This window comes from Talpa occidentalis, unplaced genomic scaffold (assembly GCF_014898055.3).
Source record: "Talpa occidentalis isolate TD23 unplaced genomic scaffold, MPIMG_talOcc4v2.1 talOcc4.13, whole genome shotgun sequence".
Taxonomy (NCBI): Eukaryota; Metazoa; Chordata; class Mammalia; order Eulipotyphla; family Talpidae; genus Talpa; species Talpa occidentalis.
This window is the reverse complement of record NW_023601322.1, coordinates 42,330,817-42,402,905: the sequence shown is the minus strand read 5'-3', so window position 1 is coordinate 42,402,905 and position 72,089 is coordinate 42,330,817.

The window sequence follows — 72,089 nt, the reverse complement described above, 5'->3', positions numbered from 1 at the left end:
AAATTAAAATCAACCAGACTATTAGGGGATTTGAGGATGGAGTATATATAATGAAAAATAAATCTATTACACGTGTATGACATACTTTGTACAATAGGGTGTAGAAAATGGGCACTGTGTTTTGACTGGTTATTGCAATGCTAACCATAAAAAATATTGTGCAGAAACAGAGCACTTTAGTTGTTTAGTGTGTTTCTCACAGGATTATGAATTTGCAATTCTAAAACTACATTGCATGTATATACTAGGGCTAAACATAAAAAGTGAATGAGTATAGGTAAAGGGAGCCAGGTTTCTTACTGTTATAGAAAGAAATTTGAGCTTTGAATATGGGAAGACTAGAATGAACCCATGGTGCCACATTATATCAACATCAGTATGGGCACTTATTCATTCTAATGCATAGACAGACTGATATACATATGCATATAATATATATGTCTATACAATGAGAGATATGAATATATGGTAGTGTATGTATATATTTACTAGTTAAGAAGGTCTAGATCCAGGGACACCTGTGCCCAGACCTTGACTTCTTAATATTTAATGTTTTCTAATAAAAATCACGACGCACCCTTGATGGTATCTCTGGAGAGGTGATTGATTCCAGGACTGGGCATGAAAAACACAAAATGAGTCTGGAATACTGTTTAGTGACAGAAAGTAAGGAAGTGCTAAAAGAAATGCTGGGTATTGTCAAAAAATAGAGGATGTACCTAAAAGAGCACCCAATGACCAAAGGTGGTACAGCTTGAACAAACGATTCCTCTGGATGCAAGTAGACTCAGTTTTTCTACTGTCTTTGGTGTATCTGTGATTTCTTGGTATCAATTTGTAACAGGGTGGTCTCAGGAAAAGGGGAGGTTCCAGGTTCCCTGCCCCACCCAATGGAGGGTGGAGCTGAGCAGGGAGGAGAGGAGGCTGGAGAGGAGACTGAAGAAGGAAGGAAGCAGGATGGAGAGCCAGAAGGAGACCTGGAGGAGGCAAGTGGAGCAGAGAGACATGTGAAGAAACTGTGCTTACGTCTTGGTCCTGGACTGGTTGACACAGATGTGGGTGAAAGACCTGTGGGGAGGTTAAAAATGGCAGCTTTTATCTTGATTTTGGTTTTGTTCTGTTCCTCCCAGGCTTGTCTGTTTTTGAAACTTCTTTATGGTTCCCTGCTATGTGTTTTAGATTTGTGGTAGGTTTTCAGGCCTTGCTTTGGGTCAATCCCATTTGGGTGGACTTTTACTCAGGAGGGGATGGGTAACTTTGGGTGCTTGATTTAAAAACTATATTCTTTGTCTTTTATATATTATTTACTGGTTGTTTTAAAGTTTTTTTCCATTAAAGATCTATAAATTTTGTCTTGATGTGGCAGATGGCAGAACTTATTTAGAGCAGGCAAGTTTGGGGGTTATGGGGTTCCCCTCTCCTAGCCCAGTAACAGATTGAGTTATATTATAAAACAATAATTTAAGTCCTTGTGTCTCAAGAAAATAACACATTTTGATAAATAAAAGGAAATCTTGAGATTAACTTGGTATATATTTAGCAAATATCACCATATTCATTAACTTAAATTATTTATAATTTATTTGTACCCTTGAGGTTTTGAGTTTATATTATGATTAAGAGTTAATATTAAGTCCAAAATTCCATTGTGTGGATTTTATACATCAAATGTATGTGCTAATACTTAAATGCCTTTTGAATTATGAACTCCATTACAATGAAAGTGTCCAAGTTTCTGGTGTAGTAGAGGACTCTCTTCCCCACTCTCACTCCCTACTTCTGTCAGTCCAACCTTCCAAATACTTGTTTGATCCCTTAGTTGGAACCAATAAGAATCAGCTTGATTTATCAAATGACCCAGAGTCAATAAAAAAAACTGGATACTGACAAGGGAGATTCCCAACATCTCTTATTAAAGAGATTTTCCTTTCTCCATTGTGAATTCTTGGTTCTTTTGTCATAAGTTAGTTGTCAAAATGAAGCTTCCCTAAGTGCCTGAGAATAATTTAATGACCTGAATTGCTTTATTACTATTTGGTAATGAGTTTTTCATATAGCTACTATAATTAGACAGTAAGGATTTGACTAGTCATCAGAATTTCTGTCTGCTTTTAAAAATATTTTATCACTGGGTATATGACCTTGTACAAATCTAGATACTTTTACAAGTTTCAGCACCTACATTTATTAAACAAAGATATGGAGGTAAACTATAAACTCTTTTTCAATTATAAAATTCTGAGGTATGACTGATTCTACTACAAACAAATCATAAACCAAATTAATAGTAACCTGTTAAAAAACACGTGGACCCATTATCCATGAGGAAAGAGACCAAATTTGTCTCGTTGGCCACTGTGCCCCTTATGTCAAGATGCATTCTTAATACATGCCAGGTGCTTACTGAATATTTATTGGATCAATTAATTAGTCAAATAACATTACTCTCATACCCAAATTGCTTTAAAAGTCTTGGGCTACAACAAAATGCTTCTGACTATACAGTTCATTACTTTATTTGATAGCTAGTTGGACTAGAATTGAGCAATTATGATAAGCATGTATTTAATAACGATTTAACAAACATTAACAGTTTCAGAACCTAAACCAATGCTGGTAGTGTGTGTTTCCCGGAGTGGTATGATTTTTAATTAGTTGGAATGACATGTATTCAAAACTATCTGTATTTTGTGAAAATGTGAAGTCCAATTTTTTTTACATTAAAATAACCTGAGCTATAGATCATCCAATCAATCAGCTTTATTTGACCAGAAAGGAAACTAAAGCACTATGATTTTTTAGATACATATACCCCTTAATAATAAGGGCATATGTATCACATAATAAATTTATATCATACTAAATTCATTCACAGAGAAGCATATCCATACTCAGTCATAATTAATGTAATCATGGCATTGTAGACATATCCTTGTGACCCATGATGACTGTTTCAAACCTCCCTGAAAATTTAGGGATGTATATTGACCACATGCCAAAACTAAAAAATACTGTCAAATGCTCAAATATGGTCTCTATTCCAATAATAGTAAATTCTGACAGTATTTTAACTTGTAACATACAACACAATATGTAAAATACCATGAAACATATGTGATGCAATCATACCAATGGCTATTTTAGCAACCAACAATAGTTTATGTCCCAAATCCACAACTAGTAATAAAAAGAGAAAATACTACAGTCTCACTACTTTTGTTTATAGAAAATGTCTATATTTCCCACCTGCAAGTTCAGAAACTAGTGTGAGACTTTGCTCCCATACCACATCTCTATACTATTTTAAGGAATTTTATTTTCAATTTTAAAATGAACTATTAAGATATAGAAAAGCAGATAAATGCTACAAAGTAAATATCTGGCCATAGCTATCTAATTGTATTTGGGTTTTCCAGACAACTCTAAGACTCCTTGAAACAGAGCTGGAAATGTTTAGCCTTTAAATATGATGATTATCAATCAATTTACACTATCTCCCCTCAACAGTATCCAGGTTTCTTTATTGACTCTGGGTCATTTGATAAATCAAGCTGATTCTTACTGGTTCCAACTAAGGGATCAAACAAGTATTTGGAAGGTTGGACTGACAGAAGTAGGGAGTGAGAGTGGGGAAGAGAGTCCTCTACTACACCAGAAACTTGGACACTTTCATTGTAATGGAGTTCATAATTCAAAAGGCATTTAAGTATCACCACATACATTTGATGTACAAAATCCACACAATGGCAACTTTAACTTAATATTAACTCTTAATCATAATATAAACTCAAAACCTCAAGGGTACAAATACATTATAAATAATTTAAGCTAATGAATATGGGTGATTTTTGCTACATATACTCCAAAATAACTTCAAAATTCCTTTTATTTTATCTTATTTTTGTGTTGTTATTTTCTTGAGAGACAAGGACTTAAGTTATTGTTTTATTGTGTAACTCAGTAGATATTAAGGAACCACAGGTATACCAAAAAAGGTGGAAAAACTTGAGTCTCTATTTGCATCCTAGAGGAACCAGAAGTGCAAACTCATAGCCACACAAAAAGTATGCAAAAGTCCTGATGAATGCTTTAAAATTATGGAATCAAGAGAAACAGGCACTTAACTTTTGAGGTCAATGAATTGTGATTTTATTCTATGACTCATAGTATAATGCTGGTGATTCAGTCTCTTACTGTTCACTAACCTCAAATCACACCTGAATTTAGAACTCTTAGAGCAGTATGTACTCAAAAATATAAAGGTTTCTGGCAAAGAGCACGCTTTCCTTACAGAAGGTCACAGGCAGTAATGATGCAGTAAGAGATTACCAAGCAATGGCTCTCTAAAGCCAAACAATTTCTTATGTATCACAGCTTGCTTTCAAGTGAATAAACTATACATATGATCCTAAAATGAATCTGTATTTTATCATAAACTCTAAAAAGCAGTCTTAAACTTAACTTGGTACATGGAAGGAAACGATTTTCTGGTATGCAAAACCCTGGTGAAAGCTTAGTTGGAATGATAGACCTCTAGACTCTCTTTCATTTTGGCCTTTGTCAATTTAATATGGATCCATCTATGCTTTTATCAAGTCTTACCTCTGTCCAAGTTGGCTTTAGTAATGCTATTAGCAAAACATCATTAAGTGAGGGAAATGGAGCATATTAGAAAAATTAATCATTGCCAACAGAAATAAAATTTGGAGGAATGAATCTGAGTATCAATTTACACGAACTTGTAAAGAAGTTAAGATTCACACCTATCTTCTAATTCATCACAGGAAATTCGAGTACTCACTGAGAGCACAGCGTGTTTGAAAATATGCTCTTTGCCAATTCCTTTGTTGTATGAATATTATTTAAAGCAATAGTATAGAAAAATTGTTTTACAGATATTGGTGAGACAATTTCATTTTTTTTTTTAAAGAGGCATGTATTTTATTTATTTATTTGTTTGTTTGTTTGTTTATACATGCACTGGGTACAGTCAGAAGCGCGGGAGGGTGAGAGAATTCACCAGAGCCAGAGCAGGGAGCAGAGCAGGCAGAAGGACTGAAGTACACTGCTGAGGGGAGCAGCCGGTGGCAGGAGAGGTCTGCATGCCATGTGGGACCCTCCTCCGGTGGCCGGGGAGCAGCTGGGGATCCAACCGGCGCTCAACCACTGCGCCACCAGGGGAGGCCCCAATTTCATTTTCTTTCAGACTGGACATTAAATGATACTTTTAAAAGTCAAACTATATATATATATATATATATATATATATGAATTCAAATTCTTGCAAATTAAATCAAATACTTTTAAAAGTTAAACTGCAACCGTATAAATAGTATGAATTCAAATTCTTGCAAATTTAATCAAACATGCAGAATTAAGGCACAGATTTTAAGTACTGACCACAATTGTGAGGTCTTACAGTGTATGTCTCCAAAGTTACTATGTTATTCCATAAGGAATTTGAAGAAGTGCATAGCACCTGATATGACAGATTGCTTATCTGGATAATTGTTCTTATTTTGATTAAAACTAAGGATATAAAATTTTAAAAAGTGTCCAGAATGGTCTGAAATATATATCTCAATGTTCATTGACTTACTGAAGGAATGACCTTTCAGATCACATCAAAAGCAGTGTATTTTATCTTACACAAGATTTCAGCGCTTAACCTCTGATGGAAGCAAACTTACATCATGAAAAAATGTCAATGACAAGTTGAAGCAAACAAGAAAAATAAATTATATGAAAGTCAACCCAAGAACTCAGAATATAGAATGGAGAATACAGGCTAATCTAAAAATCAATATAAAAAGTTACAAATCTTGAAACCTTAGATTACGACTCTGAGTCATCATTAAGAGAGGTATACATTTCAATTAAAAAAAAAGAAAGACTTCTCAGAAATATCCATCCTCCAGAAAATTAAAATTTCAGAGACAGATGAGGAGTTACAAATTAAATTAGGCGGGCCTTCCCTGGTGGTGCAGCGGTTGGGCGCTGGGCTGCAAAGCTGCCCGCAGCCTCTGCAGTGCCGGTTCCATCCTGGTCGCCTGCGAGGGTCCCACATGGTGCAACAGACCTCTCCCACCACCCCCGCTGTTCCCCTCAGCAGTGTGTTTCATCGGTTTGCCTGTTCTGTTCCCCACTCTGGTTCTGGTGAATTCTCTCACCCTCGCACACACTTCTGACTGTACCCAGTGCTTGTATAAATAAATAAATAAATCTTTAAAAAAAAATAAATTAGGCATTCCAAAATATACTATATGCATGTATGTTCTTTCTATCTAAATTGTTAGTTCTTTTTTAATACATTTTTTTAAAGATTTATTTATTTATGTATACAAGAACCGGGGTACAGGCCAGATGTGTGGGAGGGTGAGAGGATTCACCGGAGACAGAGTGGGGAACAGAACAGGCAGATCGACTGAAATACACTGCTGAGGGGAGCAGTGGGCAAGACAAGAAAGGTCTGCTGTGCCATGAGGGTAGCTCCCCGGCTGGCTGGGATGGAACCCATGTTGCAGAGATTGTGGACAGCTTCACAGCACTGCACTCAACTGCCTGCGTCACCAGGGAGGCCCCTAAATTGTTAGTTCTTAAATGAAAAGAATATATTGTCTGCTTACTTTGAATTTTTTAAGATGTCTAAATGGAAACTGAGTGGGGGAAAGGCATATTTAATTTTTTTTTTTTTTGGTGACTTCTGGATTCAGCTCCAAAATGCAAATAGCTTTCAAGTCATTACTTCTGCAAGAGAAAATAAAGAGCTGACCAAACTGCAATATTGTGACTTCTTACAGCCATGAGATTACTGAAGTGACAAGACAGACTGCCATCTGGATATCTGGTAAGTCCAGAGGCAAAACTGAAACCTGCTTACCTCAAGCAGAAGTCAGTAGCATCATAAGCGAGTAACAACTAAATGGTAATTTTATTGGAATGATAGCTAAGTATGAGAGTAACAGACTCCTGAGAAGGGCTGCATTCTTATGGGGGATCTTACAATTCATGGACTTCACTTCCAGGAAGCCTACAATTTTCATGATGAATTCCAGAAAGAATCACCTGCATCTCTGGCAGGAGGGGAACAGTGATAATTACTAAAATAAGTCAGGAGCCCATTCCACAATAAAGTTCTACTATCTCGAGTAAAAGACTAGTAGGGCGAACTTGGTACATTCTTCCAAAACTAGTCTCTTATCCCAGCTTGGACATTCCTTCCAAACTAGTCTTTTCTAGTCTTTCTCACCCAATGGAGAAAAATAGCCAATTAGTCAACAGGGTTCAGAGAGTCAAAAATTGACTCTCAAAAATATGTAGCCACCACAAGGATTAGGAGTATGGAAAAGTGCTATATGTAATTGGAGAAAATAGAAAGTAAAATGCTCAGTGTACTCTTACACATTTACTGATTTATATTAAAATTTATGTGTACATAAAAATCTGTACATGTTTATAGCAACTTTCTTCATAATTGCTGAAAATAAGAACAACTAGATATCCTTCAATAGATAAACTGATAAGTAAGTTGGGACATCACTGCAATGAATATCATTCAGTGATAAAGAGGAATGAGCCATGAAATCCCCAAAAGACACAAAAGAATCTTAAGTGAATATTGCTAAAATGACATACAGTGCACAGACTACATACTATATTATTCCAATTGTATGGCATTCTGTAAAAGGTAAACTGTAAAGATAGTAAAGGGATCAGTGCTTGCAAGGGGGTTCAGTGGGGGAGTTGAATACGTGAAGCATAAGGGATACTTAGGGTGATGAAACTATTCTGTATAATAATATCATGGTTGGCCCTCCCTGGTGGTGCAGGGGTTAAAGATACAGCACCATCAAACTATCAGCACCATCAAGCTTTGCAGCATGAGTTCAATTCCCAGCCAGCCAGGGAGCTAATCCACATGGAGCAGCAGACCTCTCCTGTCTCACTCACTGCTCCCCTCAGCAGTGTATTTCAGTAGATCTGCCTGTTCTGCTCCTCACTCTCTGGTGAATCCTCTCACCTTCCCCCACCCCTGCAACTTACACCCCAGTTCTTTTATCCATGAATAAATAAATCTTTAAAAAAATAATATCGTGATTGATAAATGACACTATGCTTTGGTAAAAACTGTCTTTACAGCACCAAGAGTGAACCTTAACCCTGCAAAATTAAAAAAAAAAATTAGTAAATCTGAGGATCCCAGGAGAGAAGACATAATGTAACAAAAGATTCTCCTGCATTACAGATGTATGAAAAAACTTCACAGAAAAGGTGAGAGAAAAAGGTGTTTGACCCTGACTAGCTTTGGGAAACAATGAAGTTTGGCAAGACTAAAGGAAAAAATAGATCTGTAGATAAGCATTGTATTTTAGATTATAAAATTGTTTCCCATGTGTTGGGTTTACAATTAATAGATTACCTGTGTGCATGTTGAAATTAAACAGTTCAGTTACTGGATCATAGATGCTGAGAGTTATATTTCTCACTAGAGACAGAGGTGACAGATGAAAAAGGAAATGGGCTGGAATGGTCCATCTGGTGATGAATTAGAGTTGGAGAATGAGTACAAAGTTGTTTAGCTTAATATGGAAAGAGATGGTTATATATTGAAGTATTTACAGATAAATGTATGCATATGAATTAGAATATGTGTTAACATATTTTCTTCTTTGTCAACTAAGTGGTTCTAGGGGGAACAACTCCAATAGCAAAGAATGCAATGAGGTTTCCTTGGTATAATGACTGAATCTAATACTGCAGGGAATATATTGACAGAAAATAATACAAAACCATTAAATTATTTTGTGTTGTTAGAAAGTAAGGAACTTCTAAAACATAAATAGACAAAAATGGAGTACATCAAAGGGATACAAGTGACAACTAAAAAGATTTTTCCAAAGTTGGAATATTTTGAGCAACAAAATAAATAAAAGCAATATTAGATTTAATTCAAAGTATAAACACCCATGTGTCTAGTCTGTTATGAACAAATTATTAAGCAAATAAGTACATGAGAAGAGATAAATATTCCACACAGAAGAATTTTAAATTCTGTAGATACTTCACCTTTAAGCAGGTTGAGTGCAATTTCGCACTCCTAAAGTGTGTACAGCGCATGGCGACTTCCTTCTAAAGATTAGAGTATGGGAAGGGAGAGGAGACTGTAAATTCACATCAGAGCACTGTGACAGACACCACCATAGCCAGTAATCCAGTTCACAATCAACATGGTCATAAGGATAGTATGTACCCTTGGACAAAGAAGATGGAAATGACGTTTTACCTTTGCAGTCTTTAACTCAAACCCATTACTTGTGTCTACTGATCATGAAGGAAAAAAATAAAATAACAATCAAGCAGAATTCTATAAAATATCTGACTAATAGTCCTCAAAACTGACAAGGTCATCAAAAACAAGCCATCTCAGAATTGTCACAGCCAACAGAAGCCTATGGCACCAGGATGATTAAATATAATGTGGTATCATGGATGATTCTGAAACAGTATTCTTAAATGAAAAAACAAAGGCATCTCAAATAATCAGGTATGAATTTTTATTTTCAGTAAAAATTAAAAAATATATTGTTCCTCTGCTACATGTGAACAGTTCCCCTTTTCTCTGGAAGCATCTATCTATATTCACTCGTCCACTTCCATATCAGTAAGGCTACGAAGAGATCAGATTTCACTTTTCCTGACATAACCAACAAATATGAGTTGTGTTTGAATCAACTGCCTGAGTCTTGAGACACTGAGTCATTCTATCCTCCATTCATTTTAACTTTTCGTGTGTGTGTGTGTGTGTGTGTGTGTGTGTGAGAGAGAGAGAGAGAGAGAGACAGAGAGAGAGAGAGAGAGAGAGAGAGAGAGAGAGAGAGAGAGAGAGAGAGAGAAATGGCATGAAACCACAATAGAATTTAATCTTTGCTGAAGGGTACAGGTCCTTAAATTTGTATGTGAGTTTATACGTAAGAATTCTGTTCTTGCCTAAACCTTCCTACTTCCTCTGATGACCCATAAGTACTTGAAGAATTCAATCTTCTCCCTACATGTAAATAAGGATAACCTTCATGCACACTACAAGGCTCAGATTTAGAATAAGGATTAGGGCTCAATATACTGTCTGCAACTCAACAAATTCACAATAAATTTTAGTTAATATTAATAATGTTGCCTGTGGTCATGAAACAATTCAGACACCTAACTTGGTCTTGTTTTCCCGAATTTCCAGAAATAAACTAGCTGAGGATACCAGCTCTGAGCATAACACACCTAGCCACAGAGAGCCTGCACTTTTCCAGTGCCTGCCTGCTTTCTTAGCTTTATTACTATGAGAATCCCAACACCCGCTTTCCTCCTTCAACTTTGCAGCAGATACTCTCTTTATAGTTAAAACCTAGCAATTTGTCTGAAAAGTCTTATTCATGGCAAGCCAGTCCTTCATGTTTATTCTCTTATGCATATAAGAAATGAGTCACAGGGCCTCCCCTCGTAGTGCAGCGGTTGAGTACTGGGTTGCGAGGCTGCCCGTAGCCTCTGCAGCGCCGGTTCTGTCCCCGGCCGCTGGCGAGGGTCCCACATGGCGCGCAGACCTCTCCTGCCATGCCCGCTGCTCCCCTCAGCAGTGTGGTTCATCAGTCTGCCTGCTTTGCTCTGCGCATTGTCTCTGGTGAATGCTGTCACCCTCCCACGCTTCTGACTGTACCCAGTGCTTGTTTAAATAAATCTTTAAAAAAAAAAGAAAGAAAGAAAAGAGTCACAAATGGGGTCAAAATCGCAGTGAATTAAGACTCTCTTTGAGAGACTCCAGGGTGGCGCAGCAGTAGAGCACTGGGCTGTGAAGCTACCTGCAGCATCCAAAGCACCGTTTAGATCCCCGGCTGCCTCGAGAGTCCCACATGGCGCCAGACCTATCCTGCCGCCCGCTGCTCCCCTCAGCAGTGTACTTCATCAGTCTGCCTGTTCTGCTCTCCGCTCTGGCTCTGGTGAATTCTCTCACCCTCCCGCACTTCTGACTGTACCCAGCGCTTGTATAAATAAATAAATCTTTAAAAAAACAAAAAAAGACTCTCTTTGAATTTAATTTCACAATATTTGTGTCCCATCCATGAATACATGTAACATTTTTCGTTATGGGATGTGTTGAGATGATTTCTTTTATGTATTTTATATATATATATAATTTATTTTTATATATAAATTATATATATATATATATAAAACTTGGCTTAGTTGGTATGATTAGTTAGGATTTGGCAAAGCTTCGTAGTAACTAGGGTTATTATCCATGAGGAAGTCTACATATGTTCCATATTCTGTAAATTAAAAGGTGGGCTGATTATCAGTTTGTTATAACCTAACATAACTTAGGTTATACACTAAAGAAATCATTTTTCTAGTCCTGGTTATAAAAAAAAAAAGCACATAAAATGTGATTAAATTATCCAACTTTGGATAATGTAAGCCATTTCCTCCCCAACCACCCCCAAGAATATAAACTGGGTTTCTGAAGGTATAGTTTAATAGTTTATGGATCCTCTCTTTTAAAGCACTTTTTAATAAGCACCCCTTCTTTCTTCACAGTTTTCCCACTTATTAAAGCAAGAACTTCCTCCTCATAAAGAAACAAAAAAAAAAAAGAAAGAAAATGGGCTAATAAAGCAATCACAACAAATTCAGAAAGCATCTGAGGTCATACCACTCAACATTTTGACTGTAAAATTATAATTCTTAAGTTTTTCCAAATGTTTATAATGTTTGGACTCATTCAGTAAGAAGAAAAATATGTATCTCTGCCAACACATTTTGGTTATTTTGTCTACTTTCAAAGGAATCTCTAAGGGTTTCCTAATTAGAGGAATTTACAGGAAATGTCAGACAGTCTAAATAACTGATGTGTTGTAATTAAAGTCTCAGCAATTGAGCAAATTAACCTTTATATTTTGTATCAAACTTCATGGCAGTTTCCAGAATGTTGGTAAGGCAAGTAATTGAGGGAATTGTCAAAACTTAGGGGATAAAGGAAAAAAGGATTTCTGGGTTGTTACTATAGTATTTTAAGTGTGCAATTAAATTGATAGCAGTGATGTTTCTTTAAGATTAAAAATAAGAAGTGAAATGCTATTAGATATATGTCAATTTATTTCAATTAATATATAATACAGTGAAAGAAATATCTTTAATTTCAACTTTACTGATCTAGCTGAATTTTAAAATTTCAAATTTTTGCTGTGGCATTTCAATAAAATACATATAAACAAGGTTATTTTGAATAACAATAACAGACTGAAAACGTGAACACAGCTGTTGAATCACTGTTAAAACTAATTTTTATACAAATCTTTATATAGATGGACCAGTATAGACTTAAATACAGAAAAAATCCATGATTTTATTTCAACTTATTACCTCATTTGATTTATTTAGAAGTTGTAACTCAAAATCATATTCAGTTGTAAAGTAAAAATATCAATAGTGTGAGTAACTAATTAAATATATGAATATAATTTTTCCTGGGCCTTAGCTAAACTCAGCAACAGAAGAAAACGTGTAGAAGAAAAAAAAATGTTGCATGTAATAGAGAGGCAATAAAGAGTTGATTATTTGCATCTGAATTTTCCTGATTATGGGCCCACTGTAATAAAATTACTTTGAATTTTTTCAATTACATTTTAATTTTTTTTATAATTGTTTTTAACTGAGGCAATATTGGGATGCCCTATCAGTTATTACCACCACAGTGTACCCACCACAACTCTATATTCCACTATATTCATCTATATTCCACTACCATAGACAATGTGCTTCCTTCCCTCTTTCTAATTTCCCTTCTTCCACTCTCTCCCCTCATTGATACTTCATTTCTATAGTCAACTAACCTTGATCATTTTGTATGATAGAAATTTAAGATTTTACAAATATTTTATTAGAAGTAATCAAAACTATTGTTAAACTCTGTCTAGTTCTCACAATATTCTGGTTTTGTTAACTTTGCTTTTTATGGGTTTGAATTTGTATAAATGACAGGAAAAATTATGGTGAAAATTACAAATACTTTTCCCTTATACACATATTTGACAAATTAAAAATCCCACTGTTGTGAATTTAAGAAGTTGGAAAATACAAATATAACACATCTTAATAATTTCTTGTTCTAAGCATCACTCTAGAGAAAAAAAAATTCCCTTTTGTTACTTTTATATAAAACTTTGTCTTTTTATGTAAATCCAAACAACTCTATATTTGTTTCAAACTTAGAGTCATAAATCTTCATCTATATCAAAATTTTAAATTTAAAATATATTAATCCCAGGTAGGTAATATTTTCACATTCAAAAATTGTGTGCCATGGTAAAATATAAGGACTTACTGAGTATCTTCTGGCAAATTATGATAATTTGTTTTTATAAGCCCAATTTGCATCTTAAAAAACAATTCCTTAGAAAATGGTAAACTTTATGGAAGCACCAAAAACCCCAAATAGCCAAAGCTCTCCTGGAAAAAAAAAGGAAATGGAGGCATCACACTTCCACACTTCAAATTATACTACAAAGCCATAATCATCAAACCTGCATGATATTGGAACAAGAGCAGACACATGGACCAATGGAATCAAATAGAAAATCCAGAAATAAACCCACAGATTTATGGTCAACTAATCTTTGAAAAAGGAGCAAAGAATATGCACTGAAGCAAAGAATGTTTGTTCAATAAATGGTGTTGGGAAAACTGGGTTGCTACATGCAAAAGAAGGAAGCTTGACTACTACCTCACACCATGCACAAAAACCAACTCAAAATGGATTAAAGAACTAGACATAAAACCTGAAACTATAAAATACATAGAAGAAAATATAGGCGAAACACTACATGACATGCACCTCAAAGACATCTTTATAGACACATTGCTCAAGGCAGTGATAGTGAAGGCAAAGATAAACAGCTGGGACTACATAAAATTAAAGAGCTTCTGCACAGCAAAAGAGACAATAACCAAAACAAAGAGAAACCCACCGACTGGGAGAACATTATTGCACCCAACACTAATGATAAAGGACTGATCACAAAAATCTACGAAGAGCTGATGAGACTCAACAAAAACAAAGAAAAAAATCCAGTCAAAAAATGGGCAGAATTGCTAAAAAGAAACTTCTTCAAAGAGGAAATGCAAACAGCCAACAGGCATATGAAAAAACATTCAAGGTCACTTATAATCCGGGAAATGTAAATCAAAACTACAATGAGATGCCATCTTACACCAGTGAGAATGGCACATATTAAAAAAAACTAGCAACAACAAATGTTGGCGAGGGTGTGGAGAAAAAGGAACTCTCCTACACTGCTGGTGGGAGTGCAAACTGGTCCAACCACTATGGAGAACTGCGTGGAGATTTCTGGACCTACTAAACATAGAGTTTCCATATGATCCAGTAATTCCACTTCTAGGTATTTACCCAAATGACATAGAAACATTAATTCCAAAGGGCACCTGCATGCCTATGTTCATAGCAGCACTATTTATAATAGCTAAGCTATGGAAACAACCCAAATGCCCAAAAATAGATGACTAGATCAAGAAGATGTAGTGCATATACATAATGGAATATTATTCAGTATCAAAAAAGATAAACATATGCAGTTTATAGCAACATGGATGGAGCTAGATGGGATCATGCTCAGTGAAATAAGTCAGAAAGAAAAAAAAATACCACATGGTCTCACTCATAGCAAGAATTTAGGAAACTTAAATAAGAGACCAGGAAAAGGACTAATCAATACAAATCAATACAAAGTAAAAATCAAAAGCAACAAGCAACTATAAACCAAAGATACACGGTGGGGGGGTGTGGAGGGAGGGAGAGGCGGAGAGAGGAAGGACTAGAGTCAAAATAAGGGGGGGTGCAATTGTATGGGGAATATAACCAAAATGAAAATGCATACATTGTGCAAAGATGAAAAATGATGTAAGAATTATATAAAATAAAATATTTAAAAAAAAAGAAAATGATAAACTTTTTGTTGGAATTTGGGAAGGTGGGGTATAGTGAGATCATTTCAGGACATAGTAATATCAATGTTTAATTATGGTTTGTTGTAAATTATTCATGAATTATCTTGAGTTTCCCTGCCAGAGACCTCACATAATTTGCAAATAGCAATGTTTTCTACCTCTTCTTTTCTAATGTTTATGTTCATAATTTTCACTTTAAATGCTTCCAAAATCATAGTCAATATTAGTGGCAATAGGGACATTTTAAATTTGCTTCTTACTTTATTGACAACCAAAATTATTGATTTGGGATTCATTATGCTGTGTTTTGGGGTTTGTTTGTGTTTGTGACAATTGTTTCACTATCTGATTTTACCTGGTCACTCCACAACAGAGCCATAGATACACAATCAAATGTTAAGAATTTTGTATAGATTCTTTGGAATTATTAAAAGTTAATAGAATATCTGTTGTATGAATTACTTATTTGTTCCACTGTGAGTTTTTACTTAGTTACCCTACCTGGTTTCTGGTATGGACTTGAACGCTTTCTTGCAATTGCCAAATATAAATCCAGAGACTGTAAACAATATTTCTTTTAAAATTTGAATTGGTTTTAAAGTTAGTTACCCTACCTGGTTTCTGGTATGGACTTGAACGTTTTCTTACAATTGCCAAATATAAATCCAGAGACTGTAAACAATAATTTCTTTTAAAATTTGAATTGGCTTTAAAGTGACACCAATGAGGCTTAGAAATCCTTATGACATTCAAATGTTTTTCTCTTACATATCAACTTGTAACTATATCTCTGGTGACTTGAATACAAACAAATGACATCTTTTTATTGATATTTACTTTGATACTGATGTTAACAATTTCAAGTTACAGTATTAATATTGATACTGGCAACATAAAGTCAATAGACATCTTTATAATAAAATATGGTTTCAAATTTCATTTTAAATAAAAGTGATAAGGATTTTGATTTGCATTCTTCAAGATTAAAATAGAGAATTGATAAATCATAATAAAAATCCAAATGTGAAAATTTTTAAAAAGGAAAACATCCAAGAAACGTGTTGTGGAAGATTACTTTAAATTGAATATCAAAAACACAACAAAGAATAATAAAAAGGGGATAAGAAAAAAGTAACAAATCACAAAAACAATGAATAAGTTTGGAAATTTTACATTTATATTTTCTTTGCTGTTTTATAGGACAGAAAGAAGAGCAAATCACTGTGTTTCATATTATAATAATGGATTATTTTTCTCATCAAGTACTAATTGTACCTCTTTACTCTCCTTCTTTCTAGTTTGTCAAAGTATTTCCAGGTTGTGCTATAGGAGAGGGGTTATGTGAAAAACCAGACTTAAAGAAATCTAATAACCCTTGCAGAAATTTCTATTCAAACCATTACCTATTTTTAAAATTGGGTTATTGGTATTTCTACTATTGTTATAAGAAATCTTTATATGTATTCTGGATATGTGTTCCTTGTTGGATATATAATTTACAAGTATTTTTCCCATTGTATGGGCTATCACTTTGTGTTTATGATTGTACCACTTGAAGACCAAAAGCTTTTAATACTTATGCAACCCATTTTATTTACTATTTGTCTGCTACTCATGCTTTTGGTATCAGTTCTGATATTCTTTTGCCAAATTCAAGGTCATGTATATAAGTCCAGTGGTTTATTTCAAGAAGTTTCTAATTTTTGCTTTTAGAGTTGTTATGCCTGTGATCCATTTTGATATAATTTTTGTATATGGTGTTAGATGAGAATCTATGTTCACTATTTTTCATGTGGTTATCCAATTGTCTTAGCACCACTTGAGATTTTGTTAGATGTCTACAAATTCAGATTTTTTTATCTTCCTGTTAACCTGCAGTATTTATTCATGTTGTGTTACCTTTCCTATCCTTAATGATGTTTTCTGTTAAAAAAAAACACTATATTATTTAATACAAATATGGAAACTCACATTTTCTTACATATTTCATATATTTTTTTATTCAATCTGAAATTCTCTGTCTTTAAACTTGTCAGTTTAGTCCACTTACATTCATTATAATTGTTATTATATTTGCATGCATAATAGTGAAAAGATAATAATAATATTTTCTTTGCCATTTTCTATATGTCCTATTTGCTGTAGATTTTCCATTTCTCTTTTCTTGCCCTTCTTAGGGGTTATGTTTGTTTTGTTTTGTTGTCCATTGGTTTTATATAAGAGCAGCATGTCACATTTACTAAAATATTTCCAATGTCTGGGACAATGACTGCTACTTTCAATTTAAATAAGTATTTATTAAAATGAATGATGCTTTCAAAGCACTTCATTATGGTGATAATTGTTCAGTCAATTTCTATTTAGTGAACAAAGAATTTGATGCTATGTTCAGTAGAAATATTTAAGAATTGATGTGCAAGACCTCACATTAAAATATAATCAGAAACACCCATTGCCTTAAGTTTTATGAACTAATATATCTATAAAAGATAATAAAAGAAACAGTCATATATGTTTTAATTATTTATCTAACTCTTTTTACATGTGAGAAAACTGAAAGTGAGGTTATGCAGACCTCTTAAAATCATGTAGCAAATGTTGGAATTGCTACTGGTTCATGCCTGTGAAATTCAGTTATAACTTTTCTCTTGGTTAATTAAGTTGTTTCTTTTTCATTTAAAAATAAGATTAAAATATCCAGAGGTCCTAATCTGAGACAATTGTAGGTGAGAAATACTATGAGATCATTGGTGAATATCACTTTCCAAAAATTCTAGTTCTAATTTCTTTGATTTCACTCGAAGCACTCATGGTGATAAAGAGTATTTGTAAAAAATAATGACAAATGTATACCTTCCCCCAAAAGAAATAAACACCTCCAATTTGTGTACTCCTGGCTTCATTAAAATTGCATACTGACCCAATTGCTTGGTTTTGCTAATAGCTCCACAGAGAAATAGTCACTGTTAGAGTATGAACACCACAATCCATTTTCTCTGATTATTGTTGTTTTGTGATGTTTCTAATTTGACAGCTCCTGCTGAATGTGGCCTTATTATTTTGTGTCATTGTTTTGAGAAATGGAATATCAAATGAGCAGCAGAGTAACTTACAGAGGCACACAGCTTATAATGACTTAGCAGAATGACTAATTTTTCTCCAGATGCAGTAAAAGAATTAGTCAAATTGAGATGGTAAAGAATGAAGTTCTTGACCCCTATAAGATACCTTCTCTTTCAAGACTAATATCTTTTGCAGCTTTTTATGTGAATCCATAATGGCCCAACTTCTATCCTAACCAAGATGAGAGTGACCATTTTCCATTCTGTGATCTAGGCACATACCTATGTCTATGTCTATGTCTATATCTAGATGTATACCTATATCTACCTCTATCTATATCATCTATATCTGTATATCTCTACTTACCTACCTATCAAGATAAGTTTTTAAGATTTCACATATATAATGCTTATTTTTTGTGTATATGTATTGCTGTTCTAGATTCTGTTTTTGTCACACAATAGTTTTTAGGAAAAATAAACATTTATCATTGTCTAGATAATGTTTTTTTAAAAAAAAGTCCTTGAAAAATCATGCCCTTGTCTGCCATTCTACTCTCAATTTGCTGCTTTCCTCTTTACACTTTACCCTGAAGCCATACTTTATTTATTTGGAAATCTCAAATATACCATATTCTGTCCTGCTTCAGGGTTCTTTGACAGATGCTCTCTCCTCTTCATGATCAAATAGGTATTGACTTCATACCACTTCTTTCTCCTTCCTTCCCATTTCAATCTTTATTAATCCCCGTGTATCATAGGTATTTGCATAAATCATCTTATCAGAGATTTTGCCATATATCACCCCATTTGTACAAGATGAAATCACTTATAGTATTCTCCTTTATTGTATTATCTTATAGTATTCTTATAGTAGTTTTATTGTCTTATAGTATATTGTCATTATAGTATTCTCCTTTATCATATCATATTTTATCATATTATAACTCTGTACAATGTCTAGAATCCACTGGATTTGGGTTCTACAAGGCTGTGTTTGTTTGATTTTCTACTCTATCCCTAGTGCTTATACTCAGTGCCTGACATTTCGTGGTTTCCATTAAATCTTTGTTCTATCAATGGATAACCATGGTATACATTCTCTTAACTGTATATCTCTATTTTCCATGGTCCCTCTGCTTTTTTTTTTTAAATTTATTTATTTATGCATACAAGAGCTGGGGTACAGACCAGAGTTGCGAGGGGTGAGAAGATTCACCAGAGACAGAGTGGGAAACAGAACAGGCAGACTGAATGAAATACACTGCTGAGGAGAGCAGCAGCGAGTCAGGAGAGATCTGCTGAGCCAGGTGGATTGCTCCCTGGCCAGCCGGGGCTGCAGAGGCTGTGGATTGCTCCGTAGTGAGGTGCTTAACACCCTGTGCCACCAGGAAGGCCCCGTTCCCCTGCTCTGAAAAACCTTTTCTTGTATTTTGGTTTGTTTACTTGTCCTTCAAGATCCAGTTTTGATTTCCCTTCACCTGGAGGTCTTTTGTAACATCCACCACTTTTCCTATTTTAGTTTATGCCACTCTTCTGTGTTCCTAGAACAAGCTCACACACAGCTTTTTCAAACCCCTGCTACAAAGAAGCACAACAGTAATCTATGTAAGTCATGCAGACCCCTGGCATCTTGTGAACCTGAATCATATTTGTTTATTCTACCATAATATGACCAGGAAAAAAAATGCATCATTCTGGCACATAACATGTGTTGAAAGAAAAAAACAAAGAATTTAGACTGTAGTAAGGATTCTTCCCCTCAATATTAAAACTTACTATAATCACTTATAGATTAGACCTAAGAGAAAAAAAAATGGGATATGATGAATACTGTATATTTACAGTGAGCCTGTTATGATCTTTCTGATAAATCTTGTGTGGAATAGATTAATTTTTCTTCTTTCTCAATATTATTTGCCTATTTGAGCTACCTGGGGATATTTATCACTATAGACTTTCTTATAAAGCATAATTAAAGTATATGTGAAATTAATATTTCAGAACAAGTAGTTGCTAGTCCTGGTCGCCTAGTAACAGTCTATTGAATGTAAATATCTCGTTCTGGGCTTCATACTTTCCCAACTGATTTGAGAATGACTTGCCAGTTCTGTAACTTAGATGACAGGGTTATCAGGAAATATGAAAAACATGAATCCTAGAGTCATTCTTATTGCCCCTGTCAGCATACTGTTTCCTCATTTATCATACTCTTGCAGAGCTTTAGAATCTTGGAAGTTTTACATTTGGCAAGAGTTGGTCCAATCTAAGTGTAATGGGTGAGCTTTTATTATTATTATTATTAATCATTTCATTTTACATCTCTATTTTTTATTTTTTTTAAGATTTATTTATTTATGCATACAAGAGCTGGGGTACAGGCCAGAGATGCATGGTGGGGGGGGGGTGAGAGGATTCACAAGAGAGAGAGTGGGGAACAGAACAGGCAGACTGACTGAAGTACACAGCTGAGGGGAGCAACAGCCGAGACAACAGAGGTCTGCTGCACCATGTGGGTTGCTCCCTGGCCGGCCGCGGATGGAACTCGTGCTGCAGAGGCTGCAGATTGCTTCATAGTGCAATGCTAACCCCTTGCGCCACCAGGCCCTACATCTCTATTTTTTTTTAAAGATTTATTTATTTTATTTATACAAGCACTGGGTACAGTCAGAAGCGTGGGAGGGTGAGAGAATTCACCAGAGCCAGAGCAGGGAACAGAAAAGGCAGACTGACGAAATACACTGCTGAGGGGAGCAGTGGGCGACAGGAGAGATCTGTCACGCCATGTGGGACCCTTGCCCAGCAGCCGGGGATTGAACTGGCGCTGCAGAAACTATGCGCAGCTTCGCAACCCAGTGCTCAACTGCTGCGCCACCAGGGAGGCCCTATGTCTCTATTTTTAATAACGTATTTTGATTTATGTGGCTTATGACCTTTATAGTCCTCACTTCTTTTATAGAAACATATAAAGTTAAAGGTATTATGATTATTACTCTCATACATAAATGCAAAAATCTGGTTAAAAGTATAGCATTTTATGTCCTTACAGAAAATTTCAGCCAGAAAATGCATACTCCCCATTACATAAACTACCTGTGATAGACCACAATATTGTTCCATGAATATTCACTCAACTCTTTTTCTCTTTTGAGACCAAGGGTAATGCTTGTTCTTTGGAATACTTAATGCGCCTTGCTTTGGACCAAAGGAATGTGAGTAAAAGGTGACATGAAGCAGGGGTTTAAAATGGAGTTGAACTATTTGATTTCAGCATGGATTTCTTTCATTTCTATGAGATCATGTTTCAGATAACTGCTGACCTCAGAATGATAGAAAGTAGACTTGAGCCTAATTTCAACCCAGAGCTAAACACACTAACTGAAGCTAAACTGAAACTAAACTAACTAACTGAAACTAAACTAAACTAACCCAGCTAAACTGAAACATAGTTATGGGCCAACTCCGGCCCAAAGTTTGGTATAACATGAGTGATCAACAGACCTATGAGTGTGACAAATGCTCACTGTGGCAAGCCACTAAGCTTGATTTGTTACACAGCATTATATTTGTAATAACTAAATGATATAGTGTCAGAACAAGTAAAGAGGAATGATAATAACAAAAAAGATAAATTCTTAGCATCATCAATATTTCTGACTCTTATTTTCTCTCACATGATTTCCAAAAGTTGTACTGAACAATAAAGTAGATTATCTATATGTTATTTGTTGATAACTTTGACTTAGATTAAGAATTTGGCTCATAGGGCTTCCCCTGGTAGTGCAGGCGGTTGAGCATTGAGCACTATGCTGTGAAGCTGTCCGCAGCCTCTGCAGCGCCAGTTCAATCCCGGCTGGACAGTGAGGGTCCCACATAGTGCAGCAGACCTCTCCTGTCGTGCCCGCTGCTCCCCTCAGCGGTGTACTTCATCAGTCTGCCTGTTCTGTTCCCTGCTCTGTCTCTGGTGAATCCTATCACCCTCCTGTGCATCTGGCCTATACCCCAGTTCTTGTATAAATAAATAAACAAATCTTAAAAAAAAAGAATTGGGCTCATGAAAACTGCATTTAAAAAAAAAAACAATAAAACCAACAATTGAATAATAATTTAAATGTACAATGAAGTTCCAAAATAATAAGAAAAATGAAAGCTACCCAAGAGAATTTGCTGAATGGGCAAAATATATCAAGAAATAATGCACAGAGAGGGAAGAATTAATATATTAAAATTGTCCAACACCATTAGGAATTAGTAAAATTTAAGATTAAACCATAGTTGAATTCAAATAATCAGATGTTACACGGCATTATATTTATAATAGCTAAATGATATAATGACAAAACTATAACTGTTGGTTATTTTATAGAGTAGTGAGACTTCTCACACTGCACTAATGTGAGTGATATGTTCACATAATTAAAGAACAATCTGACAATACTAGAAATCTAAATGCATAAATAACTTTGCTACAGTCTAGGGCATCTCTTGCACTCATACACATGGAGACATGTTTGGCATTTTATTACATGATTTTAAGAACAAAAGTTTGGAGAAAACTCACATTTCAAACAAAAGAGAAAATAAATAATTGCACCCTTATACAAAAGAAGACAGTAATATTCAAAATAAAGAACTAAAGCTGTGCTTCCATTCACAGATAAAACCCAGAAAATCTTTAAGTATTTTGATCTGCAATTTTCATTTAATCTTAGGTAATTTCTATAGTCTGTGATCTTGATAGCAGGATCATAAAAGGACTTTTTTTACTTTTCTCCCAACTGGCTAGTATTTCACCTTTGTCAATTCAAATACCATTTGGATTATCACTTCTAGTTGTTTCTTCTACCCTCTCTGTAAGAGAGATTGGGCATGTTTTATAATCAGATGGACTATTTCTAGTGAAATAGTATGACATTTAGTAGCACTGGAGGTCACTGAAATCATATTACTCCAAATTATCCCACCTATTCTAGTTTTGTGTTATGTACCACATAGGTCTTTGTTGTAAACTCCCACAACCATGTAACCGTTCTCTCACCTTTTATGCTGAATCATCTAGTAAAATCTTCACCTTTGCACCATTCATTTCAAGTTGGTCACACCCTCCCTGTCTTGAATCTTCTCCGCAGGATCCCATTGATACATCTCATAACTTATTTTAATAACTATTATCAATTAAATATGCTTTTCTTCTTCCTGCTGCGCTGCTCACCAGTATCTTGGTGTTCAAGGTATTTTCTGTGATGTCTGGTTGTGACTCATCATGAGTTCCTCCACTGTGTTCTGTATTGTTGCTTTCCTGAACACTTCCTCGTTTTCTCTTTTTAAGTTTAAACTTATTTATTTAACCCCTGGGCAACCACATTCTTTTCCAACATTGAGAAATACAATCCACCTTCATGCAAGGGGCAATTCTGGAGTCTTAAGCTGTGATTCAGGTTATTAATGTATTTTACATAATAACCCTTTTATTTTTGAATCTTGACCGTTAGTGATAAAAAGCAATGGGAAGAGCCCCTTGCTTATTCTAAGGATAGCTCTCTACCATCTTGAAAACATCACCAATTTTCATATCAAAGAGGAGTGTACAGTTATCAATAGTTTGTGTAAGTTTTGCAGTTTGTCAGTGCCTGTAAGGTTCACTCCCCAGAACAAGAAGCCATTTTCTGACTGACTAGGTTTGTGTTATTTGTAGCTGTCTTTGAATGCTTTATTTTAGTGAGAAGAACTCTAAGCTGCAATTTTTCATAGTGACTTTGAGGTAGAGAGAAAATTAGATAAAGATAGTAGCTCTCAGTATTAAATCAATGGCTGATAACACTTGGTCAAAAGGTTATCATTGTGTAAGACTTACTTTTTGTTGCCACTATGAACATATATTTTAAGGTGCTGTATGCCACAAGAAATACTGCAATTAGAGGGTCAGGGAAAGAGCTCACTGACCAAGAATGTGTGATTAATTCACCTGCTGAATTTATCAGACAGGGCAGTCAAGACAGTTCTAAAATAGCCACATAGTAATTACAAGTGACTTAGTAAACATATAACTGTGGGTAGAAGTTAATCTCTTCATACATTTTGCTAAAAATTCCAGGTTTTGAATGAATGTCATGAGCATAAGAAGAGTGAATACCATTGGCACAGGACCAATTGCTTCTGAAACACAGATATTTCTACTTACACCACACAAACACACACACACATACACATACACACACATATACACACAAGCGCATGCTCACACACACATCTTGGACTTTTAAGTTATAGAAAACTTTTCAGGGACTGTGCGATGTGAAGTAAAAGTAAAAATCTTATTAATGACATTACAAATACTTAATGAGGGCCTCCCTGGGGGCTGTGAAACTATCTGCAGTCTTTGCAGCAAGAGCTCCATTCTGGAGGCCAGGGAGATACCGGCATAGCACAGCAGACTTGTCCTGTCTCACCCTCTGCTCCCCTCAGCAGTGTACTTCAGTCAATCTGCTCATTCTGTTCCCCACTCTGTCTCTGGTGAACCCTCTCACCTCCCCCCACATCTCTGGCCTGTACCCCAGTTCTTGCATGCATACATAAACAAATCTTAGAAAAAATACTTAATAAGATAACATTGTTTGCTAATGCATCATGTCCTTTTTCAAAGAGTTTAATAATGGCTACTATTTAATAAACACATATTGCATACCTAGGATTTTCCATAGATAATTTTATTTACATAAATATTTCTAATGGAATTAAAATAAGGTTACCAACTCCCACCATCTTTTAAAGACTTCGGGGAGTAGCCTCACAAGGTCAAACAATACATACAAAGACACATAGTCAGTTATAGAATTAGAATTTGAAACAAACCACTGCATTTGTTTTTTCTAAGCTAAGTCCAGTGTGTTTCTTACAAATACAGGAATATATTTTAACTATGCAACAGTACACAACCTGTGTCAAAATATACCAGGCAACATGAAGAAAACAGCTATACTAGAAGCCTGATTCTGGTATTCAAAGCCATATGCCCTGAGCTGAGTGGCTATAGATTCAGGGAAGATGGCAGCAGTGCAGGGTGTTAATGAAAAGAGTATACTTCAAAGTAAAAATGAATATAAATATTCTTTATCATCTGTGTTATATGTTATGAAGTGGTTCTGTTTGATGATCTGGGTGTGTCCAGAATGGGATGCACATGCAGTCTTGTACTTGAGATTAACCACTAGGTGTTAATGGGTTTACAAAACTAGGATAAACTTGAACTAAACTCCATTTACGTAGATATCCTACTTTTCTGATGTCATGAGCACCACTTTTCTTGCATATGGCCTCTAATATAAAACTGAAATATTTGATTCTAAAACATACTTAGTATCAGCTACTATTTATATTTTCCAAGGCTCTGCCATCCCTTTCCTCTACTGGCTGCCTGAGAGACAATTTTAAATTGGAGATGCCAGAGCTTGGGGAGATTTTAAGAGAAAAGGTTAGCATATACATGTGGCCCATATGTACTATTGTGACAATATGACATCACTAGATATAATCATCGACTCTCTTTCAGAAATAAAGTACATATTTAGTAACTAACTCCTTAGTAGGATATGAATAAGAGAATTGAGCATTGAACAGATTATAACTGAATCTCAGAATAAAACCCTGTCTCTTTATTCTTTTGTTTCACTTATTAATATGGTTACCTGGATGAAATAATAGTTCTAATTTAATTTAATTTCAGTGAAATAAAGGGAGTGCTTCTATGAAACAAACTTTTGTCCTGCCTAAGTACATTTCTTAGAACTTGAAAACAAAGAGAATGTTTGTCAGCTTAAAAATATCTCAAACTAGATGTTAGAGGAAAGTTTTAATTTTTCATGGAAAATAGGTCTTTGTTAAAACTTAATACTCTTAATATAAAATGATGGAAATAAATTTATAAGGCAAAACTCAAAGACCAGTTATAATGGAATATAACATTTACTACTTTCAAAAATCGGATTATTTTCTTGGGACTCTTTATACATAAAGTAGGATTAAGTTGGAAATATAGTGATTAATAAAAAGTTTAATAGATAATATTTTTCCTAATAAAAACCATAAGACTAGTGAATTCACAATCTCAGTGCAAAGATTAGACACCTTAAAAAACAAAAGTGACTTCAGCAATTATATCTTACAGGACCTTGTTTGTGGTGATTCATAGAATACAGTTGTCAGCAATACAACTAATGCTAGCCTTGTTTCTCCTAAGTTTCTCTTTCTTGGCTTCCTTGTAAGAGTCTAATGCTTTCTTGAGATGTAGCCATTGCTGCATTTTTTTTTGATGCATAGCCTATTATAATTCAAGGTGACAATGACATCTTTATAGATGTGTATTAGTCTTAGTCTCTATGATATTTGTTAATGTTTTCTATTTGTCACCCTTATTCTTAGTCCCTACTTATGTTTCCTACCTTGTTTATATTTATGTTTATGTTTCCTACCTTGTTTATGTTTATGGTTTCTAATACCATTGCTACTTTTTCCACACCAACTTCTATGTCCAAAACATACCTGAGACAACTTGGTACTCTATAGCCACCCTAATATAGACCTAACTTTAAAAAGGTAGAGAAATTGCAGTATAGATTATTTTATCTTCTTGATGGAGAACTGGGTTCAAATTTGTACAGGGAAAACTGAAGTTATCATTTCCTAAATAACTTTAGTGTAATAGAAACATATTTTTTTTTAAATGGGCCCAGAAGTCAATTAAGTTTTGAGAAATCTATAAACCATATTTCTATCTCAGAGATTACAAGACCCTTCATCAGATGATGGGTTCCTAAAAGTACAAGAGTACTAAAACCCAGTATTTAGGTGAGGAACATCTAGCAGTTAGACAGAGGACATTATACCCAGTGAGTTCTGAGGCTTGATGTAAAACTGGTATATTCCTTGAACATTGGCGATCAACACAGACTACAACAAGCAAAAAGAGTCAGAAAAGAGAGAAGCTTCTTTGAACAGAGGTGGGTAAAGATATTGTATATGTGTGAGATAGTGATCTAATTTGATTCTCTTGCATGTGGTTGTTCAGTTTCCCCAACTCTGTTGTCTTAAATTAACCATCCATATAAGCAGGAGTGGAAGGGGGGAGTATTTCTGGGATCTCATTTCTACCCTCTTGGTGTCTGTGTTTATTTTTCTCCTGATACCATACTTTTTGATCACTATTGCTCTGTATTATAATTTGAATAGTGAGAGTTTAATATCTCAGAATTGCTTTGGGAATATTTTGAATAGTCTACTCTCATAGCAGAGATGAATAAGCATGGAGTCCCATGATTCAAATGAAGATTTTCACTTATTCTTTATAGAATCAACAAGCCTCATCCCACATTTCAAACATCTTCAGTTCAATTTCTACAGAGAATGTATATCACCGCCCTGCTGGGGTTGCAGAAAGAAGAGTTACCTGGCAGTTTTTGATAAGGAAAAGACACAAGATTTCACTTTCACTCTAGACAATCAACTTTCACATTATAATCATTATTATTATTGGGGTAATGTTGGCTTACATCATTGCTTGTATTTTGGGAGTACAGGATTCCACTTCTTCAGGTGTTATTACCATAAAGCACCTCCCACCAAAGCACCCATAGTCCATCACCATAGTCCATAGTGATTCCTCCCCATATTGTGCTCACCTCCCTCCTTCCTATCCTCCCTTTCTGGATTCCTCAGTTCCAGTCAGCTTCCAAGGGTTAGTGTTTAAGTTTGACTTTGTCTGACCCACTGTTTGGTTTTTCCTCATTGCACATGTATGTGACACCATCCTATATTTTTTCTTTCTCTTTCTGACTGATTTCACTTATCTCAATCCCTTCCAGTTCAATTCATTTTATTGCAAATGGGATGATCCTGTCTTTTCAGATCCAATCTTTATCCCACTTATATCCTTCTGATGCATCAAAATTTCAAGCTGGTCTGGGAACCTCTAGAGTAAATCAGGGTTTTTACATTACCCGCCCACAGGCACTTAGGTTGGCTTTCCTGCTGTGCTTGTTGAAGAAACAGTTATTATAATACAGAATTACTATATAAATTATTTCTTTTTTCAAATAGTTGGATAAAGAGGACAAAGTTTTGTTTTTAAAAATAATTTGTATTCTGAACCAGAGAAAATCTTTGCACCCAAAGTTCATAAAGATTTCTACTTATTTTTATATGTGCTAGTTGCTAAGACAACCTCACCTACTCTTATCAACCATTATTTGACCAGATAAAAATTATTTAAGTAAAATGTGTGATTTTGTACTCTGGTGCAAATTAACATTAAAATGATTTTATAGTTGAATAAGAAGCACAAAATTGAAAAATGAAGATTAATACAAGTAAGATAACAATGCCATAAAGCTATATACATCATGGTTTTACATAGGATCTTTTTATAGCTGGCTATATATGCTGCCTTTTAACTACACTGAAAATTGGTCAAACATTACTTAACAAAAAAATCTATTTTCCCTTGGCTTTTTCCAGACCTGTTCTAAAGCAGGCATTAAAGACTATCAAGCTCATAGCTTGCCCTTAACTGGCAATAAATTTCTTAGAAGCTGTCAACATAACTATTAGAACACTGAGATATATCATAAGCCAGTTAGAGAATTCATCTCTATATTAACATCAGAAGTATTTAGTGTCTGTGCTGGAATCCTTTGCTGGCTAAAGGACTGTAAATAATAGCATTTCTCTAACATTACTGAGTTAACTTCATACACTTATAAAAGAGCGTAGGGTTTAGAGTCATAAAATTGAATAAGGGGCCAAATTTTACTGCCACCTAGATAGAATTCTAATGCCACCTATAACTCTGGAAAAATGATCATTTCTCAGCTTCAGTTTACCACAACATAGTAAATGAGGATAATAACAATCTGTACTTTGTCCTCTGAATTTCTTACTCTATGACCAGCATATTCCCTTGCAACCTCAGTCTTTTTTCTGAACATTCCCTCCACCTCCTGCTCTAAGTGCTGCCCACTCCATGAGAATACTAGCTCCTAAATAGAAGATACTTTAATTTCTCACATTCCTTAAAGCTTCCCTGAATAGAGACATGCAAAACTGCCTCATTTCCAAATATATTATGGTGTCATTACATACTATGGTGTCATTCTTCCCCTTAACCTTCTAGAAGAACTTATTGCTTTGAATTCCAACTATGCCATAGCATTTAACACATGTCTCTCATCATCACTGACTTTGACTGAACTCCTTGTCAATTTTCTCCCTTTATTGATTTCTTAAGGACCTGGGTCACAATCTTCTTAATCACACATTTCCTGATAGAATTTTATGTGTATTTAATATTTGCAAGAACAGCTTTCTAACAGTCTGACTTCTCAGTTCCTTGAGCCTTTGATCTTACTTCAACACCATTTTGATTAACCTCTCAGGATGCTTTTAATTGCTTCTGTGACTCAGTCAGAAAAGTATAGTGTTTGGAGAAAATGGTGAAAGTCAATAGATAGTAATTGCTTTGTATCCAAATTATATATATTAAATGCAAAAGAGTACTCAAAAAAAGTAATTTCAAATCAAGATTACCATTATCTTACAATCTGGGAACAAGGAACAAGATCCAGAGTTGGGAACACAAAAAAAAAAAAACAAAAAAAACTGACCTATGAAGCAAAAGCAGTGTCTTTCTGTGGGTAGAAAAATAAGTAGTCATATTTATCTCTTGAATTTCTCATTGTATAAAACTCTTTAGACTGCTCTAATTTTAACCAAAAATGTGTACGCTCTTTTGTGGATTTCTCTAAATAGACAGAATTTAACACCAAGTTGCTAATGAACCAAGTAGAAGATTCACTAAATTTGAATTTTGACCTTGCCAGAAATTTGTGCAGAGTGGTCTCTTGGGGTTGAATGAGCTAAACAAGTCACATCTCTTAAGACACTGATGTTCAAGAACCTAGAATTTGACAGTCTAGCTTTAAAGTATATCCTGGGGCTTCCCCAGTGGTGTAGATGGTTGAGCGCAGCGCTGTAAAGCTGTCTGCAGCCTCTGCAGTGAGGGTTCGATCCCGCTTGGCCGGGGAGATACCCACATGGTGCAGCAGACCTCTCCTGACTTGCCCACTGCTCCCCTCAGCAGTGTATTTGTCAGTGTGCCTGTTCTGTTCCCCGCTCTGTCTCTGGTGAACTCTCTTATGCTCCTGCATATCTGGACTGTACCCTGGTTCTTGTATGCATAAATAAATAAATCTTCAAAAAATTATTAAAAAAATAATAAAATAAAATATATCCTGAATTCAACCCCTCTGGCTAACATCCATCACAATTGCCCTCTTACAGGAAAGACTCTATATCTCCTGACTGCAATAGAGCTGGCGTTTCTGAGCTAGTATCTCCAGATAGTAGTCCTAGTGATCCATTCATAAATGTAAATCTAATCATGTCTTCCTTGACCTCTTCACCACAAAAACCTTGCAATCCTCCAGTGTCATCCCATCAAACTAAGGGGAGAAATTCAAGCTCTCTTTCATAACTGAAAGGCATTCTATCTGAATAGGTCTCTGACCACCTCTCTTTCCTCAGTCCCTGCCCATTCATCATGCCTGACACTTTATTATATATGTAGTGGCTTGTTATCTCTTTTATCCACTAGAATATAAAATCTAGTGGTACAGGGAGCTTTTGTCTATTCAGTTCATTTCTGTAAACCTATGATTTAAAATAGTGTGTAAAACATAGAAAGCACTCAAAACAGATTTGCTGAGTAAACATATATCTCCTGAGTCCATTTCATTCATTACACATCAACCATATTTTCTTATGTTTACAGCTTAAGTCTAGCTATCACCAGAAACCACCATACCTCAAATACAATGTTCTATTAGTACTACTTGTTTTCTGAAACAGTCTCATAGAAATTATACTTCAACCTCTTTATACCCTCAGTTCACTGGCTTACCACTTACTCTGCACTTCATGGCCTCCTAATCTAACTTCATTTTTTTTTAAAGATTTAATTATACAAGAACTGGGGTACAGGCCAGATGCGCAGGAGGGTAAGAAGATTCACCAGAGACAGAGCAGGAAACAGAACAGGCAGACTGACGAAATACACTGTTGAGGGGAGCAGCAGACGAGTCAGGAGAGGTCTGCTCGCCATGTGGGTTGCTCTGAGGCCAGTGGGGATAGAACCGGCACTGCAGAGGCTGTGGACAGCTTCACAGCACTGCGCTCAATGGCCTGTGCCACTAGGGAGGCCCCCTAACTTCAATTTTAAGTCCTTCAATATAATCACTCCTTTGCATCAAGCTGCAAATCTTTCATGCTTCCATTATACTCTCCCAGAAAAATCCACAAGTTGAAGTCTGATTTTTTACTTTCTTTAGTGGGTATAGATTCAGTGAAATTCTGCAAGAAAAAGAAAAAAGAAACTGACCAGATTGGTATCTACAAATTCATGATCTTGAACTGTAACCTTGTGCTGTTTCTTCGAGAAGACTATTTTCTACTCACAGCAAGAAACATTTCCTGCTTCTTCCTTCCTTTCCAATCCCCTGCTCTCTTAACCCTCTTTCCACTATGAGTTAATGACTTTGTATCACATTCCACTGAAATATGGAAGGCCTCACCAATAACTATGCCACATGTTCTCATCGCCAAAATATAAATGTAATCTGAATTGGCTACCATCTTCTCCTTCCTCCTCTTACAAGAGAGAAATGTTCTGGCAAAGGTCAATGCCTTCCTGTGTCCTCCTTATCACACCCTCTCTAACTTTTTCAAGGGCTTTGCCTCTGTGGCTATCTCCTTACCTGCATTGCCAATTTGTTTCTGTGGGAGTGTTGCCATAAGTATAGGATTCCACTCCCGATCTCCCCACAGTTAAATATAGTTTCCTTGCCTCTAAGTCTTTTTCTAGCTACTCCACCGTATCTTTAGAAAATGAAAACATTTTCCATAAACTCCTTTTCCTCAGCCTCACTTCCCAATCACTCTCCCACACACTCCAACTGGAATTTATCCCTATCAATCCATTAGAGCTGTTCCAGTCAATACCATCTCCATCACCCTATTGTTAATTCAAATGGACGCTTTTCAGTACTCACTTTGTTAAATATTCTTTTTTGTTCTCTCATACTTTCCTCTTGCATTATGTAAAACTTTGTCTTCTCATTCTTCACCTGGTCACTTCTTTTCACTTTTTAATTCTGCTTTTTTAACTTACTCCTCCCCTTTTACTAGAATCTCTCAGGATTTATCCTATGCCTTCATTTCTTTTCAATGTCTCAAATTTTTCTTTTTAATTTTATTTTTACTTCTTACTGTGGTGTCAAGTACTATCTATATGCTGATCACTATAGACTTTGTAACTCTAATCCAGACCTCACCATGAAGTGCCAGTCTTAACTGTTAATTGCTTACTTGATATGTGCAACTGACAGACTTCCCAAAATTATCATGTTCAAGCAAGAGATAAAGCTGTCTCTTTGTTAATACTTCCTATTCTGTAAGTGTTCATATTATCCACCAGACTGCTGGTGGATAATATTCTTCAGCTTCTATTATCCTTCAGTTTCTATTTTTGATTCTCTAGGTTCATTCTCATACACTAGCCAAAATCATCCTTCCAAAAATGATCAAATTATATCACTCTTCCTCTTAAAAATATACTTTAGTAAAGTCCTGTTGTGCGTACAATCTTGTCCAGTGGGCTCAGCATCCTCAACTTACATTACTTTCATCTATTCTCTGGCCACATCTGGACTTCTATTTATTAAAACAAACAAACAAACAAACAAACAAAAAAAATCCAAGCTCATTCCAACCTTAGGGCATTTGCCCTTGCTGGCCTTCTGCCAGTTTATCTTTACCTATGCCAACTTCTAGCTTGGTTGGCTTGTTCTTGCCACTCAGAGCTCAAATCAAATATCATCCTTTTGGGGAGTATTCTCTAATTACCCAACTTTTTTTAGCATGGATGCTGAGAGTATATAAGGGTCAAATATCAGGATCATAATTTGCTTTTTCATACATAATTTGAAGTTTGATTATTAGGATATGTGACATAGTAGATGCACAAATTTGCTCAAGTAATTGAAATCTCCAGGTTATAATTGTCATTTCTTGTTTTATAAGTGAAACATAATTGATTCTTGACAACATGATCATAATCAAAAAATAGACACAAGCTCATATAATCAATGTGACTGAGCTTTCAAATGACCACATTCAAGAAACACTGATGAAAAAGGACACCAACCTCCACTACATTTCAACCAACATTAAACAAATACAAATTAGATGTCCTTTTTGTCCTTCTTTAGAGCGGCTTGTTTCCAATTGTGTTAAATGGAACATTGATCACCTGAAGAATCATGAAAGATTGATAAATTACATTCGACCCAACGTTATTTTGTATATAAACAGACTAATTTGTAAACTTTAGGCATCATAGATTGTGCATAGTGTAGCAGGCTAGCTTAATTACTCTTTTACGTGGTCAGTGAGAAATCAAACTTGTATAAAATAATACCAAAATAAGAACTAGAATAAAAACAATTATGAAGTAATAGTGAACTCAGTTATCCCTACTGGTTTAAGAGGTGATGGCAAGGGAAAGAATATTGTGATATTAGGATTTATAAGAAATATATATATTTTGTCATTTAGATAACCAAAAATTTTCTCATGTATATTTGCTCTTTGTCCACGGCTCTAGGTTCATAACTCACATAAGGTTAGTGGAGTGACTTGGGAGAAGTACCCAAGGATAGAGGGGTGATTGCCAGTGAAAATGACCATGGTTTTACAGGGTTGCAACTTCCATTTCCACCCCCTGAACTCTAGGGAGGGAAAATAGTCTAGAGGTTGAATTAATTGCAAATGGCCAGTGAATTAACAAGAAGCCTCCATAAAAGCCTGAGAGGAGATGTCCGAGAGCTTACTTATTGGAGACTATGTGGAGATCTGGAGAGAATGGCACACCTGAAAATAGCATGGGAGTTCTGCATCTCTTCCTGATATCTTATCCTGCGAATTTCTTCCATCTGGTCTTTTGTGAGTTACATCCTTTGTAATAAATCACTAATCTAGTGAGACCTGTGATATGTTTTAGCAAATTAATCAAAGTAGAGAAGAATGTTTTGGGAGCTTCTGATCTATAACTGGTTGATCAGAAGCACAGGTAACTGCCTGGGTTTGTGTCTGGTGTCTGAATTAGAAGGTGGTACTGGGACATTGAATCCTTTACTTCTGGGATCGATGCTCCAGGTAGATAGTATTGGAATTTAGTTAAATTGTTTGAAATTGTTAGTGTTTAAGAATTGATAGTTATGTATGAAACCCTGTATACCCCCAAGTTGGAATTTGAGTTTCAGGACACCCTGAAAAGTTATTTAAAGAAATTCAGACACAAAACAAATGTTTCATTGACAGAGAGACTGACTGCAGAAGAACTCTGTGTAAGCTATACGTGGAATCAGGCTAGTGGGGAATATTATGAAATATATAGAAGATCGGTCATGTGGTTTATTATTTGGTGAGTTAAAATATCTTGTACATCCATATTTGAATCATCTTTCTAAATAAACATTAAAACAATTTTAATAATAATTATTAAATTAACTTAATATTGATTCAATACTAATTCAATAAAACATTGAAGCCATATAATTTTCCTCCTATCAAATTGGGACAGAAATTGAGAAAATTGAATACAATTAAAATGATTGTGATATGAACACTCTCATACATCATTAGTCAGATTGCAAACTATTTACAATTTCAAAACTTTAGACTTTAGAATTAAAATACAAGCCTGCCTATACACACAGTTATTTCCACTTCTAAAAATCTATCATTGTAAATACATTTATATGTGCACAAACACATTTGTTTATCTCAGCTGGAGTAGAAATGTTAATCTGAAAAACAATAATTGAAATTATAATACATATACCTAATGGAATCCAAATGAATCCAATGGAATCCAAAAGTGACATTGATAAGTGGGGGGAAAAGAATAGCATAATATTTATGGTAAGGTCCTATTTATGTAAAAATTAAGACAGAAAATATAAATAGGCATTAATGGGCCTCCCCTGGTGGAACAGCGGTTGAGCACTGGGCTGGGAAGCTGCCCGCAGACTCTGCAGTGCTGGTTCAGTCCCTGGCCACCAGCGAGGGTACCACATGGCACGCAGACCTCTTCTGCCGCTCCCACTGCTCCCCTCAGTAGTGTATTTCGTCGGTCTGCCTGTTCTATTCCCGCTCTGGCTCTGGTGAATTCTCTCACCCTCCTGTGCTTCTGACTGTACCCAGTGCTGTATAAATAAATAAATAAATAAATAAATAAATAAATAAATAAATAAATAAATAAATAAATATTTTTTTAAAAATAAGCAGTTATATACATTTTTATAAAATGTAAGAATTATATAAATACACAGAAAAAATGCTAGGTTAGCCAATAAATCATTAGAGTGGTTACATCTGAGAAACAAATGATGAAAAAGACTTCCACATTTTTCTCTATAATAATATTATGTACAAATATTACTTAAAAAAAAAGTAAAAGTCTATGAGCCTATTTTCAAAATTAAAAAAAGACCAGGTACGAATGAGAGACAGAGTACTACATCAAAATAACCATTTACCTGGGAGCCTTGACAGGGCCACATAATTGGCTAGCTATATGATTTTGTACAAGTCATTTAAACACTGACTTTCAGCTATTATGGTAGGCTGACTAATGGCATCCAAAAATGTCAAGGCCTCATCCTGAAAACCTGTAAGTATGTCACCCTATACACAAAAGAGACTTTGCAGGCCTTGAAATGGGGAGGTTATCCTATCCTATGGGCCAGCTATAATCACAAGGATCATCATAAGAGGGATACAGGAAGGTAAAAGATCAGAAGATAATGTAACAATGGAAGGCAGGAGAGAGAGAGAGAGAGACAGAGAGAGAGAGAGAGAGAGAGAGAGAGACACCTCTCTTCACTTTAACGGTGAAGAGAACACCAACCAAGAACTGCAGTCAATTTCTAGCTGCTAGAAAGAGAAGTAAAAAATAGTTTTTTCCCTATTGCTCCAGGAAGAACTGACCATGGACACCTGGCTTTAGCCAGTCAGACTAAATTTCTACTTTTGAGCTCCAGACTTGTAAGAACATACACTTGTATTGTTTTATGCCACCAAATTCGTGGTAATTTGTTACAGTGACATTCAGAAATTAATAGTTATCTAACCTATACATTGAGAAAAAGATTGCATTATCCATAATAATAATTTTAGTAATAACTGAGATATCAAACAAAAAGTCCTGAATATATGATCGCTATTATGTGTAGATATTATGATAAGGACTTCACACAGGATCTCATGCCATCCTCATAGCAGTCTCAGTGGACACACTCTTTGCATTCTGCACTTCAAACATGAAAGCCAACACTTAGAGAAGTTAAGTGGTTTCCCAATGAATAACAAAAATCAAGAAACAAATGGAAATCTGGTTGGCTCACAATCTACTTAACCTCTTTTCTTAAACTAAACATGGCAAGACTATCATTCTCATTCATATAGCTTTTGATTTTAAAGTGACTAACATGTAAATATAAATTTGTTGCAGATAAACTCTATGTCCTCTTTGGGCATATTTGAATATGCATAGGTAGTGAGAAAAATGATGCTAGGAAACCAACCCAGACTCCTTCATCTAATTTACTGTTTTTATAATTTTCTGTAATTTTTATTATCTTCTGTGATTTTGTATGACATGTGGATCTGTGTGATAACAGATCATATCTTAACAAGAAATAAATTTCATAGATGGACACTGAGTAGAGAGATGTTAGCTTTCTTCAGGCTTAGCACAAAACACATGGACAATGTGTTTGGTGACTCCCATGGTGGTCTGGCTAGACTGCCCATTTCACTGTACAGTGTGCCTTAACACAGATCAAAGGGTTGAGATGCAACCTATGAAAATGTCCGCAGCCACTGCAGCACGAGTTCAATTCCTGGCCCGCCAGGGAGCAACCCACATGGCACAGCAGATCTCTCCTGACTCACCCGCTGCTCCCCTCAGCAGTGTATTTTGGTCAATTTGCCTGTTCTGTTCCCCACTCTCTCTGGTGAGTCCTCTTACCCCCACACCTCTGGCCTTGTATGCATAAATAAATAAATCTTTTTTTTAAAAAAAGACTGATCAAAGCTGTCATATTCCTAAAACTATTTTGGTTTCTTGCTAGGGCATTTGAGCAATGACATCCAAAAGTATTGAGAAGCTCCTATATAAAGAGGGAGTGCTAAAGGACTGAGGTTCTAGAATCCCTGACTTATAAGTTTAGTTAGATCTTAAAAGTGGTCCTGTATAGGGAAGGAAGAGCACAGGGACAGTGGTGATGGATCACGGATGCTATGGTGGTGGGAGAAACAAGGGGCTAACCTGAGGAGAGAAATCAAATACTACCAAAGAGTTAACAAAGATGTAAGAAAATAAATTAATAATTCTTCAAATAAGAAATAAATGAACAAATAAATAGAAAGTGATTCTGCATAGAATTTTGTGGGTGAGGCGAGGGTAAAGTTGCTGTACAAATTTTGGGGTGACTCTATATATAGACTTCATGAGAGGACACTAGGGGCCTCCTTTGCTCAAACTCCATCCTAGGGACATTTCCAATAATCACGTTATCAATACTGTAATTTAATTGGATTTCTGTACTTCTGAAAAGAACTCTATCCAAGGTTTAGGGACTCTAGGAATGGGGTTGCTGTGGACTGAAGGATCCCCTCCCAGCTCTACCCTGGCCTGCTCTTAAGTTGACTTCAGGGAGAAGCAGGTAAGATAAATTTTGTATTTCTCCCTTCGTCTCTGCCTATTCACCAACAGCATTAAACAACCGTAGTCATGATTTAAATCTGTTTATTTCTCAAATAATCAGTAAACTGGTTCTCAAAGTTAATTGACCTTTGAGTTAGTCAAGGGCATACCAGCAAGTTCCCACTGATTTGGGGGATGATGCTGCTTTTCCTCTCAATTCTGTTAGGACTTAGGCTCTTCTGATCAGGGGCTTAGATACAGTGTGCTATCTCTTAGATAGAGAGAAGTTCATTAGAGGAAACATAGATAAAATGGATTATTAAAGAATCTTTGCTTGAAAAAATTTGGGAAAAAATGAAATATGAGAAAAAAAGTTCCATTGACTAGTTCTCTTAAATCATGAAAGAATATTGATTTTGTGTTAATTAGCTGTTAGGGAGGATTCTTTTATTTAACTGGGAGTTGAAATACCCAATAAACATGCCCTAGAACAACTATCACCTTTTCATGTGAAATAAGTAAACAGACTCCTCAGAAAGAAAAACTGGTGGCATCTGGTTGCCAGGAATACATAAAATCTCCTTTCTGGTGAATGGCTTTTGAGATTCCACCTATTCAGATTGTCACAATTATTACAGCTGGATGAGAATACCCTGAGTATTATAAGCTTCCTGCCCAGACAGTTCAGTGAAGTAGCATCATTTACTGATTTCAACTGATATTTTCTGCTATACTCAGATCTAACAATCATCATTTCACAAGATTTTGTCTTACTATAGACCAGATAAACAAAAATATTCTAGGAATGAACTCTCCTTTTCTAAAACCAGCTCTACCAAATTTAATTACTTTTCCATGAAACAATATTGGAACTTTGAATGGCAACAAAAACACTTCTAAAGTGTTAAATACTGTGTAAACTTGCTTTAAAATAGAAATAGGTGTTAAAGGGAAAAATGACATTTTTTCAAGTGTACTTTAAAAAAAAAAAGATTTATTTATTTATTTAAACAAGCACTGGGTACAGTCAGAAGCACGGGAGGGTGAGAGAATTCACCAGAGCCATAGCGGGGAGCAGAACAGACAGACTGACGAAATACACTGCTGAGGGGAGCAGCGGGCGGCAGGAGAGGTCTGCTGTGCCATGTGGGACCCTCGCCAGCGGCTGGGGATCGAACTGATGCAGCAGAGGCTGCGGGCAGCTTCGCAGCCCAGCGCTCAAGCGCTACACCACCAGGGGAGACCCTCAAGTGTACTTTCTTTAATTAATCCATTTTATCTAAATTTACTCTAAGGAACTTCTCTCTGATATAAAAGATATTATACCTTATCTAAGCACCTAATCAGAGCCAGACAAGAGCTTAAGTCCTAACAGAATTGCTGAGATATATTGCAACACCATCCCCCAAATAAATGGGAACTTTCTGGTATGCCCTTGACTGAATCAAAGGTTAATTAACTTTGAGAACTAGTTCATTAATTGGTGACACACTCAATATTTACTATGTATCTAGTACTGATTATCTGAGCAGTAAACAAATTTTAATTACTGAGCAATAGCTAGGTACATGCAACTACAAAAATATTTCCATATATATTTAATTAAATTGACCTTAAGCTGTCCTGTAATGTTTATTTCAACAAATAGCTCACTGTGTGATCACTTCTGGACTATTTGTATGACCTGAAGCATCTTTTAGGTGTAATCAGCTTTCAAAACATCATTAAACTTTACTGTTTCTGTATCATTAGTGTCTACAAAATATATTACATTGGGAAAATGATAGCAAAGATATACATTTCATTTATGTGGTAGCCATCTCACATCTCCAATTACCAATAGACTACATGAATTATTTATCATCTCACATTAACTTTTTATCAAATATTTTACCACTCATGTATCAAGAACTGAAAACATTTTTTTTTTTTTTTTTTGCCTTTTGAGGGAGAAAATATTTGGAGACTGTCAACAAACTTCTTCATTAAATGCAAAGCAATACCGAGGTAGAAGTAACTCTTCCCCAAAAGGAGATTAGGTTAAAACTATTTCTCAAATGACAGAGGGCATTTTAATTCAAACGTTGAATATTCTATAGTTTTATATGTAATTAATTGAATAAAGTTTAGGTTTTGTATGGTTTTTAGATGTTTGTTTTATTTTAACATAATTTTTTAATGATCAATATAAAAGCACAAGGGAATAAATTAACAGGAACTAACACTGATGTAAGAATTTTTTTAATGGACAAGGAAATAAACTTGCAATAGGAAATGGAAGTATAGCTTTGATTTGTTTATACTATCTTTCATATCAACTTTAGTAACAGCTTTGTTTTCTCCTATAGAAACACATACATCACCCATTTTATCCTTTTTAAACATTCTCTTTTCTGTATTCATCACTTTATTGTGAATTAGGAAGTCATTGCAATTCTTATCAAATCAGTTGTTTATACAGTGTAAAAGGGTTTTTTTTTTTTCACAAATAAAGGAAAAAAACAGTATTTGACCTTCTATTATACACTAATAATTAAAACTGACTTTTTCTTGCACCTTTTTATATTTACTTTTTCCTAAAAAAATCTCATTTAATGGCTGTTGGCTATTCCATTGATTTGTGCGAGTGGCATTCAAATCAAATAAAATTTTAATACATTTAAGAATTACATTGGATGAATTCTTTTAAATGTGGATTCCTTGGATCCCCTCCAGACATTCGATTCAGTAAGTTTTGAGTGCAGCCCAGGAATCTGAATTTTTATAAAAAAAATTCTTAAATAATTTTAATGGAAGTATAAAATAGACCATATATTGAGGAACACAGGAATAAAAATTATAAATAAATACAGCTTTGAATTAATCCTAATTAAGTTTTAGCAAGTTTGTATTAACTTTTAAAAAATAAAGGACAGACACAACTTCAAATGGAAAATTTCAGTTCTTATTGACCTTGGAAATCTAGAGCTTTATCATGGTCAACTGTGGATTTTTCAGTTTTATCCAAATTTTGATTAATATTTTATCGGAACCCATATTGATACTATTGACCAAAATTAGGGATAAGCAAATATTTTAGACACAAATAAGCCATTAAAATCTAATTTTTTTTAAATTTGAGAATTGACTTTATATCTTATATATGCAATAGACAAATTAATAAACATACACCAAGTAAAACTATAAAGAGGGTTTATAATTTCTTACACATTCTCACTGAATTATTTAAGAATCAGACACTCAGACAATTTGATTTCTAGATTATAGTCTCAGTAAAAAGCATTGTAAGTTTTTAAAAACCTTGGAGTATAATGTAGACTGACAAGTGAAATTTATTCATAATTGTCCTTCTCAGGAATAAGGTAATGATTTCCAAGATTGTCTTAATCAGTCCAATATAACACTTAAATAAAAATGCTATGCTGAAACAAGTTCCACAGGGTCATACCATCAAATACCCTGAATTCTCTCTAACTTCTGCTCTCTCCTTTCATATCTCACTCTTGACTTGTCTCTTTTGCCTAATTTTCTACAGAGAGCAATTGTTTTTATCATACATAGAAATTTTTAAAAAATGATAAATAATAATCTCTGGATTCTTAAGAACCATTAGACTGAATGAAATTCATATCCAGGTCAGCTTGTTGGCAATGTTCATGATCTGCCCACTTCCTCATTCCACCATGAAGGAATGCCTCTCTGGGTATTAGAAAAAGGATTGGTTTTATTGAATTTACTTTTCTTAAAGAAATCAGAAGATATGATAAACATTAAAGTGCCTGTTAATTCATTGCTTGATAAAAAATGAGCTAATTACATTCATTATTCTATTTTGCTATTGATAAAAAATTCACCATGTAAACCTTGAAATTCTTAGAGACAAAACAGTAATACAACAAAACAATAACAGTTAATATTAATGTGCACTTTCATCTTTAATATTTTTAAAAGAGAATTAAGCTAGTAAACATCAACCAAATAACAAAATAAATACATATTTGAAATAACTGCACTTCCCTTCTCCCCATGTAGAAATTTTAAAAACTAAAGAACTTTCTGTCTCAACCTATTTGCAGTCATTGGAAGGAATCAACTTTTTGTATATACCTTAAGCTTTAATTAATTCTAAACTTCATAATGCCATGAAATGTATACTATTTTTATTTCCATTTTGCAGATGAGGAAAGAAGCAGTGATCAAGTAAGCAACTCAGGTTCAAACACACATTTTTACTCCATTGCCAATATTCTCGACTACCATGCCCAACCAGATTCTCCTGAATAAGTTTATCACTGAATCTTTCTTCTAATAAAAGCTTCTGCAAATGGATTAAGAATTGAAGCGGCTAATAGTCTACTGTTAGATGTATCAGAAAACTATCCAAAACAAATTCTGTAATTCAAAAAATTTTTGAAAAGTGGAAATGTCTATGATGCTCAAGTCAGAAATGCATAATAATCTGCACAAACTGTCAATAGATCTTTTTCAGAGATTCTTTTATTCCTCTACTTCTTGTGTTGACATTTGATTGGCACTGCCAATGGTATTGGAACATTCTGTGCAAACAATTACACAGAAGGCTTGGAAAAGAAGCAAAATGAATAATTTCATGGTTACTCCACAGCATTGTCATGGTCCCTATATGAGATATAATCATGGAAACACTTCATATATATATCTAGCATACACAAAGAAGGAGATGATCTAAATACATCAATTCAAGGAGAAAAAGGGATAGTAATCATTTTAATCACAAAATTTTATAATTTCCTCTTAATTAAAAATCTTTCATGATAGTGATAAGATTCTGATAGGTATATGCATGTACATGTATATATTACACAAATATATATTGATTTATCTTTACAATTAGTCATTGTATGATTCGGTAGCATGATGATATTCTCTGTTATGTACTAAGGCATTAACTCTTACATCATATATACCATATATGCATTAATTGCCTATATGCACCAGGCACTGGGATTATAAATATAAAACGATATAGGTCTTACTTTCTTTTTAAAGATGTATTTTATTTATACAAGCACTGGGTACAGTCAGAAGCATGAGAGGGTGAGAGAATTCACCAGAGCCAGCAGAACAGGCAGACTGACAAGGTACACTGCTGAGGGGAGCAGCAGGTGCAGTGGGGGGCATCTGCGCACCATGTGGGACCCTCACCCAGCAGCCAGCAGCCAGGGATCGAACTGGTGCTGCAGAGGCTGCGGGTAGCTTCGCAGCCCAGCGCTCAACCACTGCACCACCGGGAAGGCCCTATGGGTCTTGCTTTCAATGAACAATAAGATTTGTTGGGGAGAGAGAAAATTGGCTACATCTGATAAGAATTGTATTCCTTCATTTAACACATATTTTTTTTTTTTAGTATCTAAACATTTTTAACAATTAGTATCTACCAGGCAATATAAAAGATGGGAAGAATACAAGGGTCATTCAAAACATCCCTGTTTTGAAGTTGCATTCAAGCAGTCATAAACCAAAGGATCCTAAGATTAGTGCAGTTAACTCTTGAGTTGTCACTGGAAGGAATATCAGGAGATATGTTACCTGAAGAGAGCTGTGAAGATAATTAGCAACTCACCAGTAGGGCACAGGAGAAGCTTGTGGAACAGGGAAGGATTTGCATATCTTAAAGTGTGACAGTCAGGAAGAATAATAGTCTCCCTGTGGCTCAATGCAGGAGACAAATTGTAGAGTCTAAGCTTTATATGTAAATGCCATTCTCCATTTTGAAGACTGCAATTATTCTTTGTGAAAAACTGAGACAGAAGACCATTTTTTTAATGTGAAAACTACTTCAAAGTGTGGTTCACCAGCATCATTAGGAAATTGTTTAGAAATGTAGAAATGCAGATCTCTTGCCCTAACACAGACCTATGAAATCAAAATCTTATTTTATCAAGATTCCCAGGTGTTTCTTGTTCATTCAAGTCTGAGTAGTATTCCTCTAGGTCAGCAATCCTTAACTTTGCTTGACCCCTAGAATCATGGGGAACACTAAAAAAAATACACACACTCCTGCTCTGATTACAATTCATTGACCCTGATTTACTTGCTTTTTTCCTAGGGGTTAGAACATGCTCATACTTTTCAAGTTCCAGAGGTGATTCTAATGTGCAATTAAAATTCAGAAGCACTGACAGGGAACAGGGAGTTAGCGGGATGTTAGAATAACTTGAGTTATGTCCATCCCAAACATATTACATCATAATTTTTAAAGACAGGCAGAACTTGTGTGTATATGCATGTGTGCACGTGCACACAGGAGTGTGTATTCATATAAGATTCAGTTGCACAGCCAACTGAATGAATTATCCAAGAAGAAAGGCATAAACAAAATTCAGAGTCCACAGAACCTTGGTACAGGAAGTAAGATGAGGATGTTTTCATAAAATATATACAGGAAAATATAGGTAAAATACAAGACATACATCTCAGTAACATCTTTAAAGACTCATCACCCAAAGCTAAGAAAGTCAAGGAAAAGATAAACACCTGGGATTACATCAAACTGAAAAGCTTCTGTACAGCAAAAGAGACATTAACCAAAACAGAGAGACACCTCACTGATGGGGAAAAAAAAATCTCTGCTCTCCATACAACTGATAAGTATCTGATCACAAAAATATACAAAGAGCTCACAGCACTCAACAAAAGCAAAGTTAACAATCCAATCAAGAAATGGGCAGAAGAACTTAAAAGACATTTTTCCAAAGAGGAAATGCAAATGGCCAATAGGCATATGAAAAAAATGTTCAACATCCCTTATAATTAGGGAAATGCAAATCAAAACCACAATGAGATACCACCTTACACCAGTAAGAATGGCACATATCAAAAAAACTAGCAACAACAAATGTTGGCGAGGATGTGGTGAAAAGGAACTCTTCTACATTGCTGGTGGGAGTGCAAACTGGTCTAGCCACTATGGAAAGCTGTCTGGAGTTTCCTGAGTCTACTAAAAATGGAGCTACCATATGACCCAGCAATTCTACTCCTAGGTTTCTACCCAAAGGACACAAAACATTGATTCAAAAAAACACCCCTATGTTTATTGCAGCACTATTTATAATAGGTAAAACCTGGAAACAAGCCAAATGCCCAAAAATAGATGACTGGATCAAGAAGATGTGGTGTATATACACAATGGAATATTGTTCAGCAATCAAAACAGATAAACTCATGCCACTTGCAGCAACATGGATGGAGCTAGAAGGAATTATGCTCAGTGAAATAAGTCAGAAGGAAAATGAAAAATATTGTAAGGTTTCACTTATAGGAGGAATATAGGGGAACCAAATAAGACATCAGGGGAAAAGTACAATAACAGTACAAACCACAGTAAAACAAAAACAGACAATTATAAATCAGAGACATGCTGCAGGGGAGGAGGAGGGAGAGGGATCAGAGGGAGAGAGGGAGGAGCACAGGGGACTGAGGTGATGGTGCACGGGTAAATTGGTGGAGGAAAATCTATGGGGACTACACCTGGTGGGGGGGGAAGCAAACGTTGTTTAAAAATTAACGATGATGTAAAAAATATATAAAAATAAACAAATAAAATAAAATCTACCCAAAATAAAAAAGATCAGGAGGTTTTAATGCAGTAATGATATTTCCCTTGTCGATAAAGGTTGTTTTGAGAATTACTGGGTTATGTATATGCAAAACCTACATAAATTATAAAAATACTACAGTAACAATTTGGACCTAATAACAAATGGAAAGGGCAATTTCATGGGAATGACATTGTTTTGTGTTTATTGTACTTGCCAATTGGAAAGAGGCATTGGTTCCTTCAATTTTCCTTTTTCGCCCACTCTGGGAACTAGCATCTACGCCACGTTCTGGGTAGAACCATTAGTCATCTATTATGGGCAAGTCATCTATTGTTATCAGGCACAGTGTATGTGCAATGTACTTACTGCCTAGTGTGGTTTAGGCATGCTAGGAGCATGTGCGGCAGAAAGGAAACCAGCATAGAGAAGTAAGTCTAGCAGGCAGAGTGTGCAAATTGCCCAGAATCAACTAGACGTGGGTTGTATCCGAGGGCATCTAATGCTATAGAAAAGCTCATCAGGGAAGGATCAAGGTAACAGCATTTTGGTCATTTTCATTGTTGGTTCTTTAAAATTGTCTACATGTAAATAGTTAAGTATAAAGTTTATGAACGCCTTTAATTAGCATTCAGTGATAACACTTGAGGTTATATGAACTATTTTTATTTCTGAAGTCTATGCGTCATCACCATTTTTTTTTCTTTTTCACAGAAAGACAATGCTTGTACACACTATAAAAGGGAAGTCTGTTTTTATAATTCATATCATCTCTCCTTCAAAGTTAAACCCTGTCTAACTGCATCTTTTAATGGCTTCAGTTTGTACCCTAAAGAAACTCACGAGGTCACTTAAAATAGGGGATTTTCACTAAAGTAGAAGTGGAAAAGTCTTGTATTTCTCATCTTCATAAATAGATGCATGTTCTTTGTAAAGGCTCTAAACTTTAAATTGATAAAAAGAATTAAAATCCTAGAGGAGAGACATAAAAAGGAACAAAAATAACCCAGAATTATATAGCCGGGAGGAAGTTCCAGGGATATGGCCTTTTACTTACTGAAAGAACTGCAAATAAGGAATTACCTTCACCTTGAAAAATCACCCAAGAAATAGCCATCCTAGTCCCATTTGGTAAAGGACTCCTGAAATGTTATTCTAAGCTAAAAACTTCCTGTTTGCATTTATCTCCTTTTTATTTGTCTTATGCAGAAATGGGCATGTCCTGCTTACAAATGACATTTCGTCAGAGACTTTGAATATGGTGCTTTAGTTTCCCAACCCTGAGGTCAACTTAGACTTCTTGTAAAGGAACCCAGATGTAGTGCCAGGAAGGCACAGGGCAGGTTCTCTATGGACCCGGGCAGACTAGTAAAGGAGAGTACTGGAGTCCTCAGTGTTTTTTTCAGGCTTTTCATGATCCCTCTACACCATTTGTAGTGAGGCAAGAAGGTGCAGATAAGATAGAGGGGCTGGGGAGCCAGGAAGCTGAAAGGCCTCCTAGTCCCCAGCGATTCTTCACTCTTTTGGGGCTCTCAGGTGTTCTCTAGTGGTCTCATCTTTGGTCTCTACTGCACTGTCTTGTCTTCTCCTGTCCTCTGCTGCCACCCTCATATGCCCAGTCTCTCAGCCCAGCTGTGCCCACTCATGCACACCCACACCACACTCCAGGTGTCACCATCAGACAAGCATGAAAGACCACAGGTGTTGGTCATTGATGCTAGTGGTTGGAGGGTGGAAAAAATTTGATAACTTCCATTTATCCTAAACCAGGTTCTTTAGTATTTTTCCTTATTCTCGGTCTTTCAATCATTTACCTATATTTCTTACATATAATAAATAATTGATAACTATATATTGCATTAAGTTGACTCAGTTGAATTCCTCTGGTTGTTGGTTAAGTCACATCTTGTTTCGGTGTTGAAGTCCTAATATAGAAACAGATAAACTTAGAAGAGATTCAAATAATGCTCAGTAGAATGCTACCTGCTTTTAAACATGATGGCTACATTGATAAATGCATAGATGGTAGGTAGGTAGATAGATGATTGATTAATTGATACATAGCTAGCTAGCTAGACAGAGAGACATATAGATGTAAAACCTTTTATTGCATCTGACTTTTGAACCAGACTTATCTTATGGCATTTACTTTCCAGCTGAATTAGGTTGACTTTTCAGGGTCTCTATCACACTTGGAGGCTTACCCCTCTATTTTTTTTTTTTTAATAGAGGCATGCTTTATTTATTTGTTTGCTGGTTTGTTTGTTTGTTTTGTTTATACATGCACTGGGTACAGTCAGAAGCGCGGGAGGGTGAGAGAATTCACCAGAGCCAGAGCGGGGAGCAGAGCAGGCAGAAGGACCGAAGTACACTGCTGAGGGGAGCAGCGGGCGGCAGGAGAGGTCTGCACGCCATGTGGGACCCTCCTCCGGTGGCCGGGGAGCAGCCGGGGATCGAACCGGCGCCGCAGAGGCCGCGCGCAGTTTCGCAACCCAGCGCTCAACCGCTGCGCCACCGGGGAGGCCCTTACCCCTCTATTTTGTGACCTGATACTCTATTGAGAGCCAGGTATAATTATTATTAAACAATTATCAGAAATATGCTATGTGATTAATAATTGACTGTGGGCAAATATTACTGGTCTAAAGATCTGAATGACGGTCTTTATCAAATTTTCTTTTTTCTTTTACTTCTTGATCTAACTTCAGGTCAGTTACAATTTTTTAGTACATATTATATATCATGTACTATACTGGCAATAAAATACAAATGAATACAACCCCTATTTTTACAATGTATTTTTGGTAAATACATGTATACTGTACTCTTTTTTTAAATTTTTTAAAAAAAATTATTTTTTTATTTTTTATATATTTCTTACATCAGTTTTCATTTTTGCACAATGTATGCATTTTCATCTTGGTTATATTCTCCATACAATTGCACCCCCCTTGTTTTGACCCCAATCCCTCCTCTCCCTGCCCCCCCCCATAGTGTGTCTCTGGTTTATAGTTGCTTGTTGATTTTGATTTTTTCTTTATTATAGTTATTCTTTTTCCAATTTGAATTATTTTAGAATTATTTGGAGTTTTAATCTATAGAAAATTATTTTGAAGCTCAAAGTGAGTCTAAAATGTATTACAAGAAATCGAAATATAAGTTATAAATAGTGGTCTAATGTAGAATCAAAAGTCAAAAATATAATTGGGGACTGGTTGGCTACAGGATAACAAGTTAATGAGAAAGAACTAATATGTAGTAGAGATTTATTGTTAACTGAAAATAACATTTGCATTGAATCACAAGTGTACAATTTCTTAGAAATGATCAAGAATACAAAGCACAAGAAAAGATTTTTTTGAGCTATTTTAAGTTATTTCCTTCCTCCTTTATAAATTTACCCTCAAGTAATTAGAAACAGCATTTGATAATCTTATGCTTTCTGACATCTCAATTTTCATCTTTTTAACTAAAAACATATTACATTTACTTGTAAAGTCAAACTCTTCTCAACCTGCCAAATATGAGCAAAAAGAAGATGTATAGAATAATTAAAATCATCCTATATTGTTTTTACTTCTTAAAATTTTTTTTTAAAGATTTATTTATTTATTTATTTTTGGAAATATTTTCTCTGGAAAATACTCTTTCCTCTTTATTTTTTTTTTATATTCCTCATTATATTTGGCTATTCTTTCATCTGGGTTCTAGAAGCTCTTAATTTGAAATTCTTTCATGCTTTTACTTTTATATTAGATTTTATTTTATTTTATTTTATTTTTTTAAAGATTTATTTATACAAGCACTGGGTACAGTCAGGAGCACGGGAGGGTGAGAGAATTCACCAGAGCCAGAGCGGGGAGCAGAGCAGGCAGAAGGACCAAAGTACACTGCTGAGGGGAGCAGCGGGCGGCAGGAGAGGTCTGGGCGCCATGTGGGACCCTCCTCCAGTGGCCAGGGAGCAGCTGGGGATCGAACCGGCTCCGCAGAGGCTGCGGGCAGCTTCGCAACCCAGCGCTCAACCGCTGCGCCACCGGGGAGGCTCTTAAAGATTTATTTATTTATGCATACAAGAGCTGGGGTACAGGCCAGAGATGCGGGGGGTGAGAGGATTCATCAGAGACAGAGTGGGGAACAGAACAGGCAGACTGACTGAAATACACTGCTGAGGGGAGCAGTGGGCGAGTCAGGAGAGGTCTGCTGCGTCATGTATGTTGCTCCCTGGAAGGCTGGGGATCGAACTCATGCTGGAGAGGCTGCGGATTCCTTCGCAGTGCAGTGCTTAACCCCTTGCGCCATCAGGGAGGCCCCTACTTTTTAGAAAATTAAAAAAAAAATATTTGTATTACCACATGACCCAAAATTAATGTTTAGAATTTATCACGTAAGTGATAAGATGTAAGATAGTGCAAAATCAAAATGTTTAATGCTATTTTTGCCTCATACCAAAATCCCATTCTGGCTTTTATCTTATTTATAGAGAACAATAAGCACACATATCTTTTCCGCAAGATTTGGTAATGATTGCAATAAAGACTAGGACTGCACTTGTATTTAGATGGCATTTATTTTCTCACTGTTCTCCTTTGTTAAAAAAATAGAGAACATTTGACAATCAAGATGCTCAAATTAGGAATCAAAGATATTTTTCATGAATGAAGAGTTTTATTCTCGATTTCTGCCTTGGTATGTAGTTTCCTGAAGATTGAACACTCCCTGACATCTACTCAAAAAAGACAAACACATGCAATTTGCAGCAACATGGATGGCGCTGGAAGGGATCATGCTCAGCAAAATAAGCCAGAAAGAAAAAGAAAAATACTGGATGGTCTCACTCATAGCAGGAATCTAGAAAACTTAAATAAAAGACCAGGAAAAAGAATAACTATAAGAAAGTGAAAATCAAAATCAACAAACAACTATGAACCAGAGACACTCTATGGGGGGTGGGGGGCGGGGAAAGGAGGGATTGGGGTAAAAATACGAGGGTTGTAATTGTATGGGGAATATAAAAATAAAATTAAAATTAAAAAAAAATGATTCACAACAGGGGCCTCCCCTGGTGGTGCAGTGGTTGAGTGCTGGGCTGCGAAGCTGCCCGCAGCCTATGCAGCACCGGTTCTATCCCGGCCGCCAGGGAGGGTTCCACATGGCACTCAGAACTCTCCTGCCATGCCCACTGCTCCCCTCAGCAGTGTATTTCGTCACTCTGCCTGTTCTGTTCCCTGCTCTGGCTCTGATGAATTCTCTCACCCTCCCGCGCTTCTGACTGTACCCAGTGCTTGCATTAATAAATAAATAAATCTTTAAAAAAAAAATGATTCACAACATAGTGACCGCAACCCTTGATAGTGACAATGAAGTTCAAGGAAAACCGCTGCACGGCAGAACTGACCAGCACATGAGGGGGGTGCAGCCAACAAAGGATAATTGCACCTACTGCCTGTGCAACATCTTGGGAGGGGTATGTGTATTCAAATTTCATCGAAATGATAGAAAAATAAGAATTTATAATTGTTGTTTTACTGGACTATCCCACCTTACTTATATATTTATTGACTCCTTGTGTTTCTCCCTAGATCTATATTGCATATTGTATCTCAATATTACTTTTTTCTTGTATGGTTGCTTTCATTTATAGCATTGAATTTTATTTGTTCATTGTGTAGTGTTAATATTTTAAACATTCTATCTATTAGATGTTGCAAATATTTCTCCTTTATAGAAAGAAGCAATGGAAAATGTTGGTTCTATATGATTCTCTTCATCTCTTGAAATAGCTTCTAAGTTTACTGTATTTTTTCTTGTTGTTCTGGAGAGAAGCCTGTCTTCCTCACAATGAGATCTATAAATCAGTGTTAACTATCCTAACTAACTACTTATAGTCTTCCTGCAGGCAAGCGCAACTACATGAGCAACTAACAAAATAACAGGTGTTTTTTTTTTTTCTTAAGTAAATCATGTTAGTATTATCTTCATCCGACAAGTTACCTCCTGCTGCTGACATCTGTCAGATCAGCTTCACCATCAGTTTGTAAGATATCATTGTAATAAGTTGGTTTCTGGTTTCCTGAAGGAAATTTTGAACAATAAATATAGTAACCTTTCCCTGAAAGAGCTAGTCAGTCTGTAGATTTTTCAAGTCAGAAACTGAATTTTGCTTATCACAAGACAGAGAAGTAATGTTATGTGATTAAAATAAGTATTTGCTTAGAACAAAACATACAATCTAGAATCATTTAAATTTTGTTCTTTCATTTGAGTAATCAAAACAAATTGTGAAATTTGAATATTTTCTTTTCTGAACAACATTTTTGAGAGGTAATTTAGATTTAAATAGTACAACTTGATATGCCTGATATATGTATACTCCTTTGAAATCTTTAGCATGATTGTTTATAAACATAGCCATCACTTCCCAAAGTTTCTTTTGGTCTCTGTATAATTTCCACTCCATGTCCAAGCAACCACTGATAGCCTTTACTAATGTATCTATTCAATTATTTTGCCTATTTTTTAATTAGATTGTACTTCTAATTATTAAACTGAAAGTTCTTTATAGATTCTGAATATAATCGTCCACTCACTATACATATGTACTACAAATACTTTCTACAAGTCTCTGGCTTATATTATCATTCTCTTAATAGAAAATTTCGAAAAGCAGAAACCTTCATTTGTATTAGATCTAATTTATCAACTTTTTACAGATGTGTTTCTCTTGTCATATCTGAGAATTGTTAACTCATGATTACAAAATTTTCCTATTTTTTAGAATTTATATAACTTTAGTTTCATATTGCCTGAGCTAGCCCAAAATGGATAATGTTATCAATGAATCTTTTGAGCTAATTATTAGATATATGTGTAGGTTACGGATTGTTTATTTTGTTTGAAATTGACTTTGCACCTTTTCAAAAGGTGCACCTTTTCAAAAATCAGTTGTTCACTTTTGTAGGTGTCTATTTCCAGAATTTCTATTCTGTTCCTTTAATCTATTTAGTTATTTTTTGCCAAACCACAGAGTCTTGACTATTATAACTTTATAATAACTCTTGGCATTAGGTAGTATTAGTTCTCTAACTTTGCTCTTTGCTTTTACAAATTTCAAAAATATATCTTGGCTAAATTAGATCCTAAGTATTTTAATATTGACAAGTTTAATTGTCAAGTTTCATGAAAATGCCTGCTGGGATTTAATTGGGATTGTGTTAAATCTTTACATCATTTGGGGATTTTACATCTCAGCAATATTGAGTCTTTCAACATATATATAGTGCATCTCTCATATATTTAGATCTTTACTTTCTCTCATTAGTACTTTATATTTTTATTTTTTTTTTAAGATTTATTTTATTTATTTATACAAGCACTGGGTACAGTCAGAAGCGCAGGAGGGTGAGAGAATTCACCAGAGCCAGAACAGAGAGCAGAACAGGCAGAAAACGAAGTACACTGCTAAGGGGAGCAACTGGCGGCAGGAGAGGTCTGCACGCCATGTGGGACCCGCTTCCGGTGGCCAGGGAACGAGCTGGGAATCGAATCGGCCCTGCAAAGGCTGCAGGCAGCTTCGCAATACAGCGCTCAACCGCTGCGCCACTGGGGAGGCCCAGTACTTTATATTTTTAAGCTTATGTGTCTTTAGCATCTTTTGTCAGCTTTAACCATACATATTTCATATCTGTGATAATATCATAAGCAGTACTTTAAATTTTTTTGATATATGACTTTTTGTCATACAGAAATACAGTTGTTTTCTATCTACTGAGAGCATATCCTGCCTTCTTAATAAAATCATTTTGATGCCACTGGTAGATTTTTTTTTGGTATATTTTCTACACAATCATATCATCAGTGAATAGTCTGTGTTGCTACTTTCTCTTTAATCTAGATGGACATATTGTCTCTCTTACTTTAATTGTAATTTATTTTCCATTATTTTTGTATTCTGACAGAAAAAAACATGGAGTCACATATGGTGTTTTTAAAGTAAAAGACATGATTCTGAATGCTGAGTCAATGATTTGCTGTTGGTGTACCCAGAAAATTTAAATCTACTAAACATCTGTTTCATTATTTATGATTGGACTTCATAGTAGTTTCTATCTCAAAAAGCTGTTGAAACAACCAAATGAAATTTTAAGTGGCATGCCAAAGTTAGTATTGTCTTCAGCAAGTATGCTCAAGAATTAGGCAGCAGTCCAAAATTGGATATGAATAAAGATATGTAATTAAATGGATGCAATTGAGAACCAAACATTAGTTCAATGTTTATATAAAAAGAATGCAAAACCTAAAACGTACAATGGCCAGAGGGACATAGATTAGGATATTCCTATCCTATAAATGATTTATAAATAAATCCTTGTATTTATTACCCTTACTTTCCTCATACTTGCCTGAGTTAGCCCAAAATGAATAATGTTATCAGGTTTATTGTGTTATATCATAAATGAGCATATCTGCTGCATAATGCTCACAAGTTATTCCAATTTGTATAGAATTCAGAGTTCTCAGAGTTCCAAGAAAGGGCATAAAATAAAATAAAAACACTAGCAATCAAGTAAAAGCAGCACTAAGTACATATGCACACACCCCCTCAAAACCTGATATCTTGAATGATGTATGTATGTGCAGTAAGTATTATATTGTATAGTAAGAATTGGAAGGAAACACTCCAGAAGAAGCAGTAGGATAAAATCAGGATATTTATTGAGTATTTGCATATGAATGAAATGAGGAGCCAAAGACAGATTATTAAAAGCATCAAGAGAATGAAGAGTAACCTAAAAAGGAAGGCCAAATGAGCCGTCTATGAACTTTTCAATGGAAACATTACAGGAAAGAAGGAAATGGCAGAGCTATTTCTTCAAATATTTCCAATTATATAAGATGTAGCAGATAGTTGCTATTTTTAACAAGAATAAATCCTTGAAAGAACAGATTTGTCTTGTGGAGTATAATCAGGTGATATTTAGAGAAGATATTTGGGAAAGATATTTGGGCATTATGTAAACCAGTTTTTTTAATAGAGATCATTTGACTATTTAGTCATATTCCCTGAAAGAGTTGTTTATTAAAAGTTAGTATGTGACTCAACAAAGACTCCCATCTGCCATAGCCTGGACTCTAAGTAGGAAAGGCATCGACTAAGAATTTCTAAATATAAGATTCCTCACATGAATTTAGGCTTCACATTTAAATTACCTGTTTGGACTGAATATATGCCAAGAACAAGAATATATAAAGTACTCCTACTAGAATATGTTCCCTGGAGGACCTGCCAAACTGTGTTCTACTACAGAACTTTTTCAGAGAAGCGTACATGTGAAAAAAGTCCATTAAAACCTCCCCTCAGGAGAATAGTAGAGAAATGACAACTTCAAATCTGTTTCTTCATAAAAACAATGAAAAATTGTCAAAATAATTTTTTTTGGAATTCCAGAAATTAGGCAAATACCAATATAGAGAACTTATTAAAAAGAACTAAAGAGGAAATTTATAACATGAAAAGTAAAATAATTGTAATTAAAAATTCACCAAAGTCAATAGTAATTATGAGCTATCAAAGGAAAGACTCAGAGAATTTGAATATAGATCAATAAAAGTCGTCTATGTTGAGGAACAGACAAAAAGGTATGAAAAAGAAATGAACAGAGCCACAAAGACCTATAGGACCATCAATATAGCAATATATGCATAAAGGGAGGCCCAAAGGAGAAAGAAAGGGGGTAGATGTATATTTGAAGAAACATCTCTGCCACTTCCTTCTTTCCTGTAAGGTTTCCACTGAAAAGTTCAGAATCCATTTGGTGTTCCCTTATAAGGTTACTCTTCATTCTCTCTTTTTTTTTTAATAAACTTTTTTTTAAAGATTTACTTATTTATTTATACAAGAACTGGGATATAGGCCAGATGTGTGGGAGGGTGAAAGGACTCACCAGAGACAGAAAGGGGAACAGAACAGGCAGACTGAAGAAATACACTGCTGAGGGGAGCAGTGGGTGAGACAGGAGAGGTCTGTTGTGCCATGTGGGACCCTCCTGGCAGCCGGGATCGAACCAGCTCTGCAGAGACTGGGAACAGCTTCACAGTGCTGCGCTCAACCGCCTGCACCACTAGGGGAGTCCCACTATTCATTCTCTTGATGCTTTTAATAATCTATCTTTACCATTGGCTTTCAACTATTTTATTGTAATGTGTCTTGGAATGTCTGCTTGGAAATCTTGGGATGTCTCTGTTTGGAAATCTTGGGGTCTCTTAGATCAGAACGTTTGATTCATTTTCCACATTGAAACAATTCTCTGACCTTATTTCTTAAATAAATTTTCTATGCCTTTCTCTTTTTCTTCTCCTCTGGGACCCTCAGGTTTGGCATGTTTTTTCTCTTTAGACTATACCAAAGAACTATTACACTGTTTTCATTTTTTCTTTATTGTTCTATTTGTGTGTTTCTCTGCCACTAGGCATTCAAGTGCAATGATTCTTTGCATAATTGTGTTTGTCTAATCTTGATGCCCTCCACAGTAATTTTTAATTTTTATGGTATTTTATGTCCATTAGTTTTATTTGTAACCATCACATATATTTTGACCCTTATTGTATTCTTGTTTTTGATCACCCTGCTTGCATGGTTGTAACTGCTACTGTAAACTCTTCACTTGTAATATTCTATATTTCTGCTGGATTGAGTCATCTCTCAGTTTTATTTGCTTCAGCATTATGGTATGTTTTCCTTTCCTTAATTTTTAATTTATGTGAATTTTAAGAGGGAGTTTCCATTTCTTATGTTGGTACTTTGGCTTTCCCTTTTACCAAAAAAGCTGGTATAATCCTAGGGTTTGTTTTGTTTTGTTTTGTTTTTTTTTTGTCAACCCAAGATCTTCAGGCGTATAATATTATTTCATAGAGGGATGCCTTTGCACCTGTTCAGATAACTGGGGGACTGGTGCCAATAAGTTGTAATTAGTAGGAAGGAACCAGGGTAATAAGACACAGAATAGGTCCCTCCCTTGTGCAACAAAAAGGGTCAAGATTCCTACAATGATTCAGATGACTGAGTTGTGTAGTGGAGATACACATTTATCCTCTCCCTTGGACCTACTTGACAGTCAAAATTTCACAGTCTCAAGCCAGTCTCAACCTCTAGCTTTGTTTTAGCTATACATGTAGACTTGGTAAAGACTAGAGTGGAGATAGATGACAGCTAAGAATTGTTCTCTTTGATTTTTGTTATGGAGACTTTCCCTGGGGAACTGGCTCCTGTTGTCTTAACACTCTAGTTACTGAGTACCCAGTTATTGTTTCAGTTTTGACTCTGGGTGTTGGTAAGTCAAGTGTTTGTTTTAATTTTTATCACATGTACAGGCTGCAAATAGTAGCCTCTTCTATGAAGAGACAGGTGATTTGATCCTGCTTTCCCCATCTGTTCAGGCCACATTTCAAGCCAAGCATCACACTTGCACTCTATTCCTATAGTTTTCTAGTGGTGTACTCTCTGCTGTGCACACTAACTCTATGCACCCCTTTCTCCCATGTTGTGTCTGATTATTAGTCTTGCATGAGTTTCTGTGCCCTTGAGTTAACAACAGCAGAGAGGCTCCGTATAGCAGCTACCTCCCCTTTCATGGGTTGGCAAACCAGGTATCACTCTAAACACAGTATAATTATGGTTTTTCCTGTCTCTTTCTGCCATGCCATCATTCTTGATATGTGAATTAAGCATCTGTTTACCTTCCAGTTTGCTTTCTTTGTTTAGATTTAATTTGATGGTGAATGTGTGGGGGAGAAAAGCCCAGCATCTTCACTCTGCCATCATCTTACCAAGACTCTTAACAGCTACATAATTTTTAAAATTGCATTATGTTTAAAATTAGGGAACTTCAACAAATTTTCTTTTTCAAGATTAGTGATTTAAGACTTATTCAGATAACCTGTATGTAAATTCTGTTGTTTATCATTTTATCCCATTTCTGTTGAAATTTTTCTCTGGCTAAGAATTTAAGAAGGTCGTTTTCTTACATATAACCTGAATTTAATTCCAGGTTGAACTGGAGTGATCTTATAATTTCTTTGTCTGGTAATTGGCAGGTGAGCAAATCCTTACTGATTTCATTATCTAGAGAAATTTTGCATTTTCTTATGTACAATCCAAATACCATTTTCATTGAAAAACTCCAAATGCAACACGAGAATAAGAATGAACATACCAATTTTCCCTAACATTTAGGTCATTTGGATAGAGCTATTCCCATGCCTATCTCTTTTTCTAAATTTGCTCTTGCTTAATAAAAATAAAATATGAATCACACATGTAATTTTTAATTCTCTACTAACTACATTTAAAAAGTTAAACTAACTTTCATAACAAGTTTCATTTAACCCATCATATCCATATTAGTTTTTATCATTTTAGTAACTTATCATCATATAAATAATTATTGGAATATTTTTCTTCCTTTTTGTGCTAATTGTCTTCAAAATCCAGTGTATATTTTATATGGAGCATATTTCATTTTTGAACAGCCACATTTCAGATACTTAGTGGCCACATGTAAATAGTAGTGACCACATTGGTCAGGTGAGCTCTGCACTAAATTTTTGATCATGCATCTAATCTTATCTATTTATCTAATTCCCTTCCTTCTCTTTACTTTGAGGAAAATATAAATAATATATGCCAGATTTTACACTTACATCTCATACTTAATTATTTCATGGCCAAACACCATCCTTTCTTCAGAACTTCTTGTCGAAATGCTTTTGCAGAGATAGCCACTATGAGAAACATCACTACTGAATCATTCATTAAAAACTTTCTATGTGTAAGACATGACATTGTTTCTTTCATAAGTGCTAAAATGTAGTTCTCTTAAAATACTATGAAATATGTGTTATAGTCCCAGTTTTTAGATGAGAGATCTGAAACTCAAAGAGATTAAATCACTTTGATACAGTTTTTAAGTGGCCTAAACAAAAATAGTGGGACTCAAGTCAGCCCATGTTCTTCACAATGCACTAGCATATTATGGAACAATAAGCAGGATTTACAGGATCTTCTGTTGTGATAGAGATCTGGAATGTGACTATAAAAAATTATTGGCATGAAGCTAGTTTGGCAAATGGTGACAGAGTAATAACAAGACGTCAAGGGATGGAGGCATTCAAAGAGCACTGAAAACTCCTTACAGAAGCAATGTGTTCTGTATTAGTTTCCAAGGGGTTTTTTCTTCCTTTTTAAAGTTACCTTTTCAATGTTAAATTACTACCTTAAATCCTCTGCTACAATTCTGAGTGTTTTCTAGCCCTGAATTACTTAATGTCAAACTCCATAGTTCTGAAAATAGACACAAACTCTACCAGGAAAGCAAACATAGTTTATGTGTCTTCTATATAAATGAATGCATATAAATTATAATATTTTCAACTATATTTGAACTTGAAATTAGACTAAAAGCAAATGTAGCGGGTTTTTGGTTTTGTTTTTTTTTTTTTTTGGTTTTTTTGGTAGTAGTTTCCTTACTGTAGTCTTTAAGTTCATCCATTTTTGCTGGAATTTTTATATTTAAAAAAAAAAGAGGGCCTCCCCGGTGGCACAGTGGTTGAGCGCTGGGTTGCGAAGCTGCCCACAGCCTCTGCAGCGCCGGTTCTATCCCAGCCACCAGAGGAAGGTCCCACATGGCGCGCAGACCTCTTCTGCTGCCCACTGCTCCCCTCAGCAGTGTACTTCGGTCCTTCTGCCTGCTCTGCTCCCTGCTCTGGCTCTGGTGAATTCTCTCACCCTCCGGCGCTTCTGACTGTACCCAGTGCTTGTATAAATAAATAAATAAATCTTTAAAAAAAAAAAAAGAGCTTAACTATACTGAATCATTTATGAAATACTTTCTATGTGTAAAACATGACATTTTTCCCTAGAGAAAACTAGGGAAGAAGATCTATATATTTATTAAAAAAATCATGCCTGACTTACAATGTTAGTTTCACAGACCTTGTCATTCTAGTTTAGGTTTGATCATTTATTTTTCCTCAGGTTGCTTCTTGATGAACTCCAAGTTGGTAATGAATACACATTTATGAACTTAGCCTTATATGCACAGATCAAAGATCATAAGAGCATGGGTTTTGAGAGGACTGGATATGCAAACATTTGGTAGTAGTTTAAACTTTCTGTTATTAAAAAAAAATCCTTTGATGTATCACTAATTGGTTTTAACACCATTGAAGAGGTGCTGAAATCAGTAGGCAAGAAATTTCTAGCAGTAGGTGGAAAAAGGATAATTTTGAGAACCACCATATGCTTTGAGAAATTCGGGCATTACAACACAAGTGCAAAAAATAAATTGCAAAGCAATTTTTCTATTATTATTTTTTAAAACATAGACTCATTACACATGATATAAAACTAATGAAAATATACTCATTAATTCTAAAAACTTAAGTTATTACTTCACAGCTGTTATTTTTATTTTTGTAGACACAACTCCTAGCCTTGACTACTTGATGTATACAGTGCATTCTGACACTTAATGTGCAGTGTAAGATGTAGTAACAATTTTCTGTGGTAATTTGTGCATGCTTTAGTCAATATCTGTATCATAAACTACTATACTAGTGAAGTAGGAAATCAAGTCATAAAATTAAGATCAAAAGTCTTGATTAAGCTGTTTGACGAATTAAGATTTCAGTACATGCCTTTCTAAAATCATGGGTTTTTCTAAATTGATGAATATTATGAATCACCTCTAGGGTTATTCATAGGGAAAATATAGTATTTCTCTTTTACTATTAGAAACTAGATATAGATTTCTTGTCTTCTGTATACAATCAATCACTTTGGAGTAGAGAGGTCATTCTTTTCCTGACATCCTGAGAATTTGTAATTAATAGGACATATACTTAAAGTTTCCCCAGTAATAGTGACACTTTCACATTCAGAAAAACATACCTGTTCCTTCTTCCACTTGGTGACTATTGGATACATTCCTTTGTAAAAAAGAAGTGCAGCTTCTTATGGGAGAACTGACCTACCACCTTATGTCCTTACTCACAATAAATGTTAAACAACTGTGCAAATTTATCCATCTGTAATGTCCTACAATAAGAAATTTCCATTTTAAGCATGAAATTCTCCTCTTTTCTCTATGTTCATAAATAAGAAAATCCAGGTACTACACACAGATTTCACAGAAAGATTTTTCTTGCTTATATAACAATTTTGTATGTGATCAAATTTAATATCAGTATATTTAGTTGCTAGTGTATTTAGTTCCTAGAAATTTTCCTAAGAGCATATGGCAATCATAAAATATTCATTCAAGAAAATGTATTAAATATTTGTAACAACAATGGGAATCTCTGCATTGTATAGTCCTAGTAATATTCTAAATTCTCTTCCTTTTGAATCCAAAGTTATACTGTCCATTTCTCAAACATCAGATCTAAACGCATAATATCAATGTGAGTCCTTGTATATATATCACCCAAATATTTATAATTTTCTTGTTGTTGTATTTCATTGCTTCCTTTCCATTACATTGTTAGAGACTAAATTTGTCAATTTGTATCTGTTATTTGATCATCTCATGAAATTTATACACCTTTTTCTCTCTTCCTTGGCAGTTTCCGAAGTAATTCTCCTAAATCCAAAATGATTCATCTTTCCCTGCCCAGAATCAAATTCAGAAAATCCTTACTTAGAAATTATCGTATGTTCTGTGTTGAGAAGAACTGCAATAATCTGCACAGAAGGAAGAATAAAAATAAACAGAGTAAGAGAAAAAAGGGGTTAAGAATCAAAAAGAAAGTTTTGAAAATATCAATAAAATATAAGGACAGAAATTACATTGCTTAGTTCTTCATTGCATTTTTTAAATAAGTTATAAGCCACTCATCAAAAGATGTAATGGCCAATGTAAAATGTCTGACGACATGCATGCATTGAATTTTCTAAGTGCATTATTTGAGAGATATGACATAATTCCAGTTTTTTAATTTATAGTAAATGTTTTCAATACTTGCAGAGTTGCAGAAACAAATATGCATCAGAAAAGTTTAAGGCTTATTTTTTTTACTGCAACTGTCCATTTAGCTCTTTGCATACAGAGTTTTATTTATATTTATTTACTTTGAAGCATAAGATACTACCTAGTCCTCTTTCCCAAACTCTAATTTACCTTCAAATGCAGAGTATAGTGTATTCTATTTAAGTTCTTGCAGTTTATTGGCATATGACACTAATACCATGTAAGTAGCCAATGTAAAGTGTATAGGTCAATATTTTAGTATATATAGGAATATGTAAACATCACCACAATCTAATATGGAAATGTTTTCGTTACACCAAAAAGAAATCTCATATATATCAGTGATCACTCTCCAGTTCCTTTCACTTCCCACCTCAAACCCTAAGCAACCACTAATTTGCTTTTTTGCAAAGCTTTGTGATATATATGCTATTTCTATTATTTTCAATGAATTTTCAGAATGGTGGGTAAAATACATAGATATAAGTAACTATGTCAATAACTCTGTAAATCTTTTCCCTAGATTTTCCACACATAACAGAAAACCCAAAGCAACAGGGACCCAAATTAAAATTTGTTTGAGCACAGAAAAAGAACAAAAAGTCAGGAAATCCAAGGATAGGCTGTCCATTTCAAGAATTTATTAGAGAATCCACCTCCTTCCATCTTTATCTCTTATATTGTTATGTGCATTTTCCTTTCATACAATTATTTTATAATCCAATATGGAAGAACCAGCATCTCATGAAGGGAACAAAAGATAAAAGCATGCTAAATGTATCTTTCTAAGCTGCTCCATTTGCTTAGGCAGTCTTCTATTTATAACTTACTGGGCAGCATTTAATCATAAATTCAGCTATAAGAGAGGCATGATATTGAAGGTTTATGGCTAATGCATTTGCAAACTGAATTAAAATTAGTATTCTGAAGTCTAAGGGGGAAATAGAACTAAATGCTTAATATTAGAAAATGACTACTACTACAAGAAAAAAAAAAAAAACTTCTGTCATTCAAAGGCTAGAAAAATATTACTTCCCTAGCTAGGTGTATGAGGCAAGGATTTAATTAAGTCCTAAAGAATAAAAAGATAATCTGATATTGCAAGTAAGGAATATAATTAGAGGAAACAAATAGCAAACATGGTTCTAGAGTAGTTTAGACACTGAAAATTAAGTCATAAAATGTTTTAGTTTCCCTGATTCTCCAATGTTTTCTGGTTTACCTATTTTCTACAGAAAATATGCTATAGAAGTGACTTCAAGACTGGTAGAGTAAAACAGCAATTTAGTTATAAAAATTATTTTTCAAAAGTCATTAAAATCCCTAGAAATTTTACTAAGAGCATATAGCAAACAGAAACTATTCACACAAAAAATGTATTAAATATTTGTAACAACAGTGGGAATCCCTGCCATAAAATGTCTGTTTATTACTCTCCCAGCTTCATGATGTGGAAGCTCTGTCCTGGTGATATGCAGTCAAAAGATGGGTCTCCCTTTTTTCCATTTCCAGTCTTGCACTAGAGTTTCATTTAAGGTCACGGAAGTTGCCATATCTTTCCCCACCATGGTGCTTATAAGCTCACACGTACTGGGCATGTATTACAGATGATCATATCAATATAATAATGAGTAAATAGAACTAAACCATTAAAAGTTTCTCATTTTTCATGAAGTAACACTATATTTAAGTGAAAGTTCATTTTTGTAACCTAAAAATGTATATGGTAAACCCTAAAACAACATGAAAAAAATATAAAGTGGTATAGTTAAGTCAGAAACAGTATAGACAAATAAAGTTTGTATAAAAGTGATAATACAAATATTATAAAAGAGAAAATAGTTATATTAAGTGCAAGAAAACACAATTCTCTAAAATCAGATTGTGCATATAAACAAACAAATGTTATCATAAAACATATATATAAAATTTTTATAAAGATACAAATAAGATGAAATAAAAGGATGGAAGAATACATACCATGTGATCCTGAATAATCAAATACCAAAAAGGATATATTAAGATGATATAAAGTAGATTTCAATGAAAGATGTATTATTATATATAGAAGGTTATTTCAATAAAGATAAAATGGCCATTTCATTAATAAAATGTAACTATTAAAATATATTAGCAACTCATAGCTGTGCTTTAAAGACCATGGAGAAAAACCTTATGAAATTAATGGGATACACCAATGTAATGTCGATTGTATGTCAAGCAAATGTAATGTCATTTATATATCAAACAAATGTAATATCATTTGTATATCAAATATATCATTAAGAAATTAAATATCCTTCCTTTAATAATTAAAAAAAGTAGGAGAAAGACTCTATATAATTATTGGTGACCTAATGAACCTCTGAACCACTTTGACTTCATTCATTGATTATCTATTCTTATGGAATTCAAGACTCAATAACCATAGAATAAACACCCCTTTCAACTGTACATAGAATGTTCACCAAAATAGACCCCATCTGTGTCACAGACAAGTCTCATCATTTTCAAAGATTGAAATCTTATAGAGTGTATTCTTTGACCACAACATAATTGCTTAGAAAAATAATTGTAAATTAAATTTTATGCATAAGGATAAATTTAAAATAAAAATAACATATATATAATAAATCCCCAAAAGAAAGAATGACATAGAAAATAATTCTTAAGAACAAAACAAATATCTACACAGTAAGCTAAGCAATGCTTGAAGGCAAATTTAAAACTACTACATATATGCTAACTTTGCAAAGGAAGAAAAACTGAAATAAATAGTTAAATCATCTCCCACAAAAAGCAACAAGCAGATAAAACAATTAAACACCCAGTACAATTTAGAGCAAAAGTCAATGAAATAGGTAAATAGTAGAGAACATACACAATACAAAATTTTAACAAAAGTGAAAATTAGTTCTTTGAAAACATTGATGAAATTGGTGAATATTTACCAAGACTGATTAAATAAAGAGAGGATTAATTTTAATCATACATCCCAGTTTGCTTATACACTATTGATTTATACCTGCTGCCCTATATGGTTTAATATTAGTTTCATCTCTACTTTTCAAAATTATGTTTTTGGATCATAAGGAAAATTTTAAGAAATCACAAAGCTCCCATATACTTTGTGCCAAGTTTTCCCCATTATTAGCAAGTCACAGTTATGGCTCATTTTTTTAATAATTAATAAACAAATATGAAAACACTTAAAAAGCAAGTAACAGTTTATAAATATTTTCCCAATTTTTTTTCTATTCTGGGGTTCCATCCAGCATACTGCATGCAATCTAGTCATCACGTTTTCTGAGGTACCCCTTGCTTCTGAGAGTTTCTCAGACTGTCCTTTTGATGGCCTTGACAGCTTTGAGAAATCTTTGGAGAAGACCTTTGTATTGCAATAGGCTGTTTTTCTCATATTTCATCTTGGGCAATGACTTCTTACAAGAAATCTCACAGAGGTATATTGCCACTTTCATCACTAGATAGCAAGTGTAAATATTAGCAACATGATTTATGACTGTTAGTGCTGACCTTGATCACCTAATTACAACGGTGTTTGTCAGGCTTTTCCACTGTAACTTTACTATTTTTTCTTCTCTATACTGTCTCTTAGAAAGGAAGTCACAATATGCTTACACAGTAGGGAGTTATGCTCCCCACTTTGACATCAGAGTATCTGTATAAATTATTTAAAATTACTTGACACAGAAGTATTATCTCTTCTCACTATTAATTTATTTGATTATTTATTCACATTATTATGGACTTCTGGATTATACTATAGTACCATCTTTTTTTTTTTTTTTGCTCAAATTGTCCTGCTTGTGGTCATTGAATAATCTTTAAGTTTGTTCCTATGCTCATCAACATAACCCCTACTATGCTACCAAATTTCTTAAACTTCCCTGCTTTCTGGTACTAAAACGTACTCCAAGCTCACACATTCCCCACTCTAGTCCTACATTGAGCCATTTCTCAAGGAGCCCCATGGAACAAAATATGTGGAGCATAGTTTTGTTAGGAGAGTGGATGGTGTGGGCCCGGGTGTATACACCAGTTGAAGAATAACAACCTCTACACAAAATGTGAGATCAAGCAAGTATGGATTTATTGAAGCAAGAGGAAAGAACACCTGATGGGAGGATGCCTGTTTACTCCAGCCCTGTCTATGACTATATATTGTCAGAGTTCCTGTTGTCCAATATGGCAGACTATTGATTAGGTCAACTGGCATACACACCCAGACCCACGAGCATCCACTCTCCTAACAGATTATTATTGCTGCTGAGGCACTACTGCTTTTTAACCCTTGTCAGCAGACAGAGCAAGAAACATGTATGTATACCAATTCATGTATACACATATATACAAATATTAATATATATTTGCTATTTATAGAATTATTCATGCTGGGTCTCTTCCATGTAGAAATTCCAATTATGGAATCAAAATAATAAGTTAAAATTTAGCTGTGAACACTGCTGGCTGGGTTTAGTCAGAGCTTTGATTGTCATTTTTGAGTAATTACATGTTTTTTTTTTCCTATACTTATGAAAAAACTTCCCAGATATTTAAATTAGGTAAAATTGCTAATTTTAGATATCATTTTGTGAAAATTCACAGGCCAAATCTAAAACTTTATATGAAAGGCAGACAGGAGAGCAAGGCCAACTTCAGACTTGAAGTCTGCAAACAGCTATTTAAAATCTGATGCCTGTGCGTGACCCAGTCTTTTCACCCCCACTCATGACCTACGAGTCTGATGAAGGTCCAACAATGGGCACCTCATCTTGGCATCTGTGCAGAACATTCTTTAGAAAGAAAGTGATTACATCTGATTTTTCCTTCCTCTGGCATCAGCTTACGTTAGGTCAGGACAACTGGAAAATCCCCTGTCAAGAATGATTACATTTTTAATGTCAATGTTACAGTTTCCTATAAAAACTAAATTCAAACTCCTGTTTATCAGAAGAGTTCTAGCAGAGTAAAATCTGTCCTACTGCTGCTTCCAGGGTTCAAATCATCACTTTGATTATTAATATACTTTTTGTCTAACTATCATTGACAGTATATATCCAGTTAACACAAGTTTAAATACATGCAGGATGTTTTAATTTTTGAAGTGTTCTGTGTTCTTTAGCAATTCTTTTGTTTACTACTATGATGAGAATATATATTATACCACATATTTGTGGATGTGAAAATTGGAAAGTTACATAATTTTCTCATTAAAATATTTAAAAATTGGCTGAGACAACAAACTCATCTTTTTAATAAAACTCACTACTATAAAACATCACTTAAAAGGTTAGATTGTTTTATATTTTTTTTTTGGTTCCTGTTTGTTTTTTCCCCTAATATCTATTTAAATTTAAAAGTCCAAAAGTGAAGCAATAGGGATAGAAAATATGTTTCTGATTTGCCACAAAACACTTATTCCTTTAATCTGGGAAGTCAAAATTAAATAGAGCAGGTCATAAATGGGAATTAGTGAGTAATATTTGGACCTGTAAAATGATAATCAGGGAAGTGTGGATAAAAAGAATGTGATTCTAAAGAAAGGACTAAACAAATGAAAGAGGCAATTGGAAGAGATGAGGAAAGTGTGACTGAGGGTCTTTGAAATTGAGAAATTGTATATTGATAGTTATTTTATCTAGAAATAATTGCTGAAAAACAACTTCCATTACATTAATGTTCTCTTAAGCAATCTTATTTGCAATCAGTATATGGCCATTATCCATTTGGTAGAATCAGCAAACACCTTTTAGAGAAATTCTATTAATGGGTGACACAGGAAAACAAAACAAGCGTCATCATATACGTTTTTGATAAGACAGGAAATCGACATGCAAGTTTGCCTTGACTGTTCCTTCCGCAAGGTCATTTTTCTACCTCATTCTTGGAATATGACTTCTTAGTTTTTTGCTAAGGGAAGAATAAAAGAATCTAGCTAGCAGCCTATTCAAGCACAGCTTTGTTATTTAGATTCTATGTAGTGATTCACAGAGCCATTAATTTGCAAGGACTAAAGTTGGAATTGAAAGCATATACCCTGGTTACTTAACATGAAACTAGTTAAAAATATTCCAGGAAGCTAATGAAAAGTCCACAGTCTCTGAGATCATATACATTCTAGCCTAATTAAAGACACTGGGAACCTGAATGCTGTTAATTACTGTTGTTCATCCTAATTTTTTCAATTCAATTCAGTTTATTATCAGTATTCCAAGTTTTCATTACCCATATAAGACAGCATAGGTAAAAAAAAAATTTCAAGTTGGTAGAATGAGTCGCCCCAAGTCCTGCCCGAACAGGTGGACACAATGATGGATTGGCAAGCCCTATCTAAACTTGACCCAGCACACGGCCCACAAGGTACCATGATAGACAAAAACTGTTAGATCCTCACTAATGACTATCTCACAATTTCCAGGAGGGACAAGGCCAAGACCCCACATACACAGTTGGAACGTAACCCACCAGTGCATGCTAGGGCATACATAGCCTGACCCAAAACATGCTATGATGATGCTGGGCACACTGCCCCAAATACCTGCCCTTCTAACTCCTTTTCAGGCTAAATTTGACAATCTTCCACTGGCTTCCTCAGGCTTGAGTCCATTTATTAAAGCCTTTCCTAGTTCAACTATAACTAGTGCTCTCTGGTGAATTCTTTCCCTAAAGGATAAAGGACAGATTCTTTTGGGCAGAGACCTTAATACATAGGTTCCAATAAAAATCAATAAATTTCACTCTCCGACCGGCAGAGAGGAGGAAAACAACAAACCAAAACAGCCCACAAGAACAAACGACGCAGCAAGCGGGACTGTGAGTGGAAAGGAACTATTGCAGCCACCACACCCCGTGAACGGGAGCTGAGGCGAACCCTGCAGGATTCGCCGCGGCGGTGAGCGAACGGCTCCGGGCGCCATTAGAGAAGAACAAAGACCCCGGGAGACGCGCACACAGCCCGGGCTGCCGGTAAGCTTGCTCGGGAAAGCAGCGCTTGGCGCGCTTGAAAAGAAAACGCGGACCAGGATCCCGGCTGCCCAGGTCCCCGCGCCTGCGACCTAGGCTTGCGGGGAGACGACCTAGGCTTGCGGGGAGATGCGCGGAGGTCCTCACTGAGGTGAAGGTCCCTCCCTGAGTGAGCAGGAACCAGGCGCCCAGGCACGGGAGCGGTGCAAAAGGCGCCATTCCTGCGCCACTGAACTGGGCTACAGCCCGCGTCCTGGAACTGAGGGCTTTGGAACTGAGACCCGGGGCACGAAATTAGGGGCGTGGGTTCCCCACAACGGTGGGGCACAAGGCAGACACAGCACCCCAAAGCCGTTGAGGTGTACCCTACCATCCCCGCTCTGCTCCCTGTCCCACGTGGTGGAAAATCAGCTCCCCAAGGGCTCTAGGAGAGATCTCTGGCGCCACCTAGCGACTTGAAGCCAGCACAGGCTCCTGAAGGAGCTAGTGGCCAGCTGGGGAGTTAGCCCACACCGGGCCCCTTCCGAACAAGTAGTCTGAGCCCACAGGGAGAGCGAGCACCCACAGCCGGGGCAGACCAGGCGCGCAGAAGAGTGTGCCTGAGACTGGACGCACAGGGAGTGTGTCCCACATCACCATTTTAGAACAGGGACATTTCTTCAGTAAAGACTACCTGCACAAGGCTTCCTCAGGAGCCAGAGGTGAGCAGGGGAAGTTCGCCCATGCCAGACCCCCTCTGGCCTGCAGTCCAAGCCCAGAGGGGGAACAGGAACCCACCGCTGGGGCAGACCAAGCGCACAGGGGAGTGTGTCCCCACATCGGCATTTTAGGACAGGGACCTTTCTCCAATAAAGACTGCTTGAAAATGACAGATGACTCCTGGAGGAACCAGAGGGGAGCAGAGAAGCCCACCCAAGATGCCGGCCAGTCCCAACAACACAGTGTCCCAATGCATACGGCAAATTAGAAAACAGACAGTAGGGAGGAGAAGATCCACACGCAACCTAGCAACTCTCCAGAGAAAAAGCACACCACAAAAAGAAAACCAGCCCCCAGATTGCAACGACAGTAACTTGGAAGAACTTCTGAGCCTTCCAGAAAGAGAATTTAAAATTGCCGTGATTAAAAAACTGACAGAAGTCATAAAGGAAAACAATGATAAGGGAAAAATAATCAACGATCAGAAGAATGAAATTGAGTCCCTAAAGAGGGAAGTAAAAGAAATGCAGGAGATCAAAGAATTAGTGGAAGAACTAAAGAATACTGGGAAAAGCAATGAAAGCAGAATTGATGAAATGGAAGAACGAATAAGTGCTCTTGAAGACACAGAAATAAAAAGAACCAAAACAGAAAAGGAAAGAGAAGTACGAAGGAAAAAGAATGAAGAAAGACTTCGGGAACTATCTGACTCCATGAGGAAAGGAAATATAAGAGTTATAGGAATACCAGAAGGAGAGGAGAGAGAAGTAGGAACAGAGAAAATATTCAAAGAGATAATTGAAGAGAACTTCCCAAATGTGAAGAAGGAGCTGAAAATTGATATACAAGTGGCAAGAAGAACACCAAACTTCCACGACGAAAGAAAAAATACAGCAAGACACATAATAGTAAAGATCCCTAGAATCCAGGACAAGGAAAAAATAATGACGCTGGCAAGAGGGAAGAAACAGATAACATTCAAAGGAAAGCCAATCAGGCTGACATCAGACTTCTCCGAAGAAACACTACGGGCAAGGAGAGAGTGGAGGGACATAGTCAACAGGCTCCAAGAAAACAGATGCCAACCAAGAATACTCTATCCCGCAAAGCTCTCCTTCCTCTTTGAAGAAAGAATATGGACCTTCCCAGACAAACAGAAACTCCGGAATTTCATTGCAACTAAACCCCCACTCCAAAAAATACTACAAGGAGTCCTAAAGCCAGAACCTCAGAGGGACGAATAACAATGAAAGAAGGCCAAAAAAAAAAAAGTTATTAAAAGAATAAATAAATAAAATCAAAGGAAAGACAAACACAATGGCAAATACAGATGTTAACATATCAATATTAACTCTAAATGTAAATGGACTAAACTCTTCAATAAAAAGACACAGAGTTGCAGCCTGGATTAAGAAACAAAACCCAACCTTTTGCTGTCTCCAGGAAACACATTTAGCTACAAAAGATAAAAATAGGCTCAAAGTTAAAGGATGGAAAACAATCCTACAAGCAAATGGACCAAAAAAGAAAGCAGGAACAGCTATACTTATATCAGATAAAACAGATTTCAAACTCAAAAAGATAAAAAGAGACCCCAATGGTCACTACATTATGATCAAGGGGACAATACTTCAAGAAGAAATAACACTCATTAACATATACTCACCAAACGAAAGAGCACCAAAATATATCAGACAACTGTTGTCCTCTCTGAAAACAGACATCAGAGAAAACACATACGTAGTGGGAGACTTCAACACACCACTATCAACAATGGATAGATCAACAAGACAAAAAATAAGTAAAGAAACCAAAGCTCTAAATAAGGACCTAGAGCAATTGGGCTTAACAGACATCTATAGAACACTAAACCCCAAAAAAACGGAGTACACATTTTTCTCAAGCACACACGGATCATTCTCCAGGATCGATCACATACTGGGGCACAAGACAAACATCAACAGATACACCAAGATTGAAATCATATCAACCATCTTTTCTGACCATGAAGGCATCAAACTAGAAATAAACCATAAAAAGAAGGCAAGGAACTATCCTACCTCATGGAGATTAAAAACCACACTACTGGAAGACCACTGGACTAATGAGGAGATCAAAGAAGAAATTAAAAAATTCTTTGAATTGAACGACAAGGAGGACACCAATATCCTAAATGTATGGGATGCAGCAAAAGCAGTAATAAGAGGAAAATATATAGCAATAGAAGCTCACATCAAGAAACAAGAAAGAACTCAAAGAAACAACCTAATCTCGAAGCTCAAAGATCTAGAAAAAGAACAACAAAAAAACCCCAAAACCAGTAGAAGAAAAGAAATAATAAAAACAAAAGCAGAAATAAATGAAATTGAAACTAAAAAAACAATCCAAAAGATCAATGAAACCAAAAGCTGGTTCTTTGAAAAAATCAATAAAATAGACAAACCCCTAGCCAGGCTCACAAAGGAAAAAAGGGAGAAAGCACAAATAAACAGGATCATCAATGAAAGAGGAGAAATCACAACGGACACAGCAGAAATCAAAAGAATGATCAGTAACTACTATGAACAGTTATATGGAAACAAGTTTAACAATCTAGAGGAGATGGACAAATTCCTACAACTCTACAATCACCCAAAGCTAGATAAAGAAGAAATAGAACACCTAAACAGACCAATTACAAGCAGCGAAATTGAAATGGTAATCAAAAACCTCCCCAAAAACAAAAGCCCAGGACCTGATGGATTTACAAATGAATTCTACCAAACATTCAGAGACGAATTAGTGCCTATCCTTCACAAACTCTTCCAAAAAATTGAGAAGGAAGGGACAATACCAAACACGTTCTATGAAGCCAACATTACACTAATACCAAAACCGAACAAGGACAACACAAAAAAGGAAAACTACAGGCCAATCTCCC